This window comes from Lactuca virosa, chromosome 2 (assembly GCF_052849685.1).
Source record: "Lactuca virosa cultivar CGN04683 chromosome 2, Lactuca_virosa_CGN04683_v6, whole genome shotgun sequence".
Lineage (NCBI taxonomy): Eukaryota > Viridiplantae > Streptophyta > Magnoliopsida > Asterales > Asteraceae > Lactuca > Lactuca virosa.
In genome coordinates, this window is record NC_136427.1 from 5,462,291 (window position 1) to 5,534,379 (window position 72,089).

The following is a 72,089-nucleotide window of genomic DNA, read 5'->3' on the forward strand; positions in this document are numbered from 1 at the left end:
CCCACTGTCCTCTTGACATATAAGACTTTCTTGTCAGATATTCAAGAGATAGTGTGGATTCTAATCAAGACAAACACTTCACACAATTGGCCTTAGTTGGTCTTTGTTTTATCCAAAACATCACAACTTACCAATTTCAAATGTACAAGAGTAGAAAACTTTTACTCTTACATTTGACAAGTGTTTTAAACCTTCTTTAAGACATGTCACTCAAGTTACAATCTTAGAGTATAACGCTAAGAATTGTTTTTGGAACGAAGTATAAATCATCTTCTTGATTTAACCACTTCAACAATTCATACCTCCTCTTCTTAGCTACCAGAATGCACTTAGAGGATGAATGGTGATAAGGTCTCTTAATCATTAAGATGATTATATAACATGCTACTAAAGTACTCTCCCATCTTTTCAGATTTGAGAAACTTTTATCTTTCTGCCTAAGTTGATTCTTCTTATTCGCTCTGCCATACATTGAAACCTTTTCCAATGTCTCAGAATTACACTTAAGCTTGTAAGTATAACCATATTTACTGAATTTTAGTAAATAATGACGAATAGTCTTAACGATTATTTGTGGTGGGCTTGATCAGTGCACAAGAATGTGTACTCGATCCTTTACTTGACTCACACATCCATGTGAACAAGTAGTTAGTCTTAATTTTTCCAATGCTTGAAAGTTCTTATTCATCATGCTATACAACTTGCATGATTCCAAGTTTCTATCCAACTGAAACTTAGGTGATGAGAATCTTTCCTTATTTGGTAAATTTAGACACTACCACAAATGAAAGAATCAAATTCATATTTCCACTCTTGCTCTTAATGGAATCTTATAAGCAACAAAAGTTTTCACAAATGCCATTGTAAGGATATTTTAAAATAAATAAAATCAAAAAAAAAAATTTCTTTTATTTTAAAACTTTGCGGAAAAACTATCCTTACAATGCAAAAGCACATGAAAACTTTGTTGTTATTTATTCCTAAGCAATATATCATAACTCTTAAGAAGTAGCTCAAGAATCCGATCTTCAAACTATGCGATAGAAATCCACCTATGCCATCAGATTCAGCATATTCTTTCATTAAGTTTCTTCACTTTTTCTTTGATTCTTAAAACATCAACATGTGACCCAGTCACATCATGTATCAAGAATCTCATAATAGAAACTTAGCAGAGTTAGATAGTGGACTTTACCCGAAGTAGAGTCAAACTTATTGACTTTAATATCCTTAGGTAAATTTGGCAGCTTCGCAACCAATGCCCCTTTCTTTGGCAATAGACCCTTGATAATGGGACTATCTCAGACTTAGCCGTTTTCTTTACCATTTGGTCAACCGAGATGACTATGGCCGATCCCTTTCCATTGGGAAGAGAGAGCTTTACTGGATATCCAATGTCATCATTGTCAATGTCCATAAAGTTTTAGGAAGTTGATCTTAGCAAATAGATAAGATCATTAAGGGTCTTGTCATAGTCTGTTTCATAGGATTCCCAAAGGAACTCACTATGTGACTTAGAAAATAGTTGAGTCACCAACTTTCTCAAGACTTTGACACCCAACTCTCCCGGCTTGTCAATATCTGACTACATCTCCAAGATGTGATCACATATAGACCTTTGCTTGAGTGACCTTAAACTTTTCAGGAACTTGTGGGTTAGGGAGAATAATTGGAGGAGGTGAAAGAAGCATGATTTCCATGGGACATCATCTTCATTTAGGAAAGCTTGTTTCAAGAGATTTGGGAAGATCATCTTTTGGGAGATATTCAAGAGAGTTGATTTAAAGTCCTTAATATAACACCCAATATGAAATATTAAGGCTAGGACCCAACAACCTATTTATAACTGGAAGAGGGATGCCGTAATCCAAGTTATAAAATAGTTGAAGGTAGGTAAATGACGATTTACCAATTTCCACCACCATAAACGAAATGTAATATTAGGTTTTAATTGGTTTTTGAAACTCCTAGATCTTTGAGATTCATTGAACTTTTCATTGACATGTTTCAATCTCGAGTGTGCCCTTCAGGTTTTGTGACTGGGATGCCGAGGATCACAAAACAAGGTGTGAATAACCATGCAAATATACTTGGTACCCTTAATATTTACCCCTTAATCGATGTGCCGGTTAACCACACACGCTCCACCGATACTATGATAAATATTAAGTTACCCTTTGCCTACCTTGTTAAGTCCAGGTTAGTGTGCCGGTTAACCACACATGCTCCACTAACGACTTAAGCAAAGTGCAAAGTGTAATTTCATGGGTTAGCACCAATTTCACATTTTCCTAAGTAACTAAGATTGGGAATTTATAAATGTTTAGTTACTTAGTATTTATCATTAATACTTTTAATGAAGGGAGAATTATAGTCCTTGTCCTACCCGTTCGGCTAACGACCCTCCACCAGTCAAGGAAGCGGTGGGTGAGAGTGGACACCCATTAAACTGCCATTTTATAGGCAGTAACCTTATACCCCCCTTATAGACCGGCTTCGTGAATGAGGCCTACTAACGGTAAGAATGACTTTCTCTTATACATATATATATTATTAACTTATAATATTATAAAGTATAAGGGTTGAATTTTAACTTTTACAATTCTAAGGGCTTAACTTAGAATTAAAGTATTCATAAGAGAAAACTTTTCAAATTCCAAAACTTGAGGGCAAGTTTTGAAACTATTCAAAACTAATTAATTTCATAACTTATGTGTTTAAAGTAGTTTTAATTAAAAACTCTTCAAGTTCCATAACTTGAGGACAAGTTATGGAAGACTTTAAACTAATAAAAGAATGTAACTTTTCTTTATTTTGTAATTTATGGAATTAATTAAGGTTACACATTTTATTACTTAATGAAGTGACTCTTGAACCTCCATAACTTGAGGACAAGACTCTTCATTTTTGTAACCATTACCAACTTTTATGAGTTTTATGAAACTTAAATGTGACTTTTCATATAACTTGAGGACAAGTTACAAAAACACATTTTAGAATCAACTCTTAGATTAAAATGGATTGAAAACACATAATCAATTAACTTTTCTATTAATCTAAGCAACTCATAAGAACAAGATAATTTAATCAAACTTTTTCATGTAATTAGCCTAATCACTAAACTAATACAAAGCATGAATCTATTGACAATTATCTTTGAAATTGGATTAGTATGAACATTACCACATCAAAAATAAGTTTATAAGTTCAAAAACATATTAGGGTAATGTTTCAAGTCCATTTCTAGCAAAAAAAAAATAGAAAATATGTTGTCTGGGGCTCCTACTCGTCGAGTGTATCAACCTACTCGTTGAGTAGGATGATTTTCTTCATGGACTCGGCGAGTTCATCAGTGGACTCGGCGAGTCCAGTGCCCAGAATGCCCGAAATTCGACTTTTTCAGCATTTTTCAGCAATTTGCATCAAGTATAATTGAAAACAAGCCTAGGCTCTGATACCACTGATGGGTTTTGAGCATTCTAACACTCCTAAGTGTAAATGCAACCCTAAATACCTTGGATCTATGTTTTCTCTATTATACATGCAAATATGATTATCCAAGGTATTATCCTAACTAGCATACCAAAACATTGATACTAGGATACTAAAATAGATAGAATACATACCTTGTTGTTGTTGCTTGACTCCATGAAGCTTGAGAGCCTAGTGCCCCAAGTTTGACACCTCAAATGGTTCACACAACATCATGAACTCTTGGTATAACCATGAGAAGAAGACATACATGTTCAAATCGGCTAGCCCTCAAAATATGTATCTCTAGTGCCAATTTCTTGAACTAAAGGGGTTCTTATATAGTGTGGCTATTAGGGTTACACCATGTAACTCATGACTTTACCCATTCCTTATGCTCCATGGGTTTAACCTCCATGGAGTATCCATGGATCACCACATGGGTTAAACCCAACATAAAGGAATCTTGGATCATAAGCCCACATATATAAGAATGAATGATTTACACAATCAATCCCCATATATTTAATTAGTCTCTTTTTGATCACTAAGTTAAGTCCAAATTAATTCTTGATCAATACTAATTAAATAACATGATTTCATATTAATATATTAGAACGTATAATATATTAATATGTCACAAAATGTCTTTTCCTCATAAACGGTCTATCCAAATGTTCCGATGCCATGCAACCCAAATGGACCATGCCGAGTCGGGTCAAGTACATACCAATTATAGTTATGGACTTAGACACTAATCCAACAGATTGGGGCTTCGGGGAAGAAGCCCAAGGGATCAAATGGTAGGCCGAAAGGCCAAGGAGGACCGGGCCGTTGCAGGAAATACGGCAGGTCGCACGAGGGAGCATGTAGATTGGGATCGTCGGGCTGCTACAAGTGCGGCAAGACGGGACACTTTAGCAGGGATTGTACTACCCCTGCTCCGGTTGTTCAGACGTCTGAGTTGCTGTGTTTCCACTGCAACCAGAGGCGCCACAAGAAGGCCAATTGCCCCGAGTTGACAGCAGCATCAGCGCCGGTGAAGGCGCCAGCTCCAGCGACCCTGCGGATCACTGATGGCCGGCAGGGCAAGGCAAAGGCTCCGGTGGTGAGGAGTCGGGCATTCCAGTTGACTACCGAGGAGGCACGCGCTGTACCCGATGTGGTGACGGGTATGACTTCTTATTTATGCTGTTATGATATGCTGCTGTGATTTTGATATGTTATGTATGTGCTCTGTTTAGGATCGTTCCATGTGAACGGTATCCCAGTTCAGGTATTGTTTGATTTGGGTGCTACCCGATCGTTTGTTTCTCTCGCGCTCAGCAAGAGATTTTCCGAGTCTTCAGGCATGTTGGATTGCCCTCTAGACATAGAGATTGCAGATGACCGTTCGGTGCAAGCATCGACGGTGTTCCGAGATTGTGTGTTGAGATTATTCGAGGAGCGGTACCTGGTGGATCTGGTTCCCATACCTTTGCGGGGGAACAAGGTTATTATCGGTATGGATTGGTTAAGCCCCAATGGGGCAGTGATCGACTGCGCGCAGCAGTTGGTGCGGATCAGGACCCCAAGTGGGGGAGAGCTGGTGATTCAGGGCGAGAGGCCACAGCGAGGACCAGCTTTATGTTCAGCAGCGAGAGTTAGGCGTTACCTCCAGCAGGGTTGCGCAGGTTATGTCGCTTATGTTATGGACACCCGGGAGGCGGGTAGGGCTACGGTGGACGATGTACCCGTGGTACTAGAGTTTGCAGACGTATTCCCCGAGGAGCTGCCTGGGATACCTCCGGAGCGACAGGTGGAGTTCAGGATCGACCTAGTCCCTGGTGCGGCTCCGATAGCCAAGGCACCGTATCGGTTGGCTCCTCCTGAGATGCAGGAGTTGTCTACGCAGCTGCAGGAGCTACTAGACAAGGGATTCATCAGGCCGAGTAATTCGCCTTGGGGAGCCCCGATTCTGTTTGTGAAGAAGGACGGGTCGCATCGTATGTGTATAGACTATAGGGAGCTGAATAAGGTAACGGTGAAGAACCGTTACCCACTCCCGAGGATTGACAACCTCTTTGACCAGCTACAGGGAGCATCTTGGTTCTCCAAGATTGATTTGCGTTCAGGGTATCATCAGATGAGGGTCAAAGAGGAGGATGTGCAGAAGACGGCGTTTCGGACGCGTTATGGCCACTATGAGTTTGTGGTGATGCCTTTTGGGCTCACCAATGCTCCTGCCGCGTTCATGGACCTCATGAACCGCGTGTGTAGACCGATGTTAGACCGGTCTGTGATAGTCTTTATCGACGATATCTTGGTTTACTCCAAGACGCGAGAGCAGCATGAGGAGCATCTGCGGGACGTTCTAGAGACTTTGAGGAGGGAGAACTTGTATGCTAAGTTCTCCAAGTGCGAGTTCTGGTTGCGCGAGGTGCAGTTTCTGGGGCACCTTGTCAACCAGAACGGGATTTTGGTAGATCCGGCCAAGGTAGAGGCCGTGATGAGTTGGGAGGTTCCGAGGTCTCCATCTGAGATTCGGAGCTTTCTGGGATTGGCAGGCTACTATCGGAGATTCATTCAGGACTTCTCCAAGATAGCAGTTCCGCTCACCCGACTGACTAAGAAGTCGGTGGTGTATCGCTGGGGGCCTGAGCAGCAGGCCGCGTTCGAGGCACTGAGACAGAGATTGTGCGAGGCGCCAATCTTAGCCCTGCCAGAGGGCATGGAGGATTTTGTTGTGTACTGCGATGCATCCATCGCAGGTTTGGGCGCAATATTGATGCGGAGAGGGCATGTCATCGCCTACGCGTCAAGGCAGCTGAAGCCTCACGAGGCGAACTACCCGACACATTATTTGGAGTTGGGGGCTGTTGTGTTCGCCCTCAAGATTTGGCGTCATTACCTCTATGGGGTTCGTTGTACGATTTACACTGACCATAAGAGCTTGAGGTACCTCATGGATCAGCCGAATCTGAACATGAGGCAACGTCGGTGGTTGGACGTGGTGAAGCATTACGATTGCGAGATCCTCTACCACCTAGGGAAGGCTAATGTCGTGGCCGATGCGCTTAGCCGCAAGGCAGCGCCGATCAGAGATATCTGCATGCAGATGACAGTGGTGACTCCGCTTCTGGAGCGGATCCGGGAGGCTCAGCAGGAGGCCATGAAGGAGGAACATCGGAAGAGTGAGCGTATAGTGGGACAGGTTTCCTCCTTCGACTATGATAACCGAGGGTTATTGACTCTTCACCGTAGGGTGTGGGTCCCTTATCATGGAGGCGTGCGCCAGGTCCTGATGGAGGAGGCGCACAAATCCCGGTTCTCCATTCATCCCGGGGCGACGAAGATGTATAGGGATCTTCGTCTGGACTATTGGTGGCCCTGCATGAAGTGGGATGTGGCATGGTACGTGGAGCGGTGCTTGACCTGCAGGAAGGTCAAGGCCGAGCATCAGAGACCACACGGCAAGATGCAGCCGTTGGATATTCCGTTGTGGAAATGGGAAGACATCACGATGGATTTCATCACCAAGCTTCCCAGGACCGCGCGAGGAGTGGATTCGATCTGGGTCATCGTCGATCGATTGACCAAGAGCGCCCACTTTATCCTGATTCAGGAGAGCATATCGGCCGAGAAATTGGCCGATATCTATATCAGGGAGGTGGTGGCGCGGCACGGAGTGCCAGTTTCGGTGATTTCAGACAAAGATGTGCGGTTTACTTCCAGGTTTTGGAAGAAGTTTCATGACGAGCTGGGTACTCGTCTGCATTTCAGCACCGCCTTTCACCCGCAGACGGATGACCAGAGCGAACGGACCATCCAGACTCTGGAGGACATGCTACGGGCATGTGTTTTAGACTTCGAAGGTAGCTGGGATACCTACCTTCCGTTGGCGGAGTTCTCGTATAATAATAGCTATCATGCGAGTAACGACCGCCCTCCCTTCGAGATGTTGTATGGCAGGAGGTGCAGGACCCCGATATGTTGGGGCGAGGTTAGCCAGAGGGTCATGGGGAGCACCGAAGTAGTGCTCAAGACGACAGAAAAGATTCAGAAGGTCCGGAGCAGGCTTCAGACTGCTCAGAGTCGGCAGAAAAGTTATGCCGACAAGCGCCGATCAGACCTGGAATTCCAGGTCGGGGATATGGTTCTCCTGAAGGTGTCGCCATGGAAGGGCGTCATCCGATTCAGGAAGCGGGGAAAGTTGGGCCCCAGGTACATTGGACCCTTCAGGGTTGTAGCCCGGGTGGGCAAGGTGGCGTACCGGCTGGATCTGTCAGCCGAACTCAGCCAGATCCACAGCACTTTCCACGTCTCTCAGCTGCGGAAGTGCCTGGTGGACGACTCAGCAGTGGTACCTTTGGAGGACATTCAGGTTGATGACAGCCTGAATTACATCGAGCGGCCTGTAACGATCCTCGACCGGAAGTCGAAGGATCTGAGGAACAAAAGAGTGGAACTCATGAAGGTGCAATGGCAGCACCGGAAGGGGTCGGAGTGGACTTGGGAGCCGATGGATGAGATGATGGAGCATTACCCCGAGCTGTTTCGGGAGCAAATAGCAGACTTCGAGGACGAAGTCTAAAATAAGTGGGGGAGATTTGTAGCACCTGGTTCTTGGTACGTATTCTTTTATTTAATTCTTTGAGCATTTTGCATTTTGGCCTTGGACTCGGCGAGTCAAAGGATCGACTCGCCGAGTAGAAGCGGGAAGGGGCACGGGGTTTAAGTCGTGGACTCACCGAGTCGGGTCCCGGACTCGGCGAGTAAGCTGCTGTTTGGACAAAAACCCTAATCCAGGAGTGTGCACCCTATTTAAACACTCTAACTCGGCCTCCCTTGTCCCTAATACTTCCAGAGAGCTGTAGAGCGAAACCCTAGCCCCCATTTTGTTCTTGTGAGTGATTTTTGGCTTGTGAAGGAAGTTTGGAGCTAAGAAGAAGAAGGAGGAGGTTGAAGAGTGCAAGGAGGGGAAGTAGATCCAAAATCTACACGATGAGGAGCTTCCATTCAGGTAGAAAAGTTCCTACCTTGATCACTAGTTCATTAGATCCCCTTTTTGTCCCTAATTTATGGTTTTCAAGCCCTAAAACCCCAAACTCCATGTGTTTATGCTCCATGTTCTGAAAGGACTTCAGATCTGGACCTTATGGACATCTTAGAAGTGTAAAGTCTCTGTGGTTGAAGTGATTGAGGTCCCTATTGAGTGTTTGACCTCATAAAGAGCTTGGAATTGCCTTTTGGAGCTCATAGGGCCATGCATGCACGTAAAGTTTGCAACTTTACGTGATAAGCATGCCCTAGGAGCTTAGATCTATGGTTTGGAACCGTTGCATGTCTCAGATTTGGTCTGTATGGGAGGAGGGTCGAAGGGACTCGGCGAGTGCCAAAGTGCACTCGGCGAGTTCTATGAAGATGGTCTTAGACTCGACGAGTTGGATGAACCACTCGGCGAGTCCTATGAAGATTGCCTGGGACTCGACGAGTTGTTCTTCAAACTCGGCGAGTCATATGAACAGTTACTGAGTTAAGAGGGGTTTAAGTGTAGAAGGTCCAACCCTTCGTAACTACTCGCGGAATTAGCAATTTATCGAGTAGCAAAAGTACCAGAAACCCAAATCCTCAAGATGGATGCTCTGGTGAGGATTTGGAAGATAGTAGGAGATCTGCTCGTAGGGACTCGACGAGTTGTTCTCGGACTCGGCGAGTCGGATCGCGAGTCGGTCTAATCGTCCCAAGTAGTGAGTTAAGGGTGACTCAGTGAGTGGGAAGAGGGACTTGATGAGTTAGTACTGGGATAGTAGGATAGGGACTCGGCGAGTCTGTGCCATGACTCGGCGAGTCCAATCAACTGGAAGTTGACTTTGACCAAGGAGTTGACCTTGGACCAGGGGTAGGTCAGTCATTTGACCTAAGAGTATTTATGAGTGGCTAATCTATGTTTATGGATTTATAGCCGGAGGATTACCGGTGCAGCAGTCAGACGTCTAGCAAGCAGACTTTCAGCAACTACTTTTCGAGGTGAGTTTCCTTCCAGTAGAAACGGGTCTAAGGCACCAAGGCCGGCCCGTAGAGACGATATGTTAGTATCGGAGTGTGGGCAGAGCCCGTATCTCATAGTTGAGTTTGATTACGATATATGCTAGTATGATAGAACTGTCTATACTCGTTGTCTGTGTGATACTTGTATGATATGGTTCAGATAGTGGAGTGTGGGCGAGGCCTGTATCTCTCAGATAGCGGAGTGTGGGCGAGGCCCGTATCTCTCAGATAGTGGAGTGTGGGCGAGGCCTGTATCTCCCAGCTAGCAGAGTGTGGGCGAGGCCCGTATCTCCCAGCTAGCGGAGTGTGGGCGAGGCCCGTATCTCCATGGGTGTGGGCGAGGCCCGTATCTCCTAGCTGTTCATTATATGATTGTATGGTATGTGGTATTATGGGGGAACTCACTAAGCTTCGTGCTTACGGTTTTCAGTTTTGGTTTCAGGTACCTCTTCGTCGAAGGGGAAGGAGCTGGCGCGGTAGTGGCACATCATACACACACACTTTGGTTTTCCGCATTATGAGATGTTATGGGATTGTACTCTGACCTTATTATTATTTTCATGCTTTGGTTTTCAGACACGAGATATGTTCTTATGAAATGATATGATTGGATGATGTTTTACTACAAATGTTTTGCAAACCACTTAATTTTAAATGAAATTTTTGGCCTGTATTTTTGGGATGTTACAAAATCGCTAGATAACTATCAAGAACATTTTAAAGTATTAAAAGATACCAAGGAATGGTTGTTTGTGGACAGTATAGAACATGATATAGTGACATGAATTTTAGAGATGACTTTAAGTCATAGTCTAAAAGTATATTCATTTTGAGTTGTAGCATGAAAGGTTTCATGTAGGAGATGGTGATAGATTTGAAAATGTGGGTAAGACCACATTAGTGTAAGTGAAATATCCAAGGAGCGTACATGAACTAGAAAACTTCATAGTTGACCTTGGATTTGTTTTGAGTAACAAATTGCCATTAAAGATATTTTGTGAAAGTGCAGTCATGATTGACTAATGATTCTTGAGATCACCGAAGTTCAATGCATAGAAGGAGGAAATTCCACTACATATAAGAAAAGGGTTGAGGATGGAGATCTACTAGTGAAGTGGATATATTTTTGATGATTCATTCACAATAGTAATGACCAAAGGAAAACATTATATGTAACGACGTAAGTTTTAAACCAATTTTTCAATTTCTTAATTATCACAAAACACATGTCACATTTCTCAAAAACTCCAAATACCAATATTCAACATGGTTTTCAAAAATATTTGTTCACAATCCAGGATCCACAAAATATAACTCCAACTCCAAGCGTGTGTACAATCATGCCGGTGCCTTCCCGGGATCCTCTAAGGTACCTGAAACACATAACACATAACACGGTCAGCATGCATGCTTAGTGAGTTCCCCAAAATACCACATATATCACATTATCCACTCGAGGCTATAACACTGTAAGACCCTCCGGTCCGTGTGTCTCAGTGGGACCCCCCCCCCCCCCCCCAATCCCATGGCTCGTTGGACCCTCTGGTCCGGTCTAAGTGAGAACCCTCCGGTCTCATGGCTCGTTGGACCCTCTGGTCAGGTCTCAGCATGTAACGTCCCAAAAATCCGTACCAAAAATTTTTCTTTAAATCATTATCAAAGCCATATTCATAAAAACATATCATAAGTCATAACATAAATTCAGAGTATTAATTCCAACATATTTCATTATCAGAGTAAAACATCCCAGGCTGACTAATCAATGGTGTGTGTCATGCGATCACCCCGAGCTCTTCCCTCCGCTACCGGAAGTACCTGAAACCAAAACTGAAAACCGTAAGCACGAAGCTTAGTGAGTTCTCCAACCTACCACATACCCTGCACAAACACATACATCATATACTGGGCCACGCCCGCTATTTCGGGCCTCGCCCCCTACCTCGGGCCTCGCCCGCTACAACGGCCCCGCCGCTCCAGGCCCCGCCTGGCTTCGAGCCCCGCTCAGATACATATCTGTTTCTTTTAGGCCCCGCCTGTCTCTGGGCCCCGCCCGCTAACCACATATAGTACAAAATAGCATATAAGACATAACTGAACATACCCTACTGCATTCTTGTCCTTAGGCTTCGCCTGTCTTGGGCCTCGCCCCTGTCCTGTCACTAGTGAGTCATGGAACCCCGTCCAAGCTCCTACGGTAAGTGAGATACGGGCCCACGCCCACACTCACTCCATGCCTATCTCGGGCCTCGCCCATGCTCTACTACTAATGAGATATGGAACACCGTCCATACTCTACTATTGGTGAGATACGGGACCTCGCCCACACTCACCTTCCTACCAGGCACATACATGCATCACACAGACAACAAGTATACTCTATCATGCAAACCATTCCTTGGGCACCCGCGCGACATCGAACCTTGGTCTGGAATATCATACTAGCAAACAGTGCCTAGGGCTAACCCCCGGGTCTTCCTACTCATAACTACATGGGTCGGCATTGTGGCCGTAGACCCATTCAACAACGGGAAACTCACCTGCACTGCTGAACTTGCTGATAACCCTCTTGCTGCTGACCGACAATTCTCTGAACCGCTGCTCCACTAGCTCCCCGAGCTACCAATATCAATACATATATCACTTAGTTCCAACTGAACTCTAGAAGCCAAACCAAGTCAACTCTGGTCAAAGTCAATCTTTCTGGCTGACTCTACTCGCCGAGTCAGTCCTTTGACTCGTCGAGTACATATACTCAGAACTCTCATAATGCGACCCAACTCGCCGAGTCACCCCAAGAATCGTCGAGTTCAACGATCTCTGAGTCCCATCCTATCCAACTCACTGGGTCACCATTCAACTCACTGATCTGAGCCTTAACCAGAAGGGGTTAGTGTTTCGCGACCTGACTCGCCGAGTCCAAGAACAGACTCGCCGAGTCCAAGACAATCTTCAACAGACTCGCCGAGTTGTTCTTCCAACTCGTCGAGTCCATGCCCATCTTCATCCAACTCGCCGACTCCACCCATGTGACTCGCCGAGTAGCTTCAGTTCTTAATCCATACAGTGGCTTTTCGAGCCATGCAGGGGCTCCAAGTCATAGATCCACCCTTCCCAAGTCTATTCCTCACGTAAAGTTGCAAACTTTACGTGAAACCAAAGAGATATGGGCTTAAAACACTCTAGGGCTAGGGTTTGTGACCAAGGGGCTTCACCAACAACTTATTGGCATAAACTTTATGGCTTTCTGGATCCTTAATAACCTAGATCTGAGGTAGCAACCTCAGATCTACTCCAAACTCGAAATAAACCTCCTCCATACTCAAAATGCCCAAATCTCGACCATAAGATAGATCTAAATGCAATAAGGTCAGCTTATTACCTCAGAGGATCTGAAAAGTCACACCAACTCTGTATCCAAGGCTTCCTCTTGCACCATTATGAACCTCCTTCTCTTCCAAGCTTCAAATCACTTCACCAAGGCTAGATCTTGCTCAAAATGGATATGGTGGCTAGGGTTCGGTATTCTGGGTGAGAGAGGCTGTAAAGGAACCCTAGGGAAGAGAATGAGACGTTTAAATAGGGCACCAAGTCCCGAACTTAGGGTTTCCCAATCCAGACCGGACTCGCCGAGTCTACTCTCTGACTCGTCGAGTCGGTCACTTACTCTTCGACTCGAATCCCGCTCGGACTTGTCGAGTTCCACCCTGGACTCGACGAGTTGACCCCTTGACTTAGGGTTTTCCTTTCCTTTCTTGGTCTTTCTGATTATGGGTGTTACAACTCTCCCCCACTTAAACTAAACTTCGTCCTCGAAGTTTCTCTACGGCCAATCGCCCTGCAATCTACACTCTGCTAGAGAAAACCTAACACCCGCTGACTACCTCCGCTGGCCTTCCGCCCGGTCATTCTGACTAACATTAATCCTTGCGGATAATATTCTCGGGTTAACCCTAACCCTGACCATCCTGGGAACACAACTTACTCAACTGACAACCCTTCTGGTACTCCCCGAGTACTTATGCTGGACACCCTAGGGGTTCACGCCCTTTTCCTTGTGCGTTTTCTGGCCTCCCCAAGGCAACGTTCCATAACCAACTACTTCCTCTGTCACGGTGAAGGTCCTATCCTTCACCAACTCCATTACTCCCGCTACTTCCAGTACGGGTCATTACCGCCAGTATCCACTGGACACTTCTCACTACTATAACTTAGTGCTGAGCACCCCTCCCAGCGAATGGTTCGGATAATCCTTCGAGTAAAAGATTCATCCCCGCAACGGTTAGACTCAGACGAGAGCTGCGCAACAGGGTCAAACCCTTCCCTCTGAGATTATCCAACCTGCTGTGATGTGCATAGCACCCCTCGATCAACTAACTGTATTCCACCATAGTCTGCTTACCATCACTGCCGCTGACTGAAAATTTCTGTTGTCCCTTATCCGCCTTCCGGATGAACCGAGACCACCCTGGTCCCTACTGATCTATCAATATCTGGATTACCGGCTCCCACCGGTCGCTAGCCCCAATACAAACTTCTAGTCGCTCCCAGCGACTTCCGAGGAAACTTAGGCTACCTAATACTGCCCCCTCTACTCTGCCACTTTGGCGCTACAAGTCCTGGGATCCTCGATCCCCCTAACCCGACCTTAAGGTCCTTACCAGGTCCCACCTGTGCTACTAAAACTCACGGGCCTCGCCCACGGGTCCCACCCGACTACACTACTGAGCAACCCTGCTCTCTGGTCCCACCTATACTGCTACTCTCATACAGGTCTCGCCCACGGGTCTCACCCAACTACATCCTGGAGCGGCCTCTCCCAAGGTATCACCTCTTTAGGGCTATGCAGGCAAGCTCCATACTATTCTCATCCACTACCCATTCCTGATTCCTACCTGGATCACTAGGAGGTAAGGGCCTCGCCCCAACTCCGCTAACTAGGAGATACGGGCCACCGCCCTCACTCCGCTAACTAAGCTGCTAGGGAATGCTACGGCTTACCCGTAGTCTTACAACACCTTCCATACTCACTGACAGCTAGTGAATGCTACGGCTACCCCGTAGTCTTACAACACTTTCCACCTCTGGCTCGCCGACGCAAAGTGTTGCGGCTCTCCCGCCGCTCTACCATGCTCTACATGTTGTCTCTGCCACTGACTACTAACACAAAAGCATCCCATGCTAACCGTTCTCAAGATCCTCATTCCAACTCTTTCGAGTCCTACAGGCGATCCTCCATCCTGAAATTCCAACTAGATACTAACCATCTTGATTACATGAACTAACCGTTGGGAAGTTTCTCAAACTCCCAACACTGAACTCCTCAACCCATCAATCGATGTGCTACTTCTTTTCCTTCTCAGAGGTCGTGTACTCATTCTGGATCTGCGTGCTCTTACCCTTGTACACTCGGAGGGTTCTCCCCCACTTTGATCCTGCTTATACCTCACTGCTCAATGCTTGAGAAGAATTCCCAATCTTCTCTGCTATACCGCAATCAATCTGCTGAAGAACCAAGCTTGCCATAGCTAGGGGTCTAACCGATCCATTACTCGATGACACCTTCCTGAATCTAGCGGGACACTACTGAGTCCCACATAAGCATGCTATAGTTACTGCATCCTAAGTAACCTGCTTCCATAGGGCACGACCCCTAACTACCATTTTAATACCCAAGGTATGCAGATGGCATATAACTAAATCACAAGCAAGCCACACAATTCTAAAATACTTATACCAATAATGATGCAGAACCTTAACAATATAATCATGAACAAAGTTAACAGAGAAACGAAAGACACACACATGCTACGTCCGGCGTTGCTCGCGTCTCCATGGTAGTCATCTGAAAAGCCCTGCCTCCTACCGCAGGCGCCTCTGCTCGGCCCTGACAGCCGTCTGTGATCCTCAGAGTTGCAGGGGCAGGTGCTATCACCCGTCCTGCCGAAAACAAACTGGGGCACTGGGCCTTCTTGTGGCCCCGCTGACTGCAGTGGAAACATATCAAGTCTGTTCCCTGTGTGGTGGTAGCAGTACAATCCCTGCTAAGATGACCAGTCCGACCGCACTTGAAGCAGCCCGAATCTCCACCACTACCACTCCTACACGCACCCTCGTGCATCCTGCCGCACCTCCCGCATCGGCCGCGGCTCTGGTAATCCCTCGATCTCGAATCTGACCCCTTGGGCCTTTTTCCCGAACCTGTGGCTACCTGAACCTCATCCGGCTTCCTCTTCTGGATCTACTCCAAATCAATCTCCCTCTCTCTAGCTCGAGAAATCATATCTTCCAGCGTCTTACAGCCGGACCTGGTCACGAACTCCCTGATGTCAGCCCTCAACATCTCGTGATATCGGGCCTTCTTCATCTCCTCGTCCGCGACATACTGCGGAACAAGGAGGGCCCTCTCCCTGAACTTGGCGGTGATCTCCACCACAATCTCAGTAGTTTGCGTCAAATCCTGAAACTCCCGTGCCAACTGCTGCACCTCAATAATCGGTGAAAACTCAGCCCTGAACCTGGCCGAGAAATCGCTCCATGTCATTGCGTCCAACGCGGCATCATCACCAATAGCATGACTAACCTCCTCCCACCAATCCCTTGCTCTGTCCTTCAGAACACAGGAGGCGAGTCTGACCTTGTCCCCCTCGGGACACCGGCTCGTACGGAATGCGTTGGAAACATCGGCCAACCACCTGCTGCTAGCGATGGGGTCCCTAGCCCCATGATAATCTGGCGCTCCGCAAGCTCTAAAATCTCATAATGTCATAGTACACGCTCCCATCAAAGCCATTATCTCGGTACAAAAGGCTCCCAGCCTCTCATCCAAGATCTCCAGTATACCCTCCTTGACCGTGCCAAAGATCACAGGAGTCTGATCTAGGATACTGCGCGTAACCTCCGCTGATATCAACTTCCTCATCCGCTCCTCGAGCTGCTCGGCCCCTGAATCCGAGCCTGATCCCTCTCCGGCGCCTGATCCGCCCACTGGTCTCTCTCGCAATGTCACCATGCTGAAAACATATCGCAATAACTATCAGAATGCCCATCACTGCTGAGGGATCATACGCACACACTACAAGTTTCCCAGTCTGATCTCGGACTTTCTCGAATCGAGTACGGATCCTCTGCTTTCAGTAGTACGAGCCCATACTACCTTCCACATCTATCCGTACTTTCCTCAAGAACTGCTTCGACTCCACCAGGTCCCTTGCTCTACTACTACAGCTCCCAACACTATCTCATCCTAGGCTTACCCTAGGGAAACCTCTGACTCAACTCAAACCAGTCCTCAGCTGCTGAAGGCCTCCTTGTGATGCCAATTAGCCATCACCTGAATACCATCACATGTGACGAGGCTCAGATAATCCTTCGAGTAGAAGACTCGTCCCTACAACGATTGGACTCAGACAAGAGCTGCGCAATAGGGCCAAATCCAGCACTCTAAGATTATTCAACCCTGATCACATGTGACGTGACGTATTCACCTAATGACTAACTCCCATCACTCAGAATCCCACAATGCACAAAGAAAGCAGCATTCGGACAAGGGAAAAATCTAACCATAACATACTCAACAATCATAATCTCATATCAAGAATCTGCACTAGCATGCGAAATAAGCTCATAAACTCAGGCATAACCTAAACAGGCTATCCTACTACTGTCTAATCAGCACTATCATGCAGCTCAAAGCACATATAACAGGCACATAAGGCATCCTCCCTAGATCCTTAGTCCTAATCTAACATGCTGCTCTACTAACTGATAAACATAACATAAACTTGTATGGGTATTTTGGGGTACTTACTTGAGCTCGGCTGATTGCATGCACCACATCCTTTTCTCTTATCAAAGTTCTTTTTCTTTCTGAATTCTTTTCGCTTTTCTAAAACTGTTTCATTTCTAAAAACTCTTTTTACAGAATTGTCTTTTAATTTTGAAAACTTTTAGACCAATCCCTTAGTTTGAGTTCAGACACACCCGAGAGTATGTCCGAATCCCTCAAACCAAGGCTCTGATACCAACTTGTAACGTCCCAAAAATCCGTACCAAAATTTTTTCTTTAAATCATTATCAAAGCCATATTCATAAAAACATATCATAAGTCATAACATAAATTCGGAGTATTAATTCCAACATATTTCATTATTAGAGTAAAACATCCCAGGCTGACTAATCAATGGTGTGTGCCATGCGATCACCCCGAGCTCTTCCCTCCGCTACCGGAAGTACCTGAAACCAAAACTGAAAACCGTAAGCACGAAGCTTAGTGAGTTCCCCAACCTACCACATACCCTGCACAAACACATACAACATATACTGGGCCACGCCCGCTATTTCGGGCCTCGCCCCTACCTCGGGCCCCGCCCGCTACAACGGCCCCGCCGCTCCAGGCCCCGCCTGGCTTCGAGCCCCGCTCGGATACATATCTGTTTCTTTTAGGCCCCGCCTGTCTCTGGGCCCCGCCCACTAACCACATATAGTACAAAATAGCATATAAGACATAACTGAACATACCCTACTGCATTCTTGTCCTTAGGCTTCGCCTGTCTTGGGCCTCGCCCCTGTCCTGTCACTAGTGAGTCATGGAACCCCGTCCAAGCTCCTACGGTAAGTGAGATACGGGCCCACGCCCACACTCACTCCATGCCTATCTCGGGCCTCGCCCATGCTCTACTACTAATGAGATATGAAACACCGTCCATACTCTACTATTGGTGAGATACGGGACCTCGCCCACACTCACCTTCCTACCAGGCACATACATGCATCAGACAGACAACAAGTATACTCTATCATGCAAACCATTCTTTGGCACCCGCCCGACATCGGACCTTGGTCCGGAATATCATACTAGCAAACAGTGCCTTGGGCTAACCCCCGGGTCTTCCTACTCATAACTACATGGGCCGGCATTGTGGCCGTAGACCCATTCACACAAAGGGAAACTCACCTGCACTGCTGAACTTGCTGATAACCCTCTTGCTGCTGACCGACAATTCTCTGAACCGCTGCTCCACTAGCTCCCCGAGCTACCAATATCAATACATATATCACTTAGTTCCAACTGAACTCTAGAAGCCAAACCAAGTCAACTCTGGTCAAAGTCAATCTTTCTGGCTGACTCTACTCGCCGAGTCAGTCCTTTGACTCGTCGAGTACATATACTCAGAACTCTCATAATGCGACCCAACTCGCTGAGTCACCCCAAGACTCGTCGAGTTCAACGATCTCTGAGTCCCATCCTATCCAACTCACTGATCTGAGCCTTAACCAGAAGGGGTTAGTGTTTCGCGACCTGACTCGCCGAGTCCAAGAACAGACTCGCCGAGTCCAAGACAATCTTCAACAGACTCGCCGAGTTGTTCTTCCAACTCGTCGAGTCCATGCCCATCTTCATCCAACTCGCCGAGTCCACCCATGTGACTCGCCGAGTCGCTTCAGTTCTTAATCCATACAGTGGCTTTTCGAGCCATGCAGGGGCTCCAACTCATAGATCCACCCTTCCCAAGTCTATTCCTCACATAAAGTTGCAAACTTTACGTGAAACCAAAGAGATATGGGCTTAAAACACTCTAGGGCTAGGGTTTGTGACCAAGGGGCTTCACCAACAACTTATTGGCATAAACTTTATGGCTTTCTGGATCCTTAATAGCCTAGATCTGAGGTAGCAACCTCAGATCTACTCCAAAATCGAAATAAACCTCCTCCATACTCAAAATGCCCAAATCTCAACCATAAGATAGATCTAAATGCAATAAGGTCAGCTTATTACCTCAAAGGATCTGAAAAGTCACACCAACTCTGTATCCAAGGCTTCCTCTTGCACCACTATGAACCTCCTTCTCTTCCAAGCTTCAAATCACTTCAACAAGGCTAGATCTTGCTCAAAATGGATATGGTGGCTAGGGTTCGGTATTCTGGGTGAGAGAGGCTGTAAAGGAACCCTAGGGAAGAGAATGAGACGTTTAAATAGGGCACCAAGTCCCGAACTTAGGGTTTCCCAATCTAGACCGGACTCGCCGAGTCCACTCTCCGACTCGTCGAGTCGGTCACTTACTCTTCAACCCGGATCCCGCTCTGACTCGTCGAGTTCCACCCTGGAGTCGACGAGTTGACCCCTTGACTTAGGGTTTTCCTTTCCTTTCTTGGTCTTTCTGATTATGGGTGTTACACAGCAATCACATAATATAGCACAAATATACATATCACATAACCAATTCACAACTCAAGTAAGCACATAAGACCCGCTGGTCACACATAACTACCACTATAGGTAAAGTATAGTGAGAAAACTCACCTCGCAGCTAGTAGGAAATAGACACGCACTCGAGAATCCCGAACTAGCCTCTGCCTAACGCATTAGACAAATATTACAATCAATTATCCCTCAATTCCTCATTTACACCTAAAGTCCTCTTTCCTCTTTCTACTCTCTTTGATGGGTAAAAAACCATTTTACCCCTCCATGGCCTCAATGTTCCTAATTGACCCACTCTCAAGTCAACATAAGTCAATATGAGTCAACAACCAAAGTTGACCCGACTCGCCGAGTGCACTCAGGTGACTCGCCGAGTCCATTCGTATCCTCTGAATTCTTCCAAGGGTCCCACGTAGCTCGTCGAGTTAACCCTTAACTCAACGGGTTATCACAGGGTCACGAATCTCTGGGGCAACCCGATCCGACTCGTCGAGTCATCTCATAGACTCGGCGAGTCGACTCATCTGGATGTCTTATTTAGATGCTTGAGGTCAGATCTGCAACTCCAACCTCTAGATCTAGCCTCCCAATACCCAAAAGTCACGTAAAGGTTCGATCTTGATGACCATGCATGACATAAATGCTCCATAATGTCATCACAAGCTCCAAGGAAGGTCAAATGCATGGGGTCTTGCCTCTAACTTAATAAAGTTCGAATCTTTGGACCCTCAAGGTCACTTCTAGTCCAGATCTGAGGTTCTAACCTCAAACCATGCCCAAAGAGCTCAAGAACACAATTTGCTTGAGAGAAAACCCTAAAAGCTCCCAAAAAAGGGATCTAACAAACAAGAGGTCAAGACGAGAGCTTTATACCTCTGAATAGCAGCTAAAGACAGAAAAAAGAAAGATCCATAGCCTTCTCTTGATAAGATCCACCAACTCTTCCAATCTTTCCTCCAAAAAGCTCAAGAATGCTCAAGATAGCCTCGCTCTCTCTCTCTCTCTCTCTATATACAACGAAAAGGGCAGGTTAGGGTTTCTCTCTGGGGAAGGTGGCCACAAAGGGAGGCCATAAAGGCCTTTAAATAGGCCACAAGCCCAATAAATTAGGGTTTCCTTCAGCAGCGCTGACTCGGTGAGTCGACTCACGGACTCATCGATTCCACTCATTAATCCACGTCACCAGTCGCGACTCTAGTCAACGAGTTGAGGCACCAACTCGTAGAGTCACTCCACATATCACAAAATAAATACATAAAATATTATACCTGGAAATCTGGATGTAACATTATATGCATGCTAAGAGCATTGACACGAGAAATGTTGTCAATTTTTATTGTTAAGTGGATTACCCTGAAACATTTATGCAATAGATAAATCTATAATTGTTATGGTGATTAAATAATAGGGAATTATTTATAACAAAAAATATGATGCCATAGAACATTTAGTTTGTTATTGTGTTTTATTTTGCGTGTTACTTCCTGAATATTGATTTATTCGAATTGCCACAGTCGGTCTGCTTCTGGGAGTAAGTATTGATCTAAGACTGTCATAAATTATTTGTATTGCCCATATGGATTGGAAATTGTATTGGGATTGCTACAAAATTCATGAGTACTTAGAAAATGGATATTTTGAGTATTGGTTAAATCCGCGCTTAGAGATTTCTTCATGAATTCAATCACAAGTAATTCTAAGATGAAAAATCTTATATTCTTCAAACAGAGATATATAAGTCATATTTTGCATATCTGTTGTGCATTGGTTTACGGAAATCAGCGGACGCCGGTGAGTACCATTAATCAATATCTTCAGGAGCGTGATCGCTTTTTGTTGGAATTATGGGGTGATTTATTAAAGCACAACAACTCATGAAGATCCAAGCTGATAAGCATCGTAAGGAGGTGGAATTTGAGGTTGGTGATCGAGTTTTCTTGAAATTGAGGCCCTACCGCCAGCACTCTGTTGCAAGACGTGTAAATGAGAAGTTGGCACCCCGCTATTTTGGTACATTTGAAATATTAGCTCGTATTGGAAGGGTCTCTTATAAATTACAATTGCCCCCTCTGCGCGTATCCATATCGTGTTCCATGTCTCACAGCTACGTAAAGCAATACGATCTCTGGAGCCAATTCTGCAGCTACCGGTTACTTTGACTGAAGACATGGAAGTGCTGTTGCAACCTGATCAGGTGGAAGGAGTTCGAAACAGAGACTCAGGACGTGAGGTTTTGATTCGTTGGAAGGACTTACCTATGTATGAAGCTACCTGGGAAAATTTAGTGGATATGGACCTACGATTTCCTGAGTTTCACCTTGAGGACAAGGTGCGTGTTTGGGAGGGGAGTAATGATACGACCCGTATGGGTCGATTTGGTCAAGTCTACCGATGCAGGAGATAAGTTCAAGATTGCTTTGGGAATAAGTTTAAAGATTGCTTCAACATTCAAGTTTCCTTTTTATAGTTTCTTTTTATTAAAGTATTAGTTTTGGATTTTGATTAGGATTTCTGTTATTAAGGATTTGTTTAGGTTTAGCTGGACATTATAAATAAAGCACCTTAGGAACGTATTTTTCTTTATGCATGGAATAAAAGTCTTTGACTATTTTTTTTTGGAGAATTCCCTGTTTCTCGAGTCATAGGCGGGTCGACTAAGGTTCTTACCTTCGGGAAGGATCTTGATCTTATTAATTGGTATCAGAGCTCCTCGGTTCTGGTGTCATCATGTCAAAAAACAATGCTGAGAAAATCGCAGGACTGGAGACGGGTGCTGCTAATTTGGAAAAGAATGTATCCAAGATCCGGGAGGAGGCTGAACGCACCAGAAAGGAAAATTTTGAACAGTTTGCAGAATTATTACAGGCCATCAACAATTTGGCAAAAACTGTCAAGGGGAAAAACACAGGAGACGATGGGGAGGAAAACAAATAAGAGGTTGAATACAAACCTGAGTTTGGATCCTTTAAAAAAGGACTAAAAAATGACAAGAACAAAGTGGGAAGTCGACAGCTGAGAGATTATCGGAAGCTTAAAGCTCCGATTTTCGAAGGAGATGACGCATTTGGATGGATTTACAAGGTGGAACGATTTTTTGAGATCCAAGATATTGGAGTACATGATCTGTTGAAGGCGGCGGCAATTTGCTTGGATGGTAAGGCCTTGGCATGGTATCGTTGGAGTTAAGCGAGAAGTCCGTTCCAATCTTGGGAAGAATTAAAGGAACGATTGCTAGAGCGTTTCTAGATATCAGGGAGCGGAAATTTGTATCAACAATTTTTGGCAATATTCCACGATTGTGCCAAGTGGGTTGTTACAGCCCCTTGAATTACCAAATAGGGTTTGGTTTGAGGTAACCATGGGCTTCATCGACGGTTTACCAAAGTCGGATGGATTTACAATTATTTTCGTGGTCGTTGACCGTCTAAGTAAATATGTGCACTTTGTTCCGCTAAAGCATCTGTATATTGCCCTATCGGTTGCTACCGTTTTCCTCCGGGAGGTCGTTCGCTTGCATGGGATTCCGGAGTCCATCGTGTCCGATCGTGGCAAGATATTTTTAATTTTATTTTGGAGGGAACTTTTTCACTTACAAGGTACTCAATTGAAGCGTAGCACGGCTTACCATCCGCAAACGGACGGGCAATCGGAAGTTGTTAATCTTTGTTTAGAAACTTACCTTCGTTGTTTTGTTTCTACTACTCCAAAAAAATGGGTCCTTTGGTTGTCATGGGCAGAATATTGCTACAACACCACTTTTCACACTTCCACCTGTACTACCCCATTTCGAGTCTTGTATGGGCGCGATCCGCCTCACTTGTTGCATTACGGAAATTTGTGGACGCCGGTGAGTACCATTGATCAATATCTTCAGGAGCGTGATCGCGTTTTGTGGGAATTACGGGGTGATTTATTAAAAGCACAACAACTCATGAAGAACCAAGCTGATAAGCATCGTAAGGAGGTGGAATTTGAGGTTGGTGATTGAGTTTTCTTGAAATTGAGGCCCCACCGTCAACACTCTATTGCAAGACGTGTAAATGAGAAGTTGGCACCCCGTTATTTTAGTCCCTTTGAAATATTGGCTTGTATTGGAAGGGTCACTTATAAATTACAATTGCCCCGCTCTGCGCATATACATAACGTGTTCCATGTCTCACAGCTACGTAAAGCAATAGGATCTCAGGAGGCAATTCTGTAGCTACCGGTTACTTTGACTGAAGACATGGAAGTGTTGTTGCAACCTGATCGGGTGGAAGGAGTTCGAAACGGAGACTCAGGACGTGAGGTTTTGGTTCGTTGGAAGGACTTACCTATGTATGAAGCTACCTGGGAAAATTTGGTGGATATGGACCTACGATTTCCTGAGTTTCACCTTGAGGACAAGGTGCGTGTTTGGGAGGGGAGTAATAATACGACCCGTATGGGTCGATTTGGTCAAGTCTACCGACGCAGGAGATAAGTTCAAGATTGCTGTGGGAATAAGTTTTAAGATTCCTTTAGGATTCAAGTTTCCTTTTTTACAGTTTCTTTTTATTAAAGTATTAGTTTTGGATATTGATTAGGATTTTTGTTATTAAGGATTTGTTTAGGTTTAGCTGGACATTATAAATAAAGCACCTTAGGAACGTATTTTTCTTTATGCATGGAATAAAAGTCTTTGACTGTTTGTTTGGAGAATTCCCTGTTTCCCGAATCACAGGCGGGTCGACTAAGGTTCTTACCTTCGGGAAGGATCTTGATCTTATTAAAGATCTATGTCAGATGTTGTTATTTCACCACCTGAAATATTAAAAAAAAAGTTTCCAATTACAACTAAAAAGTTTCACTGCCCCTCTCCCAAAACAGAATCTAGACCTCAGATAGCAATACGAGTGAAAAGAGTGACAACTATACTGGTATAACTTACACTGACTCCAAAGGTGATTTGGAGACACCAAATAGGTATTTTAAACTTCTTTCAATCATTGAAATAAAAAGAGTTAGTTAAAAGAATGGTCCTTGTGTTATACCCAAAGTTGCATATTCAATCCAACTTTTTTTTTATGTTTCATTTTGGTCCCTAACATTGGTTTTTGTTTCTGATTTGTCACTGGTGCTATAAAATGACATGTAGCAATAGTTTAAAAATAAACAAATTATAGAAAACTTAAAAAGAAGAGTCAAGTTACATTTTTGTTCCTTGAGTATGGCTGCTTTTTGCAATTTTGGTCCTAAAATGTTTTCTTTTGCATTTTTGGTCCTTATTTGACATTCGTGTAATGTTTTTGGTCCCGGTTCCAAATTAAGTGACAATTTTTTCTCTATGGGTGTGATTTTGCAATTTCGATCCCAAAAATAGCCATTTTACTAGGAACAGGGGCAAAAAACGTTATAAAAATCTTAAATAAGGACCAAATTAGCATGACAACCTTTTGGGACCAAAATTAAAAACATCAGCTATACTCAGGGACCAAAAATGTAATGTACTTTAAAAAGAAACATATGAGGGTAGAAAATTCATTTTATTATAGAAGTTGGACTAAACCTGAAATGTTGGGAATAACATAGAGACCATTCTTGTAATTACTCTAAAAAAGAATAGAAGTTGGTAACAGATGTCTGCCTTATGATGGCTGCAGTCTTCCATCACCACCATCAATAAATATATCTCATGATGACGGTTTCGACTTTACCATTGTTCATGAAACCCCGAGAAATGACTATAATGCCCTTGATCATGAGCCACCCATTGTGAAGGAAACACCAATCAAGAGCAGTTACCCTGCTACTCTTGAATCTGTCTCCGAGTCAACCATAATCTAATCAAAGTTTCCCACTCGTTCCTTTTCTTCCCCTTGTTCCACATCAGCTTCTGAATGCATGAACACAACAACACCACCTAAAAAACAACAAATCCCTCAAAACAATTCACCTATAGATTCAAGTGTCAATTCCCATTTTCATAAAAGAAGAAAGTCTTCAGCTTTTGCATCAGTCAAGATGGCCCACTTTGATTCCCCTGACCCTAAAACCAAATTTCCAGTGAAAGAAACCATGAATCTTGGTGATGAAACCAAGAATGATCTAAAAATATCGTGTTCACTCTGTAAAAATCCGCTGGGTCTTGCGGAAAATGACTATTCTGTCCCTTGTTCTTTGATGTCGTTATCTAAAGTGCATTTGGTGTCAAGTTGGAAAGGGAGAGAAAAGGGTGGGACAAGTGTAGCTGTTGTGGTGTCTGATATTTGTTGTGTTGATGGGAGAATTTGGAAAAGAAGTGGTGATGAAGGAATTTGGAGCAAAGAAGATGGCCGTGTATTTAATACGGCTTTCTACCCTTTTTGTAGTGATCAAGTCAATTGCCTTGGGCTACATGTTGTGGCAACTGATTCCTCTAATGTGCAGCTTTTAAACAAGGTATCATATCAATTCATACTATTATAATATCTTGTCGCATATCCAACTGATAATTATTGAGGGCATATTGGTCATTTTGTTGATTTATGTTTTGGGAGTTGCGAGTTGGGATGTGATGAATATGATCACAAAATATCTTTGATCCTTCAGAGATATACAACCAACTTATATAACTTTTCTATATGCAGGTGCTCTTTTATTCTGAAAGACTAGAAATCCAACATATCGATACATCAACAACAAATAACCTAATTTTGCATACGTTTCAAATCGAAAGTGACTCCCTAAAAACATTTGCAACTTTTGTCTTATTGAAATCAGGCACACAGTCCCAGTCCAATACATACCAAATGCAGACAACCTGTTTTTTCATATACCGTCATGTGTAACAAACTGGATTTTAATTGTAGGAAGTCTCACCTTCTAGTGTTACAAGTTTGAGTAAAGGCGTCTCACAAAATCCGTTTGAGAAATTTGCCTACACATCTCCACAAACCAACTCGATAGGCTGGCGAACCACAAAATCTAAGGTCAAAAATCTCTAATATCTTGTTATTTATAGATTCATTAAACGTATTTTAAATTCTAGTTAAAGTTAAACTATGTTTGTTGATCATGCAGATGAGATTACCAAAGAAAGTCCAAGTATCCACTACTGAATATTGATGCCTAACCTTACATGTAAATTCTCAATCATTGCTAAATTGGTTTTAAACCTATTTGGGAAATTTAGGATCTATGGTTATTATTATTAACTTCGTGATACATTTGAGGTGTATGACCAATAAAATGTGACTATTGTAGTTGTAACATTTTTTATGACCAGCCATAGTTTTAATTTTGTTGTTTATAATGTTGTTTTCCTGCTTTGGACATGTTAAATAATCAACTCTAATACGTTTTAATTAAAGAGATAATATTTTGATGTGGAAAGTTGGAATGATCAAATGATTAGTATTTAGTAGGTTAAGTGTTTTTAATGATAAATAAAATATTTTTTACTATAAAATAGCCAACAAGACCATAAAAGTAATATTTTGCTAAACATGAAATAATATTTCACTAATTCAACCATTTAAACCCTCGTCCAAGAAAACCAATGGGACCATTATGGACTATGAAAAAGAGAATACGGAAATGATAGATGTTGAAATGATGAAAGAAATATCTTGCTTAAGTTTGTATCACTCTTTATTGTCTATTCATTTCCTATTTTCCTATTTGTTTTTCATTTTTCATTAGGCTTCATGATTTTTGTAGATGGTGGTTTCTGATAGTGAGGTCACAGATTAAATTTATGTAAATTTGTGCGTTCAAATGTTAAAGGTCATTCGAACGTATTTGCTATTGATATTTGATTATTTTTGTTATCATTAATTTGGCTCAAACGGAAAAGGACAACTCTTTGCAGTTAGATAAAAAAAATTGTGATCAAATTTACTTTGACTGCATTGGTAAAATATGAAACAACTAAAGAAGTTTGCAATCACGTGGACATATTGCATACTCAGTCTAATTTTGATAAGTGGTACCGGTTAGAGTCATATATTCAAGCACTTCAATCTAATACTATGAGTGTCCAAGATTTTTTGTTAGGACGTTTTGTTATTAAAAGTTTGAACTATTTTTTCTCATTATTTTAAACCATTTAATTTAATATGATATGGTTTTTTAAAACACAGGTTTTAGTTGTTAAATTAAATTATTACATAAGCTTTTTCAAATATTAGACCAACTAATAATCATCCCAATAAATACATTTATTTTGAATTTTTTTACAAATTCTCTTTTTCTTTTCTGCAAAGGATGCCCAAAATTAGGGTGATATATATGTGGTGCAAATGAAATATCACATATTAAGGTGGGGTAGGGATCCGACATTGTATCGTGCTTCAATAGAAACCGGTGGGACCTTTGACTGTTAGTGTATTACTTGTGCTATACTCTGTAGTATGTTAGGCAATGCTCTTAGTACCTAGATTATGACTGTTGACTGCATTATTTCCATCCATCCAATACCATGGTATTTGCAGGTCAACAGCAATAATTGAGGCTTGTTCATACTTCAATATATTGGCCTTCTTCACAATTCCAACCAGTTGTACACATACGCACTTTACAAAGCAGCAAAAACAGCAAGCATTAGCACAGGCGCATATAGTAGAAGAGGTATGTTTTTGTTGAAAGTTTTTCTCTTTGTTTATGAATAATTTTTCTTAGTTGTTTTTTGTTTTCAATCTATCGATCCTTGACGAAATTATCTGAAAAAAAATGTTTTGCTTTGTTACTTGTTGTGGATTGTTCGTGTATGCTCCACATATAAAATCAAGTGAATGTTTAAATGAATGACAGTGCCTCCTCATTTCCCTGTTTTGATTATTGAACAATGTTTTGGAGGAATGGTTTTCTTAGGACAGATGCTTCCACGTAGAGATCAGTTCTAGCCCTAATAAATCCCCTAACTGTATCACTGTAGGACTCTGTTTACAACTAATAAATCCCTAATTAAAAGGCACGGTATTTTGTTCCTCATCTCTCACAATTTTACACGATGATGAAGATGTTGAAATTAACAATCTATTCCCCAATCATTTTAAAGAAAACCAAGGTTAAGTTGACAAGGGAAGACAAACAGCAAAATTAACTATGAATTTACATACACATTATTTACTAACTACCAATTCTTTTCTAGCCAAACGTGTCATGTGTCCTAAATCCTGAAGGAAACTTTTTATAACACTAATTATCTATGGATTGTATATGATAATTGAAAAAAGATAGCTAAGCAAGTTAATAAGTAATAAGTTTTAACAATTTCATTGCGTTTTTTATCTGTTACAGGTCTCTGTAAAAGCTAGAATATTGAAAGATGGAGCTTGTATCTGCAATCATTAGTCCTATTGTTGAATCTTTAATTGCTCCTGTCAAGAAACAACTGGGATATCTCTTTTCATCCACGAAACATGTTAGGAACATGAATACTAAAATAAAGCTACTGGATGATACAAGCCGTGATGTCAAAAAACACATGGAAACAAACAATAGAAGTAATCTGGAGATACCTACTCATGTAACGGGGTGGTTGGAAGAAGTTGAAAAGACTAAAGAAAAAGCTCAAAGCATTCCAAGTATTGGGAGCGGATGTTGTAACTTGAAAATGAGGTATCGAGTTGGAAAGAAGGCATTCAAGACTACGGAGGAGATGGAAAGTCTTATTGATGAAAATAGTAAGATTATTTGGACAAATGCTCAAAAACCTCTTGGGAAAGTGAACTCAAAAATCGCATCCGGTTCTGCACCATCAGATGGTGAATCCCAAAATCACTTCAAATCCAGAGAGAAGTCTTTTAAGGATGCCTTTAAGTCCCTTCAACAAGACGACACGAACAAAGTGATAGCCTTATGTGGAATGGGTGGTGTGGGGAAAACCACTATGATGGAAGAACTGAAGAAGACTGCAGAAGATAAGAAAATTTTTGACTGGATTGTGAAGGTGGTCATTGGGCAAAAGACTAACATGCTTTCTATTCAGCAAGATGTAGCAGAATACATGGGCGCATCTCTAACTGAAACGAGTGTAGCAGCAAGGGCAGATCGTCTTCGTATAACATTTGGGAACCTTCCAGAAGGTAAAAGAAAGGTTTTAGTGATATTGGATGATGTATGGGAGACGATTGACCTCAAAGATATTGGACTGAGTCCTTTGCCCAACAGCTTCAAGTTGTTGTTGACATCGCGGAATGAAAGTATTTGCAAACAAATTGCAGTAGAAGCTAATTCGGAGTCGACACTAGTTCGAGTGGATGTGATGGAGGAGCCTGAAGCACAAAATTTCTTTTGGCAAATCACAGGAGTTTCAAAACAACATGATATGGAGCTCAATCAAATAGGAAGTGAAATTGTGAGAAGATGTGGTTTTTTGCCCCTTGCCATTAAACTCATCGCCAAAACCCTTCAATTTCAAGAAGTTTTTGTATGGAGAGATACTTTTCAACGGTTGAAGAAGAAGAATCTTGATGAGAATGTGAAAGAAGTTATTAAGATAAGCTATAATTATATAAAAACAGAGGAGGAAAAGGTGATTTTTCTTCTGTGTGGCTTGTTTCCTGATGACTTTAATATTCCAATCGAGGAACTCACAAGATATGCATGGGGCCTACAGTTATTAAGTGAAGTATCCACTTTGGGAGAGGCTAGAGACAGGACAAAAACGTGTGTACAGAATCTTAGAAATGCAAATTTGTTGATGGATAGCGATTACATTGGGTGTGTCAAAATGCATGATCTTGTGCTTGCTTTTGTCATAAAAAGAGTTTCTAAAGGTCATCATCCATGGATAATCAACCATGGTGATATTTCAAAGTGGAGTAGAGCTGAAGTGAAAGAGTCTTGCAACAGAATCTCTATTACTTGCACAGGTATGTCTGAGTTTCCTGGTGACTCTAAGTACCCAAACCTATCACTTTTGAGACTTATGGATGGAGATAAGTCACTTAAGTTTCCTGAAGGTTTTTATGAAAAAATGGAAAATCTTGTAGTTGTAGCATATGAAAAAATGCAGTATCCGTTGCTTCCCAGATCACTTGAATGCTCCACCAAACTACGAACACTCATTCTCCATAAATGCTTATTGATGTTTGATTTCTCTGTTATTGGAGAACTCTCGAATCTGGAAGTGCTCAGTTTTGCTCATTGTGGCATCAGAAAGTTACCATCCACAATCGGAAAGTTGAAGAAGCTAAAGCTACTGGATTTGACGGGCTGTGTCAATCTTTGTATTGATGATGGTGTTTTGAAAGATTTGGTCAATCTTGAAGAGCTTTATATGAGAGTAGCTGATGAAAAGGCAATTAGGTTCACAAACAGCAATTGTGCTGAATTAGCAGAACTTTCAAAGCACCTTTCTGCACTAGAAATCGAGTTCTTTGGGAACAGTGGTAAGCCCGAGAATGTGTTGTTTACGAAACTTGAAAGGTTCAGGATCTCCATGGGACGTAGTTTAGGATACAATCACTCATTTGAAAACACGTTGAAGTTGGTCACTAACAAAGATGAGCTATTGGAATCTAGATTGAATGAGTTGTTTGTGAAAACAGAGGTGCTTTATCTAGAAGTGGATGGTATGAATGATTTTCATCAACAGTTGTTTAATAATCTAAGAGTCCTTGATGTCTTCAAGTGTGCAAACTTGAGATTCCTCTTCACAGTCCCTATTGCAAATGGTTTGATGAACCTTGAACGCCTCACAGTTTCACAGTGCCCTGTTCTGGAAGTACTTGCACGTAGTGAGAATAGTGGAGATGGGGTAATCAAGTTTCAGGGGCTAAAGTTTCTAAGATTGGATAGGCTACCAAAGTTGATAGGTCTTTGCAACACTGCTAATGTAATTGAGCTACCACAGCTGGTGGAGTTGGAACTTGATGGCCTTCCTAATTTCAGTAGCATTTATCCTGAGAAAACATCTGCAACATCTTCTATGTCCAGTAATGGCTCTGCAATTCAACCATTATTTAACAAACAGGTACCTCTATATTAGGATTTATGTTGACAGTTTCATAGATTGACTTGTAATCAACAAGTCTTAATTGTTGTGCAGGTGCTGATTCCTAAGTTGGAGAAATTGAGGATTTGGAGGATGGATAAGCTGAAAGAGATATGGCCTTATCAAGTTATAAGTAGCAAAGACGTTGATGCCTGTGTGTTGAGACAGATCCAAGTGGATAAATGTGATAATCTTGTGAATCTGTTTCCAACCAATCCCATGTCTTTGCTGGGTCGTTTGGAAGAGCTTCATGTTTCTAATTGTGGAAGCATTGAATTGTTATTTAACATCGACATGAGTTGTGTTGGTGAGTTTGAAGAGTACAGTAGCAACTTGAGACGGATTTATGTATATGGTTTGGGGAAGCTAAGAGAGTTGTGGAGGATGAAAGGTGAAAGTAGCTCTGATATCCTCATCCGTACCTTTCAAGCTGTTGAAAGCATAAGAATAGAAGAGTGTGAGAGGTTTGTAAACGTATTCACGCCGACCGTCACCAATTCTGATGTGAGAACACTTATGAATGTGAGTATAGATGGTACGAGACCTTGGGAAGAAACCGGGAGTAACATTGAATTGGTTCAAAAAAGAAAGGAGGTATGTGATGTCATTGAGCTTTCAATTTCTATTTTGATGTTTACAACTTATGTATATGTGTCTCTATACATACATACACGTATATAACATATCACACTATAACAAATCAATCAATTCTATGCAATTCTTTGGATGTGTTCTGCTACATTCTCACTCTTGAATTTCAATCACACAAGGATGGAAAAGAGAAATACAAGAAATTATAGATCTCACACAGGAAATTGATGATCCAATGATCAATTTTACATACATGTGATAGAAATCTGGCAGTTTGAGAAGCCAGGATCTCCCAAAGAGAGTAATCTCTAAAATAACTGATAAGATGGTCTCTCCTAACTGATCTCTTACAATATAAAGGCATAACTGAAATAGTTAATTTAATTATTTACCCTTGCTGCCCACAATTGCTTACTCATGGTTTAAATCATTTCTTGCCTCTTTGTGAATAAGTAAGAATTGGTTTATTTCCCTTCTTGCCCCTCCTTGAATATGTGAACATGAGTGGTGGTCTAGCATGTTCACACTTTAAAGTGCAATAAGATTATTAACCTGCGTGAAGATATGTATCCTGTCAAATTATTTATAAATCTTTACACTTCAACTTGTGATAAAAACAAAGTTAAAACTCGGAATTTAAAAACATGGACAAATTATCTATATCACTACTACGCTTTTAAGAACAGAAAAGTAGGCTATATTTTCTGCATTGCTAAGTGTGGATCTGTTTCAACCTTCATATTATTATTAACATATTTTTAATCAAGTTAATGGGGACCAAAATTCGTAAACAATTTAATGGACCTAAACCCAAAAAAAAACAGATAAACACAGGGACCAATTTAGTAATTTAGTGTGAAAAATATCATTGTGTAAGTGTGTGTATTTTACATATTTATTTCTAATTATATTTGTTGTTGAGATATCTGCAGATTAATGAGATCATTTCAGAGGTGGATGGTAATATTCCTGACGTTGAATCCTCAATTCATCCCAAACCTTTTCACGTTAATCACCTTCAAACACTTGATGTAAGGGGCTGTAAGGATGTTGAAGTGGTGTTTGAGATAGAGAGTTCCAGTAGCAGCAACACAGATTTCACAACAACTCTGCATAATCATCAACCACTACTACTACTTCCCAACCTCAAGGAATTGATGTTATTTGATATGATGAGGATGAGTGATGTGTGGAAGTGCAATTGGAAGAAACTTGTAATTCCTCAAAACCCATCACAATCCTACTCATTCCACAACCTCACCGACATATCCATGGGTTACTGCAAAAGCATAAAGTACTTATTTTCACCTGTCATGGGCAAACTTCTTCCCAACTTAAAGGATGTCGCTATATGGTTTTGTGATGGTATTGAAGAAGTTGTTTCAAATAGAGATATTAATGATGAAAATGAAGAAATAATATCTTCTACTCACACAAACACCATCTCCTCCTTCCATCTTCTTGATCTTCTCAAGCTTTATTCTCTGCCAAGCCTAAAGAGCATCGATGGCGGTACTACGATCACAACTACTTCCATCCATGATCAGTTCAAGGTATCATTTCTCTTAACTAGTGGATCCTTTACACATTCAGTTATTTGTTTTATTTATTTATTTATTTTTAATATTTTCTTCTCCATTAGCTGCTTTATATAACTCAATAAGCTAATTCTTCTGAAGCTGGAAAGACAAAACAATATGAAACTTTATGTAGCTGTATCTAATGTGCCAACTGAAAATATATAAATACAATATGAGACAATAGGCTCCTGTTTACAATTTCTTTTGTACCAGAAAAGTGTGCTAGTCAAAATATTAACTTTAAGACATTGAACTATCATAGAGTCAAATGTCAATGTTGTCAATTTTGGAAATATCTCTAGATCTTAATTTATCAAGTATAATTAGCCAACTTTTTACTGAAAAGGACTCCCTTGAAAAAAATCTTTGTTCTAAAAATGCTTTCGATCTATTTAGCATATTAGAATTAAGATAGATTTTATAAAAATACAATTAATGAAAATTTATAGATGTATAATAAATTAACATGAAGAAGATGATGCATGTATAATAATTTAACCGTTCATGTTAGTAAAATTATTTAAAACATGAAGATGGCATGTAATCAATGCAGGTACGGAAATATAAGCATATTGATTGCAAACTCATTTCCTAATAATAAATAAATTTAGAAGTACAATTATGTTTTCATTTTCTCACATTGAGGGGGTAATGGGTTATCTAGTCCAATGATATTTGTTTTTTCTTCATAAATCATGGCACTATACTAATTTTGAATGGGGCCATATACAGAAAACCATTATATTTTAGTCATTTTTTTCTGTTCAACATATTTTCCTTTATTTTCTTATTATAGCATCATACTTTCATTTCTTCCAGTTATAGCATCATACTTTGAAAAATATACCCAATTACACATGGCTACAATGGCTTGATAAGAAAAGTTGAAAGTAGAATGCTATAAATGGGTGGATTTTGAAAGTACCTATATGCTGGTCTTGGGTCATTTATTAAAGGCTAAAATGCTAGAAATAGCAATTTACTTTCATCGATTTGCTTATCAGAGCATCATACTTTCTCTTTTTCCTATTAAAGCATTGTAGTTTAAGAAACCCACCCAATTATAGCAGTGTCATCTAAATACAATGGATTTCTGTTGCTGTAATAGAAAGAATGAAAGTAGGACACGTGGATATATATATATATATATATATATATATATATATATATATATGTTGATTAATTGCTAATAAAAGTACTTCAAAGTCTGTTCATTTTCAAGTTTTAATTTGAATAAATGCTAATTAGTTGTGTTAATTAGCACCCTGGCAGTTTTGTTTTTTCTTGTTTCTATTTCCTTTTTTTTCCAGCTGTTCATAATCTCCTATAAGCCTATATAAGGCCACTTTTATGATTGATTTAGTATACCTTTTCTTTCATCCACCATCTACTTGTTCTCTCTTGCCAACAATATAAAGCATAGCATACCCCACGATCTGATTTCTCTTAATTCATTTTTTCACCATAAAATCCATCATGAACTTTGTCTTTTAAACCATTTGAATCCTTCAAAAATAGGCCCAGATTTTGTGGCCTAGGTGGTCTTCTATAATAAACGAATAATTGGAAATGCGTTGCTATTTCTTGCATTTAGCCCTTCTTCAATACAGACAAGTAAAGTTCATAGTTACAAAATTTTGCATATTTTATGGTTTATATTATGCTTTTATGTGTTTATACACGTGTTCCTGCAGACATGTGTGAAATATATATGTTGATTAATTACTAATCAAAGTACTTCAAAGTCTCTTCAGTTTCGAGTTTTAATTTGAATAAATGCTAATTAGTTGTGTTAATTAGCACCTTGGCAGTTTTGTTTTTTCTTGTTTCTATTTCCTTTTTTCTAGCTGTTCATAATCTCATATAAGCCGGTATAAGGTCACTTTTATGATTGATTTAGTGTACCTTTTCTTTCATCCACCATCTACTTGTTCTCTCTTGCCAACAATATAAAGCATAGCATACAACTGATTTCTTGTTTTTAGTTATTTGGTTATATATAACAAGGGTATTTTGGTCATTTGACAAACCTTCTTCCTTAATGGAGTGTCCAAACACCATGATCTGATTTCTCTTAATTCATTTTTTCACCATAAAATCCAACATGAACTTTGTCTTGTAAACCATTTGAATCTTTCACATGTAGGCCCAGATTTTTTGGCCTAGGTGGTCTTCTATCCTTATGCTGATTCTGTGTCTTTCAGAAGTATGCTTCTTATGATCCTTCCACTCTCTTCATGTCGTTGATTCTGTCTGTCACCACCAGAACCTCATAAAAGTTTCTGCTGAGGTGTCACACCAGTGGTGACCTGGAATTTGTGAAAAGTCTAATGCCATTTATTTTCTCTTCATAAATCATGGCACTCTACTTCATCTTGCCTTATGAAATCCACCCAAGTTTGGAGAAATATTCTATGCTGACCACTTTGACCTACTATAGCAGGTTAAAGTGGTCACAATAGAAAATTTTGTCAAAGTTGAGTGGCTTTAGTGAAATTAAGTGGACTAAACTTTGACAACCTTTTCAATTATGACCCACTTTAACCTGCTATAGTAGGTCAAATTTGTCGATATAGAAAGAAATTTCAAACTTGGGTAGGTTTGATGAGATAAAACTGAAATGGAATTGTTAAACTGCAAAAAAAATGGCCGAGATATTGTGATTTTTCTGTATATTGCCCTTTTGTAGTTCAACTTACATTGTCGACGTTACTGAACTACCTTAGTTTTGGGAAGCACTTGTGCATGTACATAGCAAACAGCTAAGCTTTGTTAATTCAATCAGCTCCATTGATTTTTCATGTGTTGTTGTAGTGTTCTCAAGTCGGTGTTGCTTCTTGGTTCTTATGCCAATACTCCAAAAAGATTGAGATAAGAAATTGCCCTGCCCTATCAAGAGTGTTTCCATCCAATGTAGTGGGACAACTGCATAAGCTTGAAGAGCTGATAATAGTAGAATGTAAGTCAATGGTGGAGATATTTGAAAGTAAAGAAATAAACAAAGATAGTGTTGATAGTACTACGAATGTTGGTGATGGAAGTGATGATACTTGTACTGCAATCACCATCCCAAGGTCGGCAAATATGACTCTGCTTCAATTGCCCAACCTAACAATATTGTATATACATAACTGTGAAGTTTTGGAATATATTTTCACAAGTTCCACACTTGAAAGCCTCAAGCAACTCAAAGAATTGACAGTAGAAGAATGCAAGGCAGTGAAAGTGATTGTGAAGGAAGACGCAGAGCACAGAGAAATATCTAAATCTATAATAGTCTTCCCTCGTCTCAAGTCCCTTGCACTTGCAGATTTACCAGATCTCAAGGGTTTCTTCTTGGGGAAGAATGAGTTCAGGTGGAAAGCATTGGAAAAGGTTAAGATTTATGGGTGCCCACAAATGATGAATTTCACATCTGGTCACTCCAAGGCTCCGAAGCTCAACTACATACATACAGGATTAGGCAAGCATAGTCTTGATCAATATGGCCTCAACTTCCATTTGACCAATGCTACACATGAGGTATGTTGTTACTTCACTTCATCATTTAACCAGGTGATCAGGATGTCGTTTTATGATGTTCAACATATTATTTGCTTACAAAAATTAGGTGGCAGGTTCATATTTGTATTCCAGAAGGAAACATAAAACAAAACCAAATGAAAATACATATATAACCACTTCCCTTTTTTATATCCATAAAAAGTTATGAAAATATGCAATCTTATTTTTTATTATAAATTAATATTTCATTCCTAAGATATTATGTTATCTCTTATGTTATGAAAGATGTTATATTCACTAATTCATAAGTTAGCAATTTAATATCTAAATCAAGTTAGATGAACTAAAGACAATTAAAGGCCCAATTGACGCATTCACTGTGGGTGGTTTTTTCCATGTCCAACATTTCTGAACATATACAATACTAGTTTTGATCAATATGGCCACAACTTCCGTTTGACCAATGCTACACATGAGGTATGTTGTTACCTTACTTCATCATTTAACCAGGTGATCAGGATGTCGTTTTATGATGTTCAACATATTATTTGCTTACAAAAATTAGGTGGCAGGTTCATATTTGTATTCCAGAAGGAAACATAAAACAAAACCAAATGAAAATACAAATATAACCACTTCCCTTTTTTATATCCATGAAAAGCTCTGAAAATATGCAATCTTATTTTTTATTATAAATTAATATTTCATTCATAAGATATTAAGTTGTCTCTTATGTTACGAAAGATGTTATATTCACTCATTCATAAGTTAAGCCACGTATTTTTTAAGTCAAGCTGTTAGATGAATTAATATATCATTTATATTGTTTTTATCCAATTTAATCCCATCATCTAACATATTTTATAAATATTGTGATGTTAGTTGTTACTTAATCAAGTTGTTCTTTTCTTTCTCATCTTTTACAAGCGAAACATTTATGAAGCGTTTATTACCTAAAATTGATGAAAATAGTATAGCTGAGATGATTGTAAAAGTATAAATATATTATCCATATATCATTTGTTGTATTTGACAATGCAATAAAAAATACGATAACATAATTATCTTTTTTCCTTAAAAAATTGGATGTAAATATTCAGTACATGAAAAATTACCCTTTTTGAAGTAGCCAAACACTTAACTTTTACTTTTTATTTTATCCCCACTCCCCCCCCCCCCCCCACACACACACACACACACAAACTATAATTTTTACTTTTAATCGATAACAATCTAAATTATTTGAACAAATGCAATATATAAATCAGAAATTTTCTTCACAGTGCTCATCTTCACAAAAAATAATGTAAGCAGTGTCATAAACTAGGTTGTTGATTGGAAATACATGTTGGCTCATTGAAGAATAACAGAACTTGCAATCCTTTAATATGTTTGTAATATTAAAGGTATTTTTCTTTAATAATTGTCGTGTTTGTGATGATCTATCTATGTTTGATTTTTCTTAGCAGACTCAACACCCTATGTGCTCTACTCCAGATTTGATAAAGCTAGTTCAGTTCCCGTGGTCTTTTTCAAATTTAGTTGAAGTAGATGCACATGGGTATGGTGACAAATTGTTGAAAAGCCACATAATTTTTCCATGCAAGGAGTTGCTTAATTTGAAGAATCTTGAAAAGCTTTCTATTACCAATGCCTATCAGTCTGTAACAGAGGAGGTATTTGAAGTAGCAGAAGGGACAAATGAAGATGTGGATATTGAAACACAATCTGTTGTAGTATTTGAGAAGCTGAAAGAGGTGACTTTGGGTGGAATAAATAATCTGAAGCATATGTGGAAGAGCAATCGGTGGATAGTGTTGAACTTTCCAAACCTTACAAAGGTCTCAATTATTTACTGTCCACTTCTTGGGCACGTTTTCACTAGTTGCATGGTTGGCAGTCTATTGCAGCTCCAAGAGCTACAAATAAGTAACTGCAAGAATATGGATGTGATTGTGAAGCAAGTTGAAGATTCTGAAACCAGACCGACTACTGAGGTTGTGTTCCCTTGTCTGAAATCCATAACACTTCACAACGTTCCAAATCTCATGGGATTTTGCCTGGGGAAGGAGGCTTTTGAATGGCCATCATTAGATACTTTGGAAATCAAATATTGTCCAAAAATAACAGTTTTCACAAATGGGCAATCAACTACTCCAAAGCTAAAATTAATAGATACAACTTTTGGATTGTGTCATGTAACAGAAGACCCTAACTCTTTTATAAAGACCTATCAACAAGAGGTATGTGGTGTCTCCTTTGGTTATTATTAACAGATTAATGTTTTCTCCAACAAAAACTTTACATTACTCTCCAATTTACCACTTTCTTGTAATCTCCTACAGGGATGGCAGTTCTAGAGGAACATTTGAATTCACACGTGCAGTTTGGCTCATTTTGAATGAGTTCAGTTGCCCAACCTAACGATATTGAAAATATGACTCTGCTTCAATTGCCCAACCTAACGATATTGAAAATAGAAAGATGTGAAGTTTTGGAATATATATTCACAAGTTCCACACTTGAAAGCCTCAAGCAACTCAAAGAACTGACTGTAAAACAATGCAAGGCAATGAAAGTGATTGTGAAGGAAGAGGGAGAGCACACAGAAACATCTAAATCTATAATAGTCTTCCCTCGTCTCAAGTCCCTTACACTTGTAGATTTACCAGATCTCAAGGGTTTCTTCTTGGGGAAGAATGAGTTCAGGTGGAAAGCATTGGAAAAGGTTGAGATGGATGGCTGCCCACAAATGATGATTTTCACATCTGGTCACTCCATGACTCCGAAGCTCAACTACATACATACAGGATTAGGCAAGCATAGTCTTGATCAATATGGCCTCAACTTCCATTTGACCAATGCTACACATGAGGTATGTTGTTACTTCACTTCATCATTTAACCAGGTGATCAGGATGTCGTTTTATGATGTTCAACATACTATTTGCTTACAAATTTAGATGGTTCATATGCAAAACATAGTATTTGCTTACACTATGGAGGGTTTTTCCAGGTTGGTTCATATGTGTATTCCGGAAGAAACACAAAACAAAACCAAATGAAGATACATATACAACCACTTCCCATCTTTTGTATCTATAAAAAGTTACGAAAATATGCAATTTTTTTTATTATAAGTTAATATTTCATTCCTAAGATATTAAGTGGTCTCTTATGTTATAAAAGATGTTATAAAAGATGTTATATTCACTAATTCATAAGTTAGCAATTTAATATTTTAATCAAGTTAGATGAAGTAAAGACAAAAGGCCCAATTGACGCATTCATTGAGGGTGGTTTTTTCCATGTCTAAAGATTTTTGAACATATACTATACTAGTTTCCGTTTGATCAGAATCAGATCAACAACCCCTTCTTCTTTACACTGTCCCTATTGTAACCACAAAAATCAACAAATACAGGGACCAAATTTGCAGTTTTCGCTAAAACGTATTTTAATTTGACAAAAAAATTGATCGCTTTGTAGAAAAACAAACAATCTAACTAGTGGCTCTGAGTTTGGGCAAGTATTCAATTAAAGGAATAACAAAATAAGCACCTAAGAAAAAGGGCTTCTAAATTCATATAATAGTTACGTTCCTTAAAAACACAAGACTTAGGAATTTATATCAAATCTATGAACATAAAAAATTATTTTCGTGTGTATTACAAATGATACTTGGCAAGTTCATTCTTATTCAAATCATTTGTAAATTTCATAGAATGTGATCGTTTGGTACTTGTCATAAATCATTAATTAGGAACTTAGAACTAACATCTGCATTCGGTTAAGAAAAGAAAACACAAAATAGATGGAAATTAAAGCATTGCCTTATTTTACAAATTTTCACTCATATCTATTAACAAATAGATTTTTGTATGGAAGTATATTTTGTAATTAAATCATTTATATCGTTTAATCCAATTTAATTCAATTATCTAACATATTTTATAAATATTGTGATGTTAGTTGTTACTTAATCAAGTTCTTCTTTTCTCTCTCATCTTTTACAAGCTAAACATTTTTTTTAGCTTTTATTTCCTAAAATTGACGAAAATAGTATAACTAAGATGATTGTAAAAGTGTAAGTATATCATTTGTTGTATTTGACAATGCAATAAAAAATACAATAACATAATTATCATTTTTCCTAAAAAAATTGGATGTAAATATCCAGTACATGAAAAATTACCCTTTTTGAAGTAGCCAAAACACTTAACTTTTACTTTTTATTTTATCCCCCCCACCCACTCACCCACAAACTATAATTTTTACTTTTATCTAAAAAGACTCGACAATCATCGATAGCAATCTAAATTATTTGAGCAAATGCAATATATAATGCAGAAATTTTCTTCATGATGCTCATCTTCACAAAATATAATGTAAGCAGTGTCATAAACTAGGTTGTTGATTGAAAATACATGTTGGCTCATTGAAGAATAACAGAACTTGAAATCCTTTAATATGTTTGTAATATTAAAGGTATTTTTCTTTAATAATTGTCGTGTTTGTGATGATCTATCTATGTTTGATTTTTCTTAGCAGACTCAACTTCCTATGTGCTCTACTCCAGATATGATAATGCTAGTTCAGTTCCTGTGGTCTTTTTCAAATTTAGTTGAAGTAGATGCACAATGGAATGACAAATTGTTGAAAAGCAGCATAATTTTTCCATGCAAGGAGTTGCTAAATTTGAAGAATCTTGAAAAGCTTTCTATTACCGGGAACTATGATGAATCTAAAATAGAGGAGGTATTTGAAGTAGCAGAAGGGACAAATGAAGATGTGGATATTGAAACACAATCTGTTGTGGTATTTCAGAAGCTGAAAGAGGTGACTCTGGATGGACTACATGAACTAAAACATATGTGGAAGAGCAATCGGTGGATAGTGTTGAACTTTCCAAACCTTACAAAGGTCTCAATTGTAAGTTGTAAGCTTCTTGGACACGTTTTCAGTAGTTGCATGGTTGGTAGTCTATTGCAGCTCCAAGAGCTACAAATAAGTGAGTGCGAGAGTATGGATGTGATTGTGAAGCAAGTTGAAGATTCCGAAACCAGACTGACTACAGAGGTTGTGTTCCCTTGTCTAAAAACCATAACACTTCAAAAGCTTCCAAATCTCAAGGGATTTTGCCTGGGGAAGGAGGCTTTTGAATGGCCAATATTAGATGCTTTGGAAATCAAAAATTGTCCAAAAATAACAGTTTTCACAAATGGGCAATCAACTACTCCGGAGCTCAAGTTAATAGATACAACTTTTGGATTGTGTCATGCAACGGAAGACCCAAACTCTTTTATAAAGACCAAACAACAAGAGGTATGTGGTGTCTCCTTTGGTTATTATTAACAGATTAATATGTTTGATCGAACAAAACGTTTACTTTACTCTCGAATTTACAACTTGTTGTAATCTCCTACAGGGATGGGAGTTCTAGAGCAACATCAAATTCACACGTGCGGTTTGGTTCGTTTTGAAGTTAGCTATATAGCACAGGTAAGATTACATCGTACACTTATTTCCTTCTTCCTAATCATGTACATGTTTCTCCACCTTAGTTATCTGATCATTGAATTGACTTTTTGTCACAGTTGCTTGCTTACTACTCTTTCAATTCGGGTTATTGAACTTCTATTTTCAAGTAATCTTATCTATGATGTGTCCACTTCTTGTATTTAATTAAGCTGTGACCAACTTAGCAATAATTACACAAGTTTTTATTAATTGGTCTGTACATGTTCCACTATTTTAAATAGTAAATAAATTCAGTGGTTGAAGGTGCATAGAATGATAATCCATCATACATGAAACTTTCTTAGCTCACACCGGGTAAGAAAGAAAAAAAAGTATGAAGCTAATTTGCTATAACATAAAACTTCTCTTAATTCAACAGATCTGTGCTCTTAATTTTTATGAACACCCGGTGTTTGATAAAATTCTTCAATGAAAAAAGACCCATAAACTTTTGGCTCCTCTTTTAAGTCAAGTGTATTAATGTTTGTTTTGTATATGAGCACTTAAATCTTGAGGAAGCGAGTCCATTTCTCTCTTGTAAGTTGAGTGTGTCAGTGTCACCCATATAAAAGCTTTGTTTTTCAATCTCTGAAATAAAAAGAATAAAATTTGGTTACAAATATCTTATGTTCAGTGCAGGTTTCCATCGCCACCTTCAATGAATCTATCTCATGATGATTTTGAGTTAACAATTGTTCACTAAACCTAGATAAGTTACAATTATGCCCATGACTATGAGCCATCCATTGATTATTTTAAACCTATTTGAGAAACAGAACACTTATGCATATTATCTGATTTTTGATGCATCTGAGGTGTAACATTTTTTTATAATCAAATTTAGGTTGATATTGGAGTTGTCATTATTTATAATCACGCTCAGATTTTGAAAATGCCACTTATGTAGAAATTATTTGATGAAAAAAACATTATATTTTCATTCATTGTTTAATTTGTCACTTTGTGCATGTTTTTGTCGACATACTGTTGTACCATATGATGACATGAAATTTTTTATGTGGTGGCTGGTTTATAGTTGGATTAAAAGACGCTACCTGTCAAGTTGATTTTATGTGGTGGCGGGCTTAGTTAGAAATATTTGATGAAAAAACATTATATTTCCATTTCTACACAATCTTAAAACCTTTGGTCATTTATTTGAAGTTGCGTAATGATCAATGTTGCATACTTTATGTCATTTGCATAAATTTGTAATGAAAGTGAAACATTGTTGCAGAATTTGTCTAAAAGAAATAAAACATTGGTGCATAAACTGGTCCTAGAATGAAACATAGTTGAATAATGCATATTATGTATAAAAAACTATTTTGTTGCATAAATTGACTAACATGTGCAATCAATGTACGTGGCTTAAAGATGTTAAACCATATGGTTAAAAATGTAATTCACTCACTTTTCTTATAAGCATATGGTTCCTATTACAAATAGAATCCTAATAGCCAGATGAAAATAAAATCATATTCCTAACCATCAAAACAAGTAAACAACACTTCTCAAGAATACAGTTATACATGAAAGCAAAGTTGTATTGGAAAAGTTGTGGTGTAGAGTAAAGTCCAAATGTAACAGACATACCTGGTGAACTCCATCTATACATAAGATGAGAATTAATGATAATAGATAGTATAAACTATAAACTAATTACTAAGTAGCATAAGTAAAAAGTGTTTATACCTATATATACCCGTAACAGGTCCCAACTTATCAGCACTAAAAATCCAATTATGCATCCTGTAAACTCTGAAGAAAGAATTAAAAATCAGAAAATTGTTCAAAATGGCTTGAAAATACATCCCAAACTACATATTTCATCGAACACGGAGAGTGCATTCCTTTTTGGCCTTTCTACAACAAAGATGATGTCAAACGCAGTAGGAGAAAACCCTAAGATTCCCTATAAATCCTAACTAATTTAAGCCAACTATACAATCCCAAATGACCACCTTCCTCACAGAACCCAACTAGTGCCCTCAAATAGGGTAACACCAAATATGATACCAAATTTGAACTTCTCAAAGGAATTGCAAATATATACGAATATTGTTTACCTGTGACGGAATAATAACTCTGATAATCCTCTTTGAGAGTTTCAATGCCGATGGTTGAAGCCTTGAGACAGTGCTGAGGGCGAGGGTGGTGCCTGTGGTTACAGTGACGCAAGAAGAGGTCGGTGACTGTGGGAATTATGAAAGGTTCCACGATTGTGAATATTGATGGGCGTCATGAGAGGTGAGCGTCGTCGGGGAGTGTCAAAGGGTGAAGAGCATTTGGCGTTTTTTTCAACAAATGATTTGGTTCACTCTTTGAGGTTAAAATGGTTGTTTTGATGGATTAAAAAGGTAAAATAAGCGAAAGTGATTAATATAATACTTTTACGAAAAATAAATTAAAAAGGTAATGTTATTTTTAATTTGTCTATGTTTACTCTTTATTATTATTATTATTTACAAAATACATATGTTAACTTGTTAGTTTTGTGTAACACCCGTTTTTGGTTTGTGAGTTGTCTCTTGATCTTCTTTAAGTTGAGTTAGTTTGGGTTTTTGGATGGGTCGCGAAGCGGCTACTTATTGGTCAGGGCGTATGCCACGCCATTAAGTAGCGACACGACCTTATAGTTGTCAAGGCGCGCTAGGCATGGCTGGAAGGATAGGGCCAGGCAGTGTTGGAAAAGGAACGTCAGGCAGTGCTGGCAAGGGAGCGTCAGACAGGGCTGACTCATGTAAACATCTTTAGCGCGCCAGAGCTGTCTAGGCCATGTTAATCGACCTAATATCATCAAAATCGTTTTAGTACCTTGTCCAAGTATGTACTAAATCCGTTTAGTCTTTTCTTTATATCTCTCAAATTTCTTATCCCGAGAATATATGATGCCTCTCCTAGATTCTTCATAGCAAAACACTTTCCAAGCAAAGATTTCACTTCTTGCAAGGTTGGAATCTTGTTTCCTATAAGTAGTATGTCATCAACATACAATACTAGAAAGGTTACTATACTCCCACTAGATTTGACATATACGCATGACTCATTCTCACTTCTAGAGAAACCAAACTCTTTGACTTTCTCATGTAAGCAAAGATTTCAACTGCGAGATGCTTGTTTCAATCCATAGATGGATTGATACAAGCTTACACACTCTATTGGGAAACTTTGCATCAACAAAACCCTCTGGCTGACTCATGTAAACATCTTCAGCCAACTTCTCATTAAGGAAATTAGTTTTGACATCCATCTCACAAATTTCATAATCATGAAAGGCAGCTATGGCGAGCATTATCCTAATAGATTTTATCATGGCCACTGGTGGGAAGGTCTCATCATAGTCAATCCCTAGGGTTTGCATAAAGCCCTTCGCAACCGGCCGTGCCTTGAATGTGTTCACATTTCCATCCATGTCGGTCTTCTTCTTGAAGATCTATTTGCAACCAACTGTTTTTTCGACCAGGTTCTTAATCAACAAAATTCCAAACTTGGTTGTCATACATGGACTTGATCTCCATGTTCATTGCCTATTTCCACTTTAAAGCCTCAGGGTCTGTCATTGCTTGCTTGTAGTTAGTTGGCTCATCCAAGTTTACTAGTGTTTGATCACCGATAAACTTATCACCATCTGACGTTATATGAAAACCATAGAACATTGGTGGCACACCAACTCTAGTAGAACGATGAAGATTTAATGAATTGTCAACTGGCTAAACTGGAATTTCTTCCTCTGGTTGAGTGCTAGTATCTTCTAAGGTTCCTTCATTGGTTGACTCTTGAATCTCTTCAAGGTCAGTTGTGCTCCCATTGTCCTCTTTGCATATGAGCTCTCTCTCGCAAAAGACTCATCTTTGTGCTTCAAAGACCACATTCTCACTAGGTTTGTAGAACAAATATCAGTGTTGAAAATATCGGCCTAGGCGGCCGAATAATCGGCGCCTAGGCGCTTGGCGGTCCACTACCGTCGACGTTTATAGCTAATCGGACTATATAATCCGACGTGGTCAAAGTCGGTCAAAGACGGGTCTAGGCGCCCAAATCGGTCAACGCAAGTCAACATAATTTTAAAAAAAATTAAGGGCAAAATTGTCAAAATGTAACAATTGCTTCTAGGGTTTCTTCCGATTTCTCATTCGATGCAGTAAAAAAATCGACATTCTCTCTAGACTCAAACCACAAGCGAGAACGAAAGAAGTGAAATTGGCGCATCTTCTTCGTTCGTTCACTTTCGACTTTAACTCCGATTAACATTCTCTCATGCCGTCGAATTTAGCTCCGGCTTCCGGCTCGTCATCACCTTCGAGCAACGACGTCGCAGTCCCCTTCCAAGCTCCTGTTATCATCACCTTCGAGTAACGATTCCAGTTCACGAAGTTTCTCGACTCCAAATTAGCTCCTCTTCCGACTTCAGCTCCTCCCGTCGACACTAATTGAGTTATCCGCAAAGGTTAGGTTTTACTTCTCTTTGACAGCTTCTTCTGTTAACAGCAACTTATCCAAAATTTGTTGAACAATAGCATTTGACAGCTTCTTCTGTTAAGAAATTTACTGATTTTAGGATTGATGTTACTGAGCATTTGATAAGAAATTTGGTATCTGTTAAACATTTAATAAGAAATTCAGTATATGTTAACCATGTGATAAGAAATTTGGTATCTGTTAAGAAAATTGGTGTATGTTAAACATTTATTGAATCTTTTTTTTAAACATTTACTGATTTAAACAGGGATCTGGTTAATTGAACATTTGTTAAAGTTGTTTAACAATTTTTTTTTGAAATCTGTTAAGTATGAATTTGTCAATTTTTTTTTTTTTTTTTAAATCTGTTAAGGTGAATATGTTGTGCATTTGTTGAAATCTGTTAAACATGAATCTGTTAAGTATTTCTTTTAGCACTTTAGCATTAAGGCATCAACATGAATCTATAAATTGTTTGGTTGATTGATAATCATTTTGTCAAGCATTTATATTATTTTTTTAAGGTGTTATTTTTTTTAATGTGTTAATGTGATGATTTAACCGTTGACAATCAATGACTTCTAATGCTTCGACTACACCGTCTGTGGGATCAATCGCCACCAATACACATAAACGGAATTCGGATGATGTTGGTTGGAAATAAGGTTTTATCCCAGATAAAAGCAACTTAGATAGATTGAAATGTAAATTGTGTGGAAAAGTGTTTGGCGGAGGGATTACTAGAATGAAACAATATATTGCTCATGTGAAGGGGAATATATCTTCATGTCCAAGTTCTACAAAAGATGATCAATTGAAATGTCGAAATTCTATTAATGAAGGGAAGTTAAAAAAGAAAGCTAAACATTCGCAAGATGAAGCCTTAAGATTTGAGGCGAGACAAGAATTTCATGATAGTGTGGATGGAGTAGAAGCTTCTTTGGGGTTGAAAGCACCAAATGTTATAGGCCCCATGGATGGCTAGGCAAACAAAATAAACCCCGAAGAAGATTTGAATGCGAAAAAGGGAAAAAATGTTGATCTTAACAATATTGCCTGGAAAGAAAGAATACTCACGGTCCATAAATACATTAGTAGGTGGGCATATCAAAGCGCAATTCCTTTTCATGCCTTTGAAAGGGATAGCTTCAAAATGATGTTGGAGGTTGTTGGCTAATTTGGAACCGGGCTTCTACCTCCTACTAGATATGCTTTGACTGACACGCTTCTAAAGCATGAGGTGGAAAGAACAAAAAACTTGTTGAAAAAAACGAACAAGATTGGAAAGAGGATGGATGCTCGATTATGACGGATGTTTGGTCTGATCGAAAGAGAAGGAACATTATGAATTTATGTGTTAATTCGAAGATGGGTACTGTTTTTTTTTATCTTCAAAAGAATTTTCCAACGAAGCACATACAAGCCAATATATATATATATATATATATATATATATATATATATATATATATATTTGGAGTCTTGCATTCAACAAGTTGGTCATGAGCATGTTGTTTGAGTTGTCAGCGATAATGCCACGAATAACATGGGGTCGACAAAGTTGCTAAAAGAAAAAAGACCATCTATTTTTTGGACATCGTGTGCGACACATACCGTCAACCTTATGCTTGAAGGTACTTACATTCAGAGGCGGAGGCTCTTAGGGGCCATTGCCCCCCCCCCCCTTTTTGGGGTTTCTTATCCCTGTATATATATGTTTTAATTATGAAATATCGCCAAGTTCACTAATTAGGCCCTTGTTTTAAGCTATTATCAACTAAGAGATTAGATGTCGTTAAAAAAAACTAAGCGATCAGATAAAAATTAACAGAATTTCCGAAAATCGCTGCATAAAATCAAATATAACCTTGTTTCTAAACTAAATCAATCAAGAAATTATTCTTAAAACTATATAAAAAAACCAATAATCTAATATTATTTACAACCTTGTTAGTCAATCCTTAAGTTTAACTGTTGGTAAATCCCAAGAATTCATTCCGGCCACCGGAAAAAAGAGCTCTCAACGCTGACCTGAAGAAGAAAACCCCATAAAAAAAACATCTCAAGTTGACTGGAATAATAACGCCCTCTCCACTGTTAGCATCCCCACCGGTTGTCGGACGGCTCGCCATTTCAGTGCTCTCTCTCTCTCTCTCGCCGGACTGCTCGCCGCCTCCGTAGACTCTCTCTATGTTGGTCACCAGAATGCCTCTTGTCACCTCTGATGTGCTTCTGCAGGCTGTCGTTTTCCTCTCTAGTCTCCTCTTCGCCGGAGTAACAAAGAAGGTATATGTATTAGGTATTCCGTATCCTTCTTATTTTCAGTATTTCTCTTTTCAGTTGCCGATCATAAGTAAGGAAGTGTTGGTGAATAAACACTCAATATCTATGTCAAAGATATGAAACAGACCAGAGTCTAAAAGCTGCAAAAGACAGCTTTTATTTTATTGAATAAAGAATTATTTTCCTACTTTCCTATAGGTAGCTAAACTAAAGTATGTTATTGGTAACGAATTTATTGGTAACGAGAAATTCATGAATGTGGTTAGTATATTAGAATATAAAATATATGTACCCATCACCGATTAGTTATATTAATTTGTATTATTTTTAAGTTTAGTTGTTAGTTTAATATATATATATATATATATATATATATATATATATATATATATATATATATAAATTATGTTATTTTATTATTTTAGTTTGTTAATTTTTAAATAATGTTTGTATTGTATAATAGCATGGAAAAGCATTCCATTATTGACGGTTTATTTTAAATTTGTTTATATAGTTTTTTTTTAATTTCGGCCCCTCCGGTTTCGGTGCTCATGTTCCGCTCATGCTTACATTATTTTGTTTATTTATTGTATTTATTGCTTTATTACTTTATTACTTTATTTTGTTTTAAAATGTTCAATTTTATATTATAATATGTTATTTAATCGTGTTTATTTCTTCAATGTATCGGTGCACTCCTAAGGTTTAAGAAAATTCTAGATCAAGCAAAGAAACTAACCATCTTCATTTACGCTCACCACAAAACCTTGGTGGTGATGAGAAGTTACACCAACAAAAGAAAAATTATCCGACCGGGAGTCACGAGATTTGCTTCCGGCTTTCTAATATTACAAAGTTTGGCCAAAAAAAGGAGCAACTAAGACATATGTTCTCTAGCACCGAATGGGAGGAATTTAAATTTTCTAGTATGCCTAAAGGGATTGCCTCATATAAAACGGTGTCAAGTGTCCAGTTTTGGTCCGGTGTGACACAATGTTTAAAGTTGTTCCCCCTTTGGTGAAAGTCCTTCGAATGGTTGGCGCGGATTGGAAGCCCTCAATGGGTTTTGTTTACGTGGAGATTAAAGTTGCTAAAGAAGAAATTCACATCATTGGGCGCTAACGAGAAAGCTTACAATCCTATTATAGATATCATACACAAAAAGATGAAAGGTCGTCTAGATTCAAGTTTACATTTAACGTCTTATCTTTTAAATTAGTATTATCATTATAAGGATCTACAACTCCAATATGATCCCGATATAATGAATGTGGTTCTTGATTTTTTTTGATACATTACTTTGTGACAATTTTGAGATGCAAATGAAAGTTGTAACAATTGACTTGCCAAAGTACAAGAAAAAAGTTGATAGATTTGGTTGCGATCTTGCAATTAAAAATTGTAGGGTGAATGATGTCGATTTTGATCCGGGTAATTCATTTTACTTTTAGTTATCTATTTTAGTATTTTATAAAATTTTGATATTTATCGATTAATAGTGTGTTTTTGTCTAAAAAACTGTAGCTAGTTGGTGGGGACTATTCGGTGGCACAACTCCTCATTTGAAAGATAGTAATGAGGATTTTTTCTTTGACTAGTAGTTCATCGGGTTGTGAAAGGAATTGGAACACGTTTGAAGGGGTTAGTAATATAAAGTATTAAATTTATATTTTATAAAATTTAAATATTAAGCACATTTCAACTCTTTGTTGTGTTTACATTTCTAGGTACATACAAAAAAACGAAATAGATTGGAGGCAAGCAAATTGAACAATCTTGTTTATGTTCAATTCAATGCTAATTTAATGGAGAAAAAACTAAAAGCGAAAAGATAGAAATATGGAGGTGTTGTTAGCAAATGGTTCACTCTCGGCTCAAGAATGGATTGTTGATGTAGATGAAGTAGACCCCGAAATGGTTAATGAAGATCTAGGAACTGTTGATAATCAAGCACCTCGAGAAAGTCCAAGAACGAGGGAACTTTCCGATGAAGATTTTAAGTCCTAGAGTGAGGAGCAAGTGTTAGAAGAAGACAAATATGAGTCGGATGGGGTTCAAATAATGGAAGTTTGTGGAGAGGATTATGAGATAATACGTTTTATTTTTGTTCTATTTAAACTTATTATGAACTTTTTGGATGATGATTTGGTGTGTTTATTGAACTTATTATTAACCTTTTATGTTTGTTTTGGTCTTTTGGATGATAATTTGTTGTGCTTATTAAACTTGTTATTAAACTTTTATGATTATTTACTTATATTATTAGGATTAAATTTAGAGTTATTAATTTTTGAATAATTTTCTTAATAATTAATGGTCCCCGATTAATTCCCGCCTAGCCAATTAATCCCTTAACCCCAGTCCACTGCCGAGCTACCGTCAATCGATTTTTGCAACTTTGAAAAATATCCAAAAGACATTTGTGGATAGCCAATGAAAATACACTTCTGACTTCTAGCTTCTAGCTTGTCATGAGTCTCTCGTCTAACGAAAGCTTCACAATTTTGATATGTGCTAAAGAGGGAATTGTCCCTGTCCACATCTCATGAGGTGTGTTGGAAACCATTTTAGTAGGGACAAGATTGAGGATATGTGTGGCTGTCTCTAAGGTATACCCCCAGAAGGAGATGGGAAGAGTGGATCGAATCATCATGGAACGAACCATGTCCAACAATGTCCGATTGCGCCTCTCAGTCACACCATTAAGTTGTGGTGTTGTAGGAGGAGTCAATTGTGAAACTATTCCACATTCCTTGAGGTAGTCGTGAAACTCGATACTAAGATACTCTCATCCTCTATCGGATCGAAGCATCTTTATCTTCTTGCCTAATTGATTCTCGACTTCATGTTTAAACTCTTTGAAATTTTCAAAGGTTTCTGATTTATGCTTAATCAAGTAGATGTAACCATATCTACTATAATCATCTGTAAATGTTACATAAAATCGATTAACATCTTTTGTGGTGGATCTGAAGGGTCCACACACATCTGTGTGTATGAGGTCAAACAATCATTCACCTCTTTCATAAGATCTAGTGAAATATGATTTTTTTTCATATTCCCCAAAAGACAAGATTCGTATTCATTGTCTGGCCTTAGGTCAAATGATTCCAACACTCTATCCTTTTGGAGTTTTGTGATACGTTTCTTGTTAATGTGCCCAAGACGACAATGCGACAAGCATGCCTTGTCTAAACCATTAGACAAATCAATGTGAAATACACTATTTCCTTAGCTATCAACACAAGTCACAGTTTCATACACTTCATTACAAGGTAAAGCTTCAAATTTAAAAACACCATTTTTATAAACTAAAATTGAACCATTCATATCACTAAAAAGGTAACGGAAACCTTGTATGAACAATGCATGAAATGAAATAATGTTTCGAGTCATTTTTAATGAATAGCAACAATTAATCAAATCTAAACTAACATCACTACTAAGCATAAGATGATAAGTCTCGATCTTGGTAACAAGAGAAGACTGCCTATTGCCCATGATCATATTCATCCTTTCGCGCTCCACTTCTTCACTTTCTCTTAGTCCCCGCAAATCAGAACAAATGTGAAAACTACATCTTGTATCAAGGACCCAAAAACAAGTAGATGGTGAGTTATTAGATTGAATAGTGTATATACCTGCTAACGTTGCCTTCACTTTGCCATCCTTGATTTCTTGTAGGTACTTGGGGCAGCTCCTTTTCCAATGGCCCTTGTCATTGAAATAGTATCAAGTGGCCTCCTCGTGGTCGCTGACAACTGGAACGTCTGTACTGGGCCTTTCTTTTGGGCCATTTTTAGATAACCTAAATTCGGCCTTGCCTTTCCAAATAGTTTTGGGAAGAGCTTCCCTCTTCTTCCTTTTGCTTTGCCCAATGGCGAGAATGGGAGTAATAGGTGAAGGGGACGGATTCTTTCCCTTCATTCCTGACTAAGCAGTCTGTAGCAAGTCATGGAGTTGGGCCAATGTGGTTTCTATGTTGTTCAAATGATAGGCCAAAATGAACTGATCATAATAACTTGGCAAGGAGTTCAAGACCATGCCAATGGCCACCTCCTCTTTGAACTACACATTGAGCCTAATAAGGTGTTTCACGTACCTTTGCATTCTCTACACGTGGTTGCACACAGACTCTCCCTCTTTCGTCTTGCAAGCCATGATGGCTTTGACCGCTTAATATTTCTCATGACGAGCTCTCTTGTGTTACTTTTCCACAAGGTCATTGTTCATCTCACACGACCAATGATCCTCAAAAACCTCTGCAATTCAGGGACCATGGTGGCGACCATGATGCAAGCAACTTTTGTGGCATCATCATAGTGTTTCGTGTAGGAGGCTAGTTGTTCTTGAGTAGCAGTGGCTTCATCGATTTCAACAAGTTCCTTTTTAAGGACACACTCTTTGCCCTCGAATTAAAGAGTCATCTTAATGTTACGCATCCAATCGTTGTAGTTGGTGCCATCAAATGTCACCCTGGACACGATACAGAGCAGGGAGAAACCCAGGTTGTGAGTAGATGATGATGGAGTAGAAGCATCAATAGGAGTAGACATGTATAGAAAAAGAAAGGTATTTTTAGTTAGATGATAAAATAATCCTAAATATTTAACCCATAATAAATATTAAGGCTAGGACCCAACTATACAATTCACAATCTAGAAGAGGGATGTTGTAATCTAATTGTAAATTTAATAAGGTAGGTAACAATTTAGTAAAATAGTATGTAAATTGTTTTTTTTCATATAAAGATATCACAAATATCACAATTATAATATTTGATTTTTTAAAGAAAGTTCAGACTTCAAATAGAAATTCAAAGAAAAAGATTCCATTTCTCTTGAATTCATACGTTCGGTAAGATTTAGAAGGGGTAAAAGATTCTTAAATGAAATAATTTTTTCACCATATGGAGGAAAGTGGATTTCTTCCAAAGTTGGATGAAAACATTCCTTCTCATCAAAAAAGTGCAAGATTACAAAAATACCCAATTTATTTATCAGAAAACCAACACCACCATTACTGCTACCAACCACCAACCACCATTGCCACTGCTACTACCACCTACCACCATCATTGCCAGCGTCGCCGCCAGCCACCACCGCCACCACTACCATCACTGCCATCACCACCACCACTGCCACCCATCATTGCCCCCACCACCATCGATGTCGCCACCACCGTTGCCACCATCACCATCGTTGTTACCACTACTACCACCGCCGCCACAACCACCACTACCACCGCTATAGCATTCAGATTCTGATGTATGAATTTAAAAATGTTTTGGAAAAATTTGGTTGGCCACGCTGTGGCAAATCTTGCAGGAGGCGCACATTTGAAATGAATACCATGACGTGGCAATATGTTGGCCACGGCGTGGCAACCATTTTATGTAAAACCATAATTTTCGGGCCTTAAGCACTCTTTAAAATAAGTGATGGCTAGGGTTTCCACCACCCTCAACCTCCATCACCTCTAAACGCCCCTTTTTCCAAACCCTAGCCCTCTTGAGGCTTTTGAGCTCACTTTTACAAGCTTGTAGTGGTTTTGAAGGTAGTAGAAGAAGAATTGGTGCTTAATTCTCCTAAGCAACCTCAAATCATCCTTGTATGTAGCTTCTGGACTTCTATTAAGTCCTAAAACTTGCATCTTTTTGTTGTATGCCTCTTAGATCTAGGTTTTATGCCATATTTGGCCCCATTTGTGACGATAGGATGAGTAGAAGAGATAAAGTTTGCAACTTTATGATCTATCTGAGTCCTAAGAGCATTATATCTCAAAGATCTAGGATATGGTGGTGATTTGAGGACTTTGCATGAATTCTAGGTCATATTGCATATTTTAACCTAGATTTGGGAAAATACATGCATGGGGCATGCATGTCCATAAAGTTTGCATTTTTTGGGATCATTAGGTCCCTAAAACCCTATTGAATGTTTTGGGTTGAGGACTTCATGGATTAAGTGCTTAATGGTTGATTCCATGCATTAAGTGGCCTTTTAATACCTTGGAGTTAAGATCTAGGCTTAGAGGGATGTCTCAATGGATAAATTTGGAAACTTTATCCATTAAGACCTTGGGAAGAATTATTCTGAGATTTGGAGCTCATGGAATCGATGGAGAATGACTTAATCCTTTAAGTTGTTGAACCTAGTTTCCACAACGTGTCGTTTGGCCTCCACGACGTGGCGATTGGGGGAGGTACGCGACTAATTTGTTCTTATTATTCCAATACGTGGCAAATAGGAGGTAGCGACGTGGTGACTCTTTGAGGTCAACTGTGGACATAACACATAGTAGATAACAACATCACAAATAAAACATAGAACCATTTCATTAATGATAAACTTTGTAGTACAATGCGTGAAAATTCGCCTTGGAAGGCGTACAGTACATATGGAAAATAAAATCAGTCAGCATAACGGCTCTATGAGTAGTGTAGTCACTTAATCATAGAGTTGATCAATAGTACAAAGAGAGAGGGTCCTATCGATAGGGGTGATGAAGAGAGAGAAAATCCTAGTCGCGGCGTACGGCATCTGGTGGAGCTGATGATGAGGTGGATGCGCCCTGAAGTCTGGCCAGATAAGGCTCGGTGGCACGTAGCCGGGCCTCCAACGCTGCCTGTCTCTCCTGGTAGTCCCTAACCACCTCACGTGTCAGTCTCTATGTGCGCTTAACCGCATCTCTCATCGCAACCATCTGACCAGCGGTCGCCTATGCCTGCTCACCTATATCACGCGTCCTCCTAACCATCACCGGTAGGGCGTCGGTCTGCAAGTCCGCCGTGACTAAGGTCTTAATATGTGACATCCCCAAAATCACGGCCAGAAAAGACCGGTTTCATTTATGCTTTTAAAATAATTTCAGAGTAAATCCATTGATTAAAAAGAGTTGCAGAATTTGTCCCCAAAACATTACATGATAAAATAAGATTTATCAAAGCATTTCTTAAAGAAATGTATTTTCATTATATATCAAAACTCGGGATGTCATGTTCCGATACAGACACAAAAGCATAAATAAAAAAACATAGACCTTACACAGTTCTATACAACTACTGGTCTATAAACAAAAACATCTTCACAATTTCTCCAACTTATGCTCTCACGCCACTACCTGTAATACAAAGAAACTGAGTGGGTCAGGCTTGGGAGCCTGGTGAGCATATAGGGTTTTCAACCCACAATAAATAATTATATTTAATTTCAACAACCAACAATAACCTGATTACCCATTCCTGTTATCCTCACTTTACGTCCCTATGACAACAACTATTACAAGGGACCTAATCTAGGATTTTCATCGGGACGAACATTACTGCAAAGGGGTTTCCTCAACAATAGATGTCCTAAAGGCAACCATGAGGGGGATAGATTACACCGGTGAACACATCGTTCACAACACCTACAGGTTATGAACCTGCCAGCATTCCACTGGACTGTCTAGAAAGAGTCCGTGGTCGTCATCCATACTCCGCTAGATGACTAGATCAACAACAACATCGGGGCCTCTCATCACGAATTTCTATGTGTTAGAAGAAAGCAACTACACACTCACTTGATAAGACGATGTCCGGACAGCACTACGGCTCTTAAAATAATAATCTTCGATGAAACCGGGATATCTTCCAAAAACCGGACTTCTCGCGGGCAGAGTTTCGGCTCGACAACTCTATTTCTCGGGATCTTCGGGGCTTCGGGACTTGCTTCGAGTGTCGGGGTTGATATCGGGGCTTCGGGGTATTTCTCGCAAAGTAGAAGAAAGAAAAAAAGGGGGGGGGAGAAGTGGAAAATTAGCAAAAAGAACGGCAGCTCTTGAGTTCTATTTATAGGGGCTGAACCCCGATTTACGTTGGGCGTACTCAAAGAGTACGCTAGGCGTACTCCGTTGTCGACATGTACGCTGGACGTACTGGGTGGATCAGACCGGACGAGTCACGACTTCGGATAAACTTCCGAATTTATAATTTTATTTATTTATTTTATTTATTTAAAAACTTTAGAAATTCGTAACTTCTGCATACGAGCTCCGTTTTTTACGTTCTTTATATCCACGCGTAGGTGAGACTATGTTCTACAACTTTCATTTAGACTCCATTGGATAATTTTGAATTTATTTTTACTATATTATTTTTAGTAGGCCGGGATAGGAAAACTTCGTTATAAATTCATAACTTCTTCATCCGACGTCCGTTTTCGTCTGTCTTTTCACCGTTGGACTACTATCGATCTTCGATTCTCGTTTAGATTGTTTCGGCCAAATATCACTCGATCTTAATTTCAAGATTTGGGATGCATACCGCTAAGTCGAAACTTAGAAAAATCATAACTTCCTCATACGAAGTCAGAAACTTAGAAAAATTATACTTCCTGATAATCACACACGACAGAAACACATAGCTTCTTCTTAGCATCGATCACGAATACTAGATACGATGTACATCCCTTGGCCAAACACTTTTTGGCTTTCATTAGAGAAATGATTCCAGAATTTACTCTGCGTTTGTCCCCATACACCATAAATGACTCTTTCCCTGGCGGGTTTACTTTTACTATCTTCTTCTTGCATAATATCGCGGCATCATTGGCGCTAAGCCAATCCATTCCCAGCACGATGTCGAAACCATTTAGTTCAATAGGCAATAATTCCTCGTGGAACTTATTCTCATTCAAATCAATTAAGATGTTTTTTATACGATGGGTAACAGGTATAAACTTGCCACTAGCAACTTCGACTAATAAAGCATTATCTAGTCTGTCGACAGGCAAAGCTACTTTTCTACCAAATTCATGCAAAATAAAGGAGTACTTGGCTCCCGAATCAAATAAAATTTGGGCAGGCAATTTGTTTACGAGAAAGGTACCTGAAGCGACATCAGCTTCATCTTTCGTAGCTTCCAGTGTCATCTGGAAGGCTCTCGCCTTCGGCTTTGGTGAAATATTGGGCTTTGCTGCCTCCTTCTTTTTCAGACAATCCCTTGAGATGTGCCCCTCCTCACCACACCCATAGCAGACTTTCTTGGTAAGGATGCATTCGTTGGCATAGTGCCCTGGCTTTCCACATTTTAAGCATGTGGCTTCCCCGCCACATTTCCCATGATGCTTCTTCTTGCATTTGTCGCACCATTTTGCTTCGCCTCCTCCACCTCCTCTCGAACTAGACTTCGAGAATTTACCTTTTTTGTTGGACCCTGAGGGTCCGTCGAACTTCGTCTTCTCACCAACCTCTGACCTCTCCAAACCTTTCTCCCTGATCTGGTCTCAACATTTCTAGCAGCCCAAATGGCGGCTTTCAATGTGGTTGCTTGCTTAACCGTTGGACCATAGTCCGCTGGTAGTCCGAGGGCAAACTTTTTGACCTTAGAGAGTTCAGTTGGAACTAAATGTGGGATAAGCTTCATCTTTTCTGTGAAACTAGCAGCGTATTCAGTAACGCTCAATTTTCGCTTCTTCAAATTCTGAAACTCATTATTGATTTCCAAAAGGTCCTGCTCGGAGCAGTATTGCAATTTGAGTTGCACCACAAAGTCTTCCCAAGACATTTTGCTCGCTTCTCCCTTGGGCATCGAGTCAGCTAACAGCTTCCACCAACTCAACTCGCCAGATTTTAACAGATGGATTGCAAGAGCGGTCTTCTGTCTGTTGCTGCATTCGCAACTCTCGAACATTGTCTCCATTTCGGAGATCCAATTTATAACTTCCATCGGCGTCGGGCTTCCGGATAGACATGGTGGCTTGGATGCCATTAAATCCTTTTACTTGCACCCACACCCATCATTTCCTCCATCCTGGTTGACTTGCCTAACAATCGGTGGGTTGGCTTGACTAACAGTCCCACTGAAGCTTCCTCCTTCCGAATGCCCTTCATTCAATTCGGGCTGTTCAATCGGCATTGAAAGTTCTTCACGATTCTACCGAAGCAAACATCTCGTTTCTTCCATTTGACGATCCAACATCATTTGGATCATCGCTTGTACACCAGCCATTGTTATTGGCTTAGGTGATGCTGCTACAACAGCCACTCGCTCAATCACCGGTGGTTGATTCCTGTCTTCGTTCACATTTCCAGCTCCACTTCTGGTTCTTACCATTTTTGATCTACACACCGAATAAGGTGAATTTAGATCCTCAATCACGATAGATAATTAAATCATCCTTATCACTCCAAAACGTTTACATGCTAGTTCTAATACCGTAATCATACGCTTAGAATCCTAAACACATAAGGTTTCCAGATCCGGTTGGCAACAAACCATAGATCCGAACAAATAATATCATAGATGGCAACATATAACATTTAGCATATAAAAGCATTTTAGGCAACTTTCCTAAAATAAACTAGTGCTCGTGTCTAAAATATAACAGGCACATATCTCACAGTCTTCACTTAGCATTCTAAGTTTAAGTCTAGAAATCCTACAAATTCCTACTTCGCTTAAACTAATGCTCTGATACCAACTGTAACATCCCCAAAATCACGGCCAGAAAAGACCGGTTTCATTTATGCTTTTAAAATAATTTCAGAGTAAATCCATTGATTAAAAAGAGTTGCGGAATTTGTCCCCAAAACATTACATGATAAAATAAGATTTATCAAAGCATTTCTTAAAGAAATGTATTTCCATTATATATCAAAACTCAGGATGTCATGTTCCGATACAGACACAAAAGCATAAACAATAAAACATAGACCTTACACAGTTCTATACAACTACTGGTCTATAAACAAAAACATCTTCACAATTTCTACAACTTATGCTCTCGTGCCACTACCTGTAATACAAAGAAACTGAGTGGGTCAGGCTTGGGAGCCTGGTGAGCGTATAGGGTTTTCAAAACACAATAAATAATTATATTTAGTTTCACCAACCAACAATAACCCGATTACCCATTCCTGTTATCCTCACTTTACGTCCCTATGACAACAACTATTACAAGGGACCTAATCTAGGATTTTCATCGGGACGGACATTACTGCAAAGGGGTTTCCTCAACAATAGATGTCCTAAAGGCAACCATGAGGGGGATAGAGTACACCGGTGAACACATCATTCACAACATCTACATGTTATGAACCTGCCAGCGTTCCACTGGACTGTCTAGAAAGAGTTTGTGGTCGTCATCCATACTCCGCTAGATGACTAGATCAACAACGGCATCGAGGCCTCTCATCATTTTTATTTCATCACACATCAACTATATACGCATGCTTTACCCAACATTTTGTATATATATATATATATATATATATATATATATATATATATATACATTTATACACAACTTAAAACCTGTATAATATATTCATTCAATATCCATTCCAAATAGCAGATAATATATAAACACATAACACGTATTTTATAGAGAAATAATTCATATCTATGTGTTAGAAGAAAGCAACTACACACTCACTTGATAAAACGATGTCCGGACAGCACTACGGCTCTTCAATTAATAATCTTCGATGAAACCGGGATATCTTCCTAAAACCGGGCTTCTCGCGGGCAGAGTTTCGGCTCGAGAACGCTATTTCTCGGGATCTTCGGGGCTTCAGGACTTGCTTCAGGTGTCGGGGTTGATACCGGGGTTTCGGGGGTATTTCTCGCAAAGTAGAAGAAAGAAAAAAGGGGAGAAGTGGAAAATTAGCAAAAAGGTCGGCAACACTTGAGTTCTATTTATAGGGGCTAAACCCCGATTTACGCTGGGCGTACTCCGTTGTCGACATGTACGTTGGGCGTACGCCTAGTACGCTGGGCGTACTGGGTGAATCAGATCGGACGAATCACGACTTCGGATAAGCTTCCAAACTTATTTATTTTATTTATTTAAAAAATTCAGAAATTCATAACTTCTGCATACGAGCTCCGTTTTTGACGTTCTTTATATCCACGCGTAGGTGAGACTGTGCTCTACAACTTACATTTAGACTCAGTCGGCTAATTTTAACTTTATTTTTATTATATTATTTTTAGTAGGCCGGGACAGGAAAACTCCGTTATAAATTCATAACTTCTTCATCTGACATCCGTTTTCGTCTGTCTTTTCACCGTTGGACTACTATCAACGAGATCTTTGATTCTCGTTTAGATTGTTTTGGCCAAATATCACTCGATCTTTATTTCAAGATTTGGGTTGCATACCGCTAAGTCGAAACTTAGAAAAATCATAACTTCCTCATACGAAATCAGATTTAGACGCTCTTATTATGTATGCTCTCGGTTTAACGTATTCTCCGACTTTTGTTTAAATCACTAAGGTTAAATATCACTCTATTGTAAATTCACTATTTACGTCGCGCAGTGTCGTGCCGGTTCTGTCACGAAACTTCGACAGGTCATAACTTCTTCGTTATAACTCGGATTTCGGCATTCTTTATATATCCGGAACCCTTGTCGCGACCACTACAACTTCCTTCATAGATATTGGGCTTATCTAGTATTTTATTATTACTCTTATTTTTATTCTTAATTCATTTAAGCCACACAATTAAGCATAAAACACATAATACTCAAATGATACATTCTTATTATTTCAAAATGAGTTACAAAGGTAAACCTAGACTATTACATCAATATTAATGCCTAGCCCAGAATCACGGGCGTTACAATTCTCTCCACCTTAGAATGATTCCATCCCCGGAATCACACATCAACAAACAAATGCGGATAGCGACTCATCATGTCACTCTCCGTTTCCCAGGTGAGATTTGGCCCATTCGCATGTTTCCATCGGACAAGTACTAATTCGACCATCCTGCGTCGCAACTTCTTAGTCTTTCGGTCAACGATTGCCTCTGGTTCTTCAATCAACCTTTTGTTCTCATCAATTCTTAATTCAGAAATTGGAATTATATTGGGAACTTCTCCCGTGAACTTCCTCAAATAACACACATGGAAAGTGTTATGAATTCGATTCAGTTCTTCGGGAAATTCCAGCTTGTAAGCTTGGTTCCCAATCCTCTGAAGAACCTTAAACGGTCCAATAAACCTTGGACTTAACTTTCCCCTTTTACCAAATCATATAAGTCCCTTCCACGGTGAGACTTTAAGCAAAACCGAATCTCCAACTTCAAAAGCCATCGGTCTTCGCTTGTTGTCAGCATAGCTCTTTTGACGATCCTGAGCTGCTAACATTCTAATTATTTTCAACTTTTCAGCAGTTTGATGGACTATCTCGGGTCCCATAAATTGCTTTTCCCCAGCCTCAAGTCAACAAGACGGCGTACGACATTTTGTCCGTACATAGCTTGATAAGGTTCCATCTTTATGCTCGAGTGGAAACTATTATTGTAGGAGAATTATACCAAAGGTAAATGTTCATCCCAGTTACCTTGGAATTCCAGGGTATATGCTCTCAGCATATCTTCAAGCGTTTGTATCGTTTGTTCGCTCTGACCATCAGTCTGTGGATGGTAAGCTGTACTCAAACACAACTTGGTACCCAATTCCTCTTGTAGACTTCTCCAAAATTGCGAGGTGAAACGGTTGTCACGATCTGACACAATCGTTAACGGAACACCGTGAAGCCTCACAATTTCCTTCATGTAAGAATTCGCAAGCTTATCCATAGACCATTTCTCATTGGCTGCTATGAAATGTGCACTCTTAGTGAAGCGATCAACGACCACCCAAATAATGTCGTGACCATTCTTTGTTATGGGCAGTTTAGTGACAAAATCCATGGCAATGTCTTCCCATTTACCCATAGGTATAGGAAAAGGTTCTAAACTCCCATACGTATTCTGATGTTGTGCCTTAACTCTTGCACATGTCACACACTCGACCACATACTTTGCAATATCAAGCTTCATCGTCGGCCACCAGTAGTAGGGTTTTAGGTCCCTATACATTTTAGTGCTACCAGGATGAATCGAGTACATGGTTTTGTGAGCTTCTTCCATCAGAAGATCTCTAATCCCTCCTGACTTAGGCACCCAAATTCGATCTTGGAATACCTTCAGTTCGTGACTGTTTATACCGAACACTAATGTTTTGCTAAAACGTTCTCCCTTTCGGTCATTCTTCTCAGAAGCTTCTTCTTGAGCTTTCTTTATACTCTCCACAATTTTCAAGACAACTTCTATTCTCAACGCTCTTGGCCTTTTTCTTTCAAGATTGACTTTCCGACAGAGAGCATCAGCGACAACATTTGCTTTATCGGGGTGGTGAAGTATCTCACAGTCGTAGTCTTTAAGTAACTCTAGCCAACGTCGTTGCCTCATATTCAATTCTTTCTAATTAAAGAGATATTGGAGACTCTTATGATCAGTGAAAAGTTTGCACTTCGTGCCATAGAGGTAATGCGTCCATATCTTCAGAGAGAAAACTACCGCTGCCAACTCCAGATCATGAGTGGGGTAGTTCTTTTCATGCTCCTTGAGCTGTCGAGACGCATATGCCATCACCTTTTCTCTTTGGGTCAAAACACAACCCAACCCAACACCAGACGCATCGCTATAAACAACGAAGTCTTCAACTCCATCGGGTAGAGAAAGAATCGGTGCCTCATATAGCTTCTTGTTTAGCAACTTGAAGGCTTCTTTTTGCTTATCGCTCCAAGCATAAGTAGCTCCTTTGTGGGTCAAAGCTGTTAGTGGAGTAGCGATCGAAGAAAAGCCTTGGATAAACCTTCAGTAATATCCGGATAATCCCAGAAAACTGCGGATCTCCGTGAGACTTTTCGGTTGTTCCCACTTCATCACAACTTCAATCTTTACTGGATCAACCATTATCCCTTCTTGGTTGACCCCAAGAATTGGACTTCTCAAACCCAAAAATCACATTTGGAGAACTTAGCATACAGCTTCTCATTCTTCAAGACTTCCAACACTTCTCGCAAGTGTCTGACATGCTCCTCTTGGTTTTTCGAGTAAATCAGAATGTCATCTATGAACACTATCACAGATTTATCAAGGAACGGGTTACAAACCCTGTTCATTAATTAAATCCATGAATGCTGCTGGAGCATTGGTTAGTCCAAACGACATAACCAAAAACTTGTAGTGTCCATATCGTGTTCTAAATGCAGTCTTATCGATATCCTGCTCTCTCACCTTCAGGTGATGATACCTTTGAAAAATAACTTGAACCTTGTAGTTGATCGAACAAGTCATCAATCCTTGGCAACGGATATCTATTCTTTATTGTTGCCTTGTTTAGCTCTATGTAATCGATGCACATTCTCATACTTCCATCTTTCTTTTTCACGAATAGCACCGGAGCTCCCTAGGGTGATGAACTAGGTCTAATGAAACCGTTGTCCAACAACTCCTGAAGTTGCTGTTGGGTTTTGAGCAGTCTAACACTTCCTAAGTGTACATGCAACCCTATTAAACCTTGGATCTATGTTTGTCTAAGATACATGCAAAATATTATTTTCCAAGGTTTATAACCTATCTAGCATGGCATGGGGTACTTTTAACCATAAAGGAACTAGATTAATTACATACCTTTTGTTGATTGTTGATTCCTTGGAGTTTGAGAGCCAAGCACCAATAATGTGAATGCCTCAAATGGAAATCACAAATCACCCAAACTTGGAAAATATATGAGAGAGTATTCTAACTCTTGGTTTTGGCTACCACACTTACACACACACTTAGTGTCATTTTCATGCAACATAAGCTTGTTTATATAGTGTACATGGTTAGGGTGAAACCCTAATAATCCATGTCTTTTCCTCTTCCAAGGATCCATGGGTAAAAGCTCCATGGATCATCCATGGACTTCCATATAAGCTTAGCCCATTCCAAATGAGTGTTAGCCCACACCATATAAATATAATATCCCATGATTTAATTAGTCTTCCTTTTAATCACTAAATTAATTCATAATTAATTCAAGATTAAAACTAATTAAGTAACATGACTTTATATTAATATATTATAACTTATATTATATTAATAAATCGTAAGTATACAACTCTCATAAAATTATCCATAACAAGTTCGGGTGAAGTGCAACCCAAATGGACCATGCCGGGTCGGGTCAAGTATATACCAAATAAGTTATGGACTTAGACACCTTATCCAACAGACTCCCACTTGGATAAGTCTAATAACTGTATTTGCCTATATTACTTCAGGAACCAACCGGCAATCGTAGCTCTCGAAAACTCTTGTGAACTATGAAGCGCCATTTTAGATAAGTGATCATATAATCCTCTGCTCTCATGATATCAGCCGGACAAATACATGGAACAATGTCTTACTTATTGTCTAGCAGTTGTTTCTCGATTTCCGATTTGTTTGAAAAAGAACTTAACTGAACACATCAATTTAGTTCTGACCGGGCCCGGTACATGGGTCAACACAAAATCATCGAGGGGCCCAGATATCGCTTCTATTTCTAGAAGGAACAGATAAACTTCGACTCATATGCTTGTTCTACTACTTATTGAATTGCACACAAAGGCACGTTTTATAACATCAAGTTACTGATGCGTTTACGTGCAATCAATGCACAACCAATTCATAGGTAACAACTCATATCTCTAGGTTTGAAGACTTATATGATATTACCGTCTCACGATCACTCGAGATAAATTCCATGAAGTGATATAAATGAGCGTGGGTTTATTCCAATACTCATAACTTATGAGCACTCATGAACGTTGTAGCAACCATTGCTATGTCTAAACACCTTTAGCCATCTACAAACCCAATTCATGAAAATCTTGATTCATACCTACTTCCGACATATGACCGATTGTGGAGGTTTGAATAAATTGATTATTCTGGAAGTCAAAACATGCAAAACTGAAACAATAGTAAATAATTAACAATGATAGTAACACTTTACTCATAAATAAATCACACATTTTATTCATCATCAAACGTCGATTACATTTTACAAGTTTCAGAAAAGGCTATCTAATCTGTAAAACTAATATCGTCCCTCAGCCCGATACGCCTCGCATGCTGCAAATGCTTAACCCTCGTCAGTCCCTTCGTAAGGGGATCCGCAGGGTTCTCATCTGACGATACCCTCTTTGCCACGAGGAGTCCCTCTTCTATCTTGTGTCTTATGAAGTGATATTTTCTGTCAATGTGTCGGGATCTGCCATGATCTCTTGGTTCCTTGGCTAAGGCAACCGCACTATTGCTGTCACAGAAAATCTCCATAGGCTCCTTAATAGCTGGTACAACTCCAAGGTCTCCGATGAAGTTCCTCAGCCATTTCGCCTCCTTTGCCGCTTCACTCGCTGCTATGTACTCTGATTCATAAGTCGAATCAGCTACAGTCTCCTGTTTGGAACTCTTCCACGTGATTGCCCCTCCATTTAAGGTAAAGACCCAGCCCGACTGAGAGCAGAAGTTATCCCTATCAGTCTGAAAGCTAGCATCACTATACCCTACTACTCTCAAGTCATCACTCCCATCAAGGTTAAGGATCCAATCCTTAGTCCTCCGCATGTACTTGAGAATATTCTTTACCGCAGTCCAATGAGCCTTGCCAGGGTTCCCCTGATATCTGCTGACCATGCTTAAAGCGAAGGCCACATCAGGACGGGTACAAGTCATAGCATACATGATCGAACCAACAGCGGAAGCATAAGGTAATCGACTCATCTCAGCTATCTCATCTTCTGTACTCGGGCTCTGAGCCTTGCTCAGTTTGGCATTGCTTTGGATCGGTAATTCTCCTTTCTTGGAATTCTGCATGTTGAACCTTTTCAACACCTTATCCAAGTAGATACTCTGACTAAGTCCAATTAGTCTTTTACTCCTTTCTCTTAATATCCTTATCCCTAGGATATAGGTAGCTTCTCCAAGGTCCTTCATAGCAAAGCACTTCCCAAGCCAGGACTTAACCTCCTGCAAGGTTGGGATGTCATTTCCAATGAGTAGTATGTCATCCACATACAGTACCAAAAAACTAACTATACTCCCACTAGCTCTGACATACACGCAGGACTCATCTTCACTTCTTGAGAAACCAAACTCTTTGACCTTCTCATCGAAACAAAGATTCCAACTTCGAGATGCTTGTTTCAATCCATAAATGGATTTCTCAAGCTTGCACACTCTATTGGGGTACTCTGCACTGACAAAACCTTCTGGCTGATTCATGTAAACATCCTCAGCCAACTTTCCGTTAAGGAAAGCGGTTTTGACATCCATTTGCCATATTTCATAATCATGAAATGCAGCAATGGCTAGCATAACCCTAATAGACTTAATCTTTGCTACTGGTGAAAAGGTTTCATCATAATCAATACCATGAGTCTGAGTAAACCCCTTCGCAACCAGTCGAGCCTTATAAGTGTGCACCTTCCCATCCATGTCGGTCTTCTTCTTGAAGATCCATTTGCACCCGACTGTCTTACGGCCTGGTACATTGTCAACCAAGTTCCAAACTTGATTGTCATACATGGACTGTATCTCGCTGTCCATAGCCTCCTTCCATTTAGCAGACTCTGGGCCTGCCATGGCTTCCTTAACACTGTTAGGTTCATCCAGATTTACCAGTGTACTGTCACTGATAAATGTATCACCTTCCGTAGTAATATGAAATCCATAATAAAACTTAGGTGTGTTCCTAACCCTTGTGGAACGCCTCGGAAGTACAGACTCGTCAGCTGGATCAACAGGAATTTCCTCCTCAAGTTGATTGCTAGTGTTTGAGATTCCTTCACCAATTGAGTCTTGAATTTCTTCAAGGTCAATTTGCCTCCCACTGTCTCCTTGGCTTATAAATTCTCTCTCTCGAAAGACCCATCTCCTAGCCACAAAGACCACATTCTCACTGGGTCTGTAGAAGAGGTAACCAAAGGATTTTTGTGGGTAGCCGATGAAACTACACCTTTCACTTCGAGGTTCGAGCTTGTCATGAGTTTCGCGCCTCACGAAAGCCTCGCAACCCCAAATCTTGATGTGGTCCAAATTGGTAACTTTCCCAGTCCACATTTCATGAGGTGTTTTGGCAACCTTCTTTGTAGGGACTAGATTAAGGATGTGGGCGGCAGTCTCTAAGGCATACCCCCAAAAAGAGATTGGTAGCGAAGCTCGACTCATCATAGAGCGAACCATGTCCAACAAAGTTCGATTGCGCCTCTCAGCTACACCATTCAGCTGTGGTGTCCTGGGAGGTGTCAATTATGAGACAATCGCACACTCCTTAAGATAGTCGAGGAACTCAGTACTAAGATACTCACCACCTCGATCGGATCGAAGCATCTTAATGTTCCTGCCCAATTGATTTTCTACTTCCTGTTTAAACTCTTTAAACCTTTCAAAAGTTTCTGACTTATGTTTGATTAAGTAGACATAACCATATCTACTAAATCATCAATAAAAGTCACATAATAGCGATTAGCGTCCCTTGTGGCGGTTTTGAATGGTCCACATACATCAGTATGTATAAGGTCCAACAAACCCTCACCCCTTGCACAAGTACTAGTGAAGGGTGATTTTGTCATTTTTCCAAGTAGACAAGACTCACAACTATCATCCGACTTGAGGTCGAACGACTCCAATACTCCATCCTTTTGGAGCTGGCCTATGCGTTTCTTGCTTACATGTCCAAGACGACAATGCCACAAAGATGCTTTATCCAAGCTAGTAGAAGAATCAATACACAATACATTATTCCCTAAATTATCTACAACCGATACAGCTTCATACACACCATTACAAGGTAATGCTTTAAAATAAAGAATATTATTTAAGAAAGCATTAATACTACCAACTTCATTATCAAAAGAAAAGGTAAAACCTTGTTTGTACAAAGCATGAAAGGAAATAATATTCCTCGCCATTTCAGACGAGTACACACATTTATTCAAATCTAACTTTAACCCACTATCTAGCAACAAAGTATAAACTCCAATCTTGGTAACAGGTGCAACCTTCTTGTTCCCCATGATTAAGTTTATCTTTCCGTGCTCCACATCCTCACTTCTTCTTAGGCCCTGCAAGTCACAACAGATGTGAATACCACAACCTGTATCAAGAACCCAAGAATTAGAATATGGTGAGTTATTAGACAATATAGTGTAAATACCTGCATGGGATGGTTTCACTTTCCCATCCTTGACATCTTGCAAGTACTTTGGGCAGTTTCGCTTCCAGTGCCCCTTATTTTGACAGTAAAAGCATTCAGCATCCTTAGGGATGGCAGAAGGAGTGATAGAACCACCTTTGGTTCCAGATGAGGAGCCTTCAAGGGACTTTCCCTTGGTACCCTTCGAAGGGTGCTTCCTCTTTTTCCCTTTGCCTTGCCCGATAGCCAAAACAGGGGTAGTAGTAGGAGTAGGAGTAGCAACCGACTTACTCTTAAGACCACTTTCGGCAGTCTTCAGAAGTCCTTGAAGCTTACTGAGTGTGACTTCCTCCTTGTTCATGTGGTATGTCATACGAAATTGATCATAACACGATGGCAAGGAGTGCAAAATGATATCAATTGCCAACTCCTCAGGGAAGTTCACATTCAGTTTCATTAGACGGTCCACATACCTTTGCATTTTCTGCATGTGGCTCGTGATTGGTTCGCTATCCTTCATACGGGTAGTGATCATGGAGGAGATTATTTCATACCGCTCTTGACGAGCACTCTGATGGTACCTTTCCATCAGATCCTGATGCATCTCAAAAGGGTAATAGTCCTCATAGGACTTTTGGAGTTCAGCTGTCATAGTGGCCATCATGATGCATGCCACCTTGGTGGCATCTCTTTCATGTGCATGATACTCAGCGACCTCCTCAGGAGTAGCAGTGGACTCATCAAGCTCCTTTAGCTCCTTATCGAGGACATATTCCTTGTCCTCGTAATGAGTAACCATCCTGATGTTCCGGATCCAATCCATAAAGTTGGAACCATCAAAGATGACCCTCCCACAAAGGTTCATGAGGGAAAAAGAGCCAGTAGGGTTAGAGCCCGAAGCTTTGTTGTCGGAAGACATCTGAAAAGAAGAAAACAAGTTTAGATTAGATATATCGAATCCTTAATAATACACCCAAATGTAATATTAAGGCTAGGATCCAACACAATATATTATAACTTAGAAGAGGGATGTCGTAATCTAAGCTATAATATATTTGAAGGTAGGTGAATGACGATTCACCAATTTCCACCATGAAAACGAAATGAATTATTAGGTTTAATTGGTTTTGAAATTCCTAGATTCCTTTGAGATTCATTGAACTTTTCAATGGCATGTTTCAATCTCGATTGTGCCCTTCAAGTTTTGTGACTGGGATGCCGAGGATCACAAAACAAGGTGTGAATAACCATGCAAATTCACTTGGTACCCTTAATATTATCACCTAATCAATGTGCCGGTTAACCACACACGCTCCACCGATCTATGATAAACATTAAGTCACCCTTCGTAATCCTTACTAGTCCAAGTTAGTGTGCCGGTTAACCACACACGCTCCACCAACGACTTAGTAAGGTACAAAGTGTGAATTTCATGGGTTAGCACCATATTCACATTTTCCTAAAGTAACTAAGATTGGGAATTTATATAAGGTTTAGTTACTTTATAATATTCATCATACTTTTAATGAGAATTTATAAGTCCTTGTCCTACCCGTTCGGCTAACGACCCTCCACCAGTCAAGCAAGCGGTGGGTGAGAGTGGACACCTATTAAGTTGCCATTTTATAGGCAACAACCTTATACCCACCTTATAGACTGGCTTCGTGAATGAGGCGTACTAGCGGTAAGACGACTTTGATCTTATACATATATATAATAATTAACCATTAATGTTATAAATAGTATAAGGGTTGAATTTTAACTTTTAAAACTCTAAGGGTTTGGAATTAAAGTATATTAAAGTGTGTGTAACTTTACAAATTCCAAAACTTGAGGACAAGTTTTGAAACTATTCAAAACTTTTCATTTCATAACTTATGAATTAAAGGTTCATAAAAATGTAGACTCTTCATTTCCATGTAACTTATGTGTTTTAAGTGTGTGTTTAAAAGAAGTGACCTTTGGATATCCATAACTTGAGGACAAATTATGGACTCCATTAAAACACATAAATGATCAAGAATTAATCCTAAACAATTCAGCAAATAATTCCTATCATCTTCTAAATTCATAAGAACATGAACATGATCATCAAAGTTTCAAGAATTATATGAACACATAAAAAGCATGAAATTTTGATATAAGCTATTGTAAATGGATTAGAACAACCATTACACCAACTAAAACAAGTTTTAAAACACCAAAACAGTTTAGGGTAATGTTTCTAGTCCATTTCCAGCAGCAAAAGTCGAAAATCTGCATTCTGAGGCTCCTACTCGCCGAGTGCACGAACCTACTCGCCGAGTAGGATGAGTTTACACATGAACTCGGCGAGTCCCCCCATGGACTCGGCGAGTTCATCAGGCAGACATCAAAAAATTCAACTTTTTTCACTATTTTGCATCAAGTATCAAACAAACAAGCCTAGGCTCTGATACCACTGTTGGATTTTGAGCATTCTAACACTTCCTAAGTGTACATGCAACCCTATTAAATCTTGGATCTATGTTTGTCTAAGATA

At 39.6% G+C, this 72,089-nt stretch overlaps 3 protein-coding genes and 1 long non-coding RNA gene across 8 annotated transcripts; all 4 read left to right on the top strand.

Moving 5' to 3' along the window:
- Positions 1-25,327: 25,327 nt before the first annotated feature.
- LOC145156231 (uncharacterized) lies at positions 25,328-26,924 on the top strand. The gene is made up of 3 exons (XM_079075689.1): positions 25,328-26,101; positions 26,512-26,631; positions 26,723-26,924. Exons 1-3 carry the CDS (start codon positions 25,565-25,567, stop codon positions 26,765-26,767), a joined length of 702 nt encoding a protein of 233 aa, XP_078931815.1. The 5' UTR covers positions 25,328-25,564; the 3' UTR covers positions 26,768-26,924.
- Positions 26,925-28,146: 1,222 nt separating this feature from the next.
- On the top strand, positions 28,147-39,799 carry LOC145158842 (uncharacterized). 2 transcript variants are annotated; one of them, XM_079077695.1, is made up of 7 exons: positions 28,147-28,270; positions 28,943-31,622; positions 31,698-32,237; positions 33,167-33,787; positions 36,629-37,336; positions 38,785-39,561; positions 39,664-39,799. In XM_079077695.1, exons 2-7 carry the CDS (start codon positions 28,971-28,973, stop codon positions 39,676-39,678), a joined length of 5,313 nt encoding a protein of 1,770 aa, XP_078933821.1. In that variant the 5' UTR covers positions 28,147-28,270; positions 28,943-28,970; the 3' UTR covers positions 39,679-39,799. The 2 variants fall into 2 exon arrangements, with proteins under 2 accessions (XP_078933821.1, XP_078933823.1); XM_079077697.1 differs by having other exon boundaries at positions 38,788-39,561.
- On the top strand, positions 39,674-43,646 carry LOC145158843 (uncharacterized). 4 transcript variants are annotated; one of them, XM_079077700.1, is made up of 4 exons: positions 39,674-40,193; positions 41,866-42,642; positions 42,746-42,819; positions 43,472-43,646. In XM_079077700.1, the coding sequence occupies exons 1-3, from the start codon at positions 39,720-39,722 to the stop codon at positions 42,758-42,760; spliced, it is 1,266 nt and encodes a 421-aa protein (XP_078933826.1). In that variant the 5' UTR covers positions 39,674-39,719; the 3' UTR covers positions 42,761-42,819; positions 43,472-43,646. The 4 variants fall into 4 exon arrangements, with proteins under 4 accessions (XP_078933826.1, XP_078933825.1, XP_078933824.1 ...); XM_079077699.1 differs by having other exon boundaries at positions 43,477-43,646; XM_079077698.1 differs by lacking the exon at positions 43,472-43,646 and adding an exon at positions 42,915-43,111.
- A 7,064-nt stretch (positions 43,647-50,710) lies between these two features.
- LOC145156232 (uncharacterized) lies at positions 50,711-51,731 on the top strand. Its single transcript, XR_013736552.1, has 3 exons — positions 50,711-51,012; positions 51,106-51,222; positions 51,309-51,731. It is a non-coding gene; the product is annotated as an uncharacterized LOC145156232 (long non-coding RNA).
- The last annotated feature ends 20,358 nt before the right edge of the window (positions 51,732-72,089 follow it).

Coding starts and splice junctions, on each gene's coding strand:
- LOC145156231 (XM_079075689.1), top strand. CDS start 25,565: ATGAACACAACAACACCACCTAAAAAACAACAAATCCCTCAAAACAAT. Junction 26,102..26,511: donor ATGTGCAGCTTTTAAACAAG/GTATCATATCAA, acceptor TTTTAATTGTAG/GAAGTCTCACCTTCTAGTGT. Junction 26,632..26,722: donor GGCGAACCACAAAATCTAAG/GTCAAAAATCTC, acceptor TTGATCATGCAG/ATGAGATTACCAAAGAAAGT.
- LOC145158842 (XM_079077695.1), top strand. CDS start 28,971: ATGGAGCTTGTATCTGCAATCATTAGTCCTATTGTTGAATCTTTAATT. Junction 31,623..31,697: donor AACCATTATTTAACAAACAG/GTACCTCTATAT, acceptor ATTGTTGTGCAG/GTGCTGATTCCTAAGTTGGA. Junction 32,238..33,166: donor TGGTTCAAAAAAGAAAGGAG/GTATGTGATGTC, acceptor AGATATCTGCAG/ATTAATGAGATCATTTCAGA.
- LOC145158843 (XM_079077700.1), top strand. CDS start 39,720: ATGAGTTCAGTTGCCCAACCTAACGATATTGAAAATATGACTCTGCTT. Junction 40,194..41,865: donor TGACCAATGCTACACATGAG/GTATGTTGTTAC, acceptor GATTTTTCTTAG/CAGACTCAACTTCCTATGTG.